Here is a 60,948-nt window from a genome sequence, read left to right as displayed (position 1 = left end):
AGGGGATGAAAGATATAATGTGTCATTATTCAACTCAAAGTCCAAATGATATGGAACATTTATGCCTTTGCAACTCTTGCTGTAATATAAAAATTCTGAGGAAATCTATTGGGTTCATATATATTGCTGTTGACACATGGTCTGTTGAAGGCCGTTCAAGAGAAAATTGCCCTTTGGAATATTTATGGCGTGGATGTTAATGAAATCATGGCAGCTGTGGATGGAGAACATTATCTTCAAAACATGTTTTTGGAAATGTTTTGATAAAAAGTTTTCAGGCCTCAGATGTAGAGCTTGAGGCCAGAATGTTCCCATTGTATCCAGGGAGCAGAACATAGGATGAACGGAAAGGAACTGTTGAATATAATTAAGTGGATCTCCAGACAGCAGAAGCCTTAAAATACACACATAGCTGTAAATGTGTGTATTATGCCTACATAAGAATCAGGTTTCACAACTGCTCCATCCTAGATCCTAGCAGACATGAAGAAGCTGTGTGCTTTCATTATTGTCTTTTTTCCCTGAAGTTTTCTCTCATCCTGTGCAGCTTGACTGAACCCAATTGCTTTTGGAGGATAAGGAAGAGTGAAGATAATGATGGAGATTTGTGAAATGACTGTGGTTTTGGCCTTTTTACACTCCAGAGCCCTATTGAAAATTTTTATAATTGCATTATTAATTTTAGGTAAGTTATTAAATTTATTTCTTGCTTCAATATTATGAATTAGAAATATGCAATTGTGTACACAACCGGTGAGATTCTGTCCTGTTTATCCCCTTGTAACTTTAGGAACAACAGAATATTAATTATAACTTCAACCACTATTTTAATATTTTCAAGTGTGTCACAGTTTACCTTAGCCTTACTACATTGGCTCTAGTTCACAAAGCTGGAAAATAAGAGAGACTGGATTCTATCTCTTGAATCTTTTTTGATATCATATGTTTTTACCTTTACCTTGAATTCATAATTCTCACTTTGGGCAAGTGACTGCATCACTGTCTCTCTTCAGCTTTCTGCCAAGCATTCCTGTATAAGCATGCATCTAAAGGACTCACTAAAATGGTTATCTAATTTTGGCCTCTAAAAGTTGGACATACACTTATACATTGAAATATGTGTGGTGTAGTGGTGGAAGGATGTCTACTATATATGATTACATGTATATTATTACATATATATTATGAGCACATATATGTGCTTTGCATTATAAAATAGTCTTTAAATGAGCCCCTCCTGTCATTCTGGGGCTGTCCCTGAATATGGAAAAAGCCTGCAGAACTGTTATACTGTTACCAGAATATCTTTTCATCCAGTGATGCAAACACTCAGGCACATATTAGAATTATTATCTGCATTATATAGATAGTCAATATTTATTTAATTTTTAAAAATGTGTAACATTAGTGAAGATCTAGGAGAATAAATGTACTTCTTGTGGATAAGAAGTTCTCAATGTGGCTACATACTTCTTAGATCCCAAGTGTGAGATGTTATCATTAGTGGCTGCAGATCACGAGAGAAGGGATGCTGAAATCACTCAAATTTTAGCTAACCAATGTGCTTGGAACTTCATTTTTTCATAAAGTGAAGTTTCCTGCACTTTTCTATCCTGCACTCTCATCCCATTTCTTAATTTTTTTTTGTATTTTTGGGATTTAAACAAAATATTTTCTAATTGTTAGCCACAGTATACTGTGTACACTTTGATAGTAGTGGTGGCTTCACATTATTGTAATTCTGTGTGAGGTCAGTAGAAATTTCATTTCTGATGCATTCTATATCATCCCAGATCTCATTGGAAAAAATAGTGAACATTCTCACTGACACTTCTATAAGCGATAGTAAGATTTAAATTTACAAATATGTGAATTATGTCAATACACTTTTACGGTTTAGAAAGGAAAACTTAGCTCCAAACAGTCAATTTAAATGTGCTAATTTCAGCAAAAGAGCATGTTTGTTGTTTTACTTCTGATGAGAGGTAATTGCTAATAATAACAGATGAATATATGAACTGCCAACTGTGCTTGGGCAGAGGTACACATTCCAAGTGAAAGAAAATCTTACTGCTCAGACAACTTAAAGAATTAAGAAGACTGAAGTGTTAAGAGAAATCTCAAACCACTTTTATAAAATGAAAATAGTAACAACACACTAAAAGGTAACTTTAAGGTGATGTGTAATGGAACCTATAAGATATTATTCAGGTTACATAGTATATTGTATCATTTTTTTGAACTTGAAATGAATAAATAAATTTAAGTTGAATATATCCTTGTATATTTATTGTTAAATGAATACTAACAGATAAAACTATTAAAAGCATGTTCTAAGAACAAGGAAATATTATTTGTAATGCTTCTTACTATGCATAAAATTAGCATTTTCATAATGTTTAACTTGAAAGTTTTTCCTAATTTGAAATTTAAAAAATGTTCTTACTGATACCATAAATTCTCTTCTAAAAACACTGATTTGCTTTTTGAAGTAAACTGATTGTTAGATAATTTACACAGATACATAATTCATTTTTCGTACACTTACTCTATATTAGGTAGAATTATATATGGGCTTTTGAATATATTTATAAATGATTCACTTTTTAATATTTTATGCTCTTTTGATACTCTGCTTGATACTTGAAGGATATTTTGAGTTTTGAAACAAGTTAGTATGCAACATTAGGTTTAGGATCATGAGTAATAGACATTATTAAATATGCATTAATGATATTTTTAGGGTGTAACAGTATATGAATATAAAAGTTGAACAAAATTTTTGATGTAGTATATGATTGAAAAATATCAAATATTATTAACATGTTTGAATATAAAGTACATTTAAATACTAAAAATATAAGGCAAATACGTTATGTATTTCAAGTGTAGTTTAAGTAATGCTTCTTTTTTTTTTTTTTTTTTTTTTTTTTTTATTAACTTGAGTATTTCTTATATACATTTCGAGTGTTATTCCCTTTCCCGGTTTCCGGGCAAACATCCCCCTCCCCCCTCCCCTTCCTTATGGGTGTTCCCCTCCCAACCCTCCCACCATTGCCGCCCTCCCCCCATAGACTAGTTCACTGGGGGTTCAGTCTTAGCAGGACCCAGGGCTTCCCCTTCCACTGGTGCTCTTACTAGTATATTCATTGCTACCTATGGGGTCAGAGTCCAGGGTCAGTCCATGTATAGTCTTTAGGTAGTGGCTTAGTCCCTGGAGGCTCTGGTTGCTTGGCATTGTTGTACTTTTGGGGTCTCGAGCCCCTTCAAGCTCTTCCAGTTCTTTCTCTGATTCCTTCAATAGGGGACCTATTCTCAGTTCAGTGGTTTGCTGCTGGCATTCGCCTCTGTATTTGCTGTATTCTGGCTGTGTCTCTCAGGAGCGATCTACATCCGGCTCCTGTCGGTCTGCACTTCTTTGCTTCATCCATCTAGTCCAATTGGGTGGCTGTATATGTATGGGCCAAATGTGGGACAGGCTCTGAATGGGTGTTCCTTCAGTCTCTGTTTTAATCTTTGCCTCTCCCTTCCCTGCCAAGGGTATTCTTTTTCCTCATTTAAAGAAGGAGTGAAGCATTCACATTTTGATCATCCGTCTTGAGTTTCGTTTGTTCTAGGGATCTAGGGTAATTCAAGCATTTGGGCTAATAGCCACTTATCAATGAGTGCATACCATGTATGTCTTTCTGTGATTGGGTTAGTTCACTCAGGATGATATTTTCCAGTTCCAACCATTTGCCTACGAATTTCATAAACTCGTTGTTTTTGATAGCTGAGTAATATTCCATTGTGTAGATGTACCAGATTTTCTGTATCCATTCCTCTGTTGAAGGGCATCTGGGTTCTTTCCATTTTCTGGCTATTATAAATAAGGCTGCAATGAACATAGTGGAGCACGTGTCTCTTTTATATGTTGAGGCATCTTTTGGGTATATGCCCAAGAGAGGTATAGCTGGATCCTCAGGCAGTTCAATGTCCAATTTTCTGAGGAACCTCCAGACTGATTTCCAGAATGGTTTTACCAGTCTGCAATCCCACCAACAATGGAGGAGTGTTCCTCTTTCTCCACATCCTCGCCAGCATCTGCTGTCACCTGAGTTTTTGATCTTAGCCAATCGCACTGGTGTGAGGTGAAATCTCAGGGTTGTTTTGATTTGCATTTCCCTTATGACTAAAGATGTTGAACATTTCTTTAGGTGTTTCTCAGCCATTCGGCATTCCTCAGCTGTGAATTCTTTGTTTAGCTCTGAACCCCATTTTTTAATAGGGTTATTTGTTTCCCTGCGGTCTAACTTCTTGAGTTCTTTGTATATTTTGGATATAAGGCCTCTATCTGTTGTAGGGTTGGTAAAGATCTTTTCCCAATCTGTTGGTTGCCGTTTTGTCCTAACCACAGTGTCCTTTGCCTTACAGAAGCTTTGCAGTTTTATGAGATCCCATTTGTCAATTCTTGATCTTAGAGCATAAGCCATTGGTGTTTTGTTCAGGAAATTTTTTCCAGTGCCCATGTGTTCCAGATGCTTCCCTAGTTTTTCTTCTATTAGTTTGAGTGTGTCTGGTTTGATGTGGAGGTCCTTGATCCACTTGGACTTAAGCTTTGTACAGGGTGATAAGCATGGATCGATCTGCATTCTTCTACATGTTGCCCTCCAGTTGAACCAGCACCATTTGCTGAAAATGCTATCTTTTTTCCAATGGATGGTTTTGGCTCCTTTGTCAAAAATCAAGTGACCATAGGTGTGTGGGTTCATTTCTGGGTCTTCAATTCTATTCCATTGGTCTATCTGTCTGTCTCTGTACCAATACCATGCAGTTTTTATCACTATTGCTCTGTAATACTGCTTGAGATCAGGGATAGTGATTCCCCCTGAAGTCCTTTTATTGTTGAGGATAGTTTTAGCTATCCTGGGTTTTTTGTTATTCCAGATGAATTTGCAGATTGTTCTGTCTAAATCTTTGAAGAATTGGATTGGTATTTTGATGGGGATTGCATTGAATCTGTAGATCGCTTTTGGTAAAATGGCCATTTTTACTATATTAATCCTGCCAATCCATGAGCATGGGAGATCTTTCCATCTTCTGAGGTCTTCTTCAATTTCTTTCTTCAGTGTCTTGAAGTTCTTATTGTACAGATCTTTTACTTGCTTGGTTAAAGTCACACCGAGGTACTTTATATTATTTGGGTCTATTATGAAGGGTGTCGTTTCCCTAATTTCTTTCTCGGCTTGTTTCTCTTTTGTATAGAGGAAGGCAACTGATTTATTTGAGTTAATTTTATACCCAGCCACTTTGCTGAAGTTGTTTATCAGCTTTAGTAGTTCTCTGGTGGAACTTTTGGGATCACTTAAATATACTATCATATCATCTGCAAATAGTGATATTTTGACCTCTTCTTTTCCGATCTGTATCCCTTTGATCTCCTTTTGTTGTCTGATTGCTCTGGCTAGAACTTCAAGAACTATATTGAATAAGTAGGGAGAGAGTGGGCAGCCTTGTCTAGTCCCTGATTTTAGTGGGATTGCTTCAAGTTTCTCTCCATTTAGTTTAATGTTAGCAACTGGTTTGCTGTATATGGCTTTTACTATGTTTAGGTATGGGCCTTGAATTCCTATTCTTTCCAGGACTTTTATCATGAAGGGGTGCTGAATTTTGTCAAATGCTTTCTCAGCATCTAATGAAATGATCATGTGGTTCTGTTCTTTCAGTTTGTTTATATAATGGATCACGTTGATGGTTTTCCGTATATTAAACCATCCCTGCATGCCTGGGATGAAGCCTACTTGATCATGGTGGATGATTGTTTTGATGTGCTCTTGAATTCGGTTTGCCAGAATTTTATTGAGTATTTTTGCGTCGATATTCATAAGGGATAAGTAATGCTTCTTATTTTGTATTTGTGGAATTACATCTCCACGATTATATTATAACAGTCTTACTCAGTTTGGCTCTAATGTAGTTTGAAGATGGTATTCAGAGATAAAATAGTCCCCTTATTGACTTTCACAATTAAAAAAATTATCATATGTTAGTGTCCTAGTTCTATGAATTCTTAAATTGTATTCAAATCTTAAGATCTCTAATTTATGAGACTTATTTCATGACATTTAGACAGAGATTTAGAATTTCTTGTGTTACAAATTTAACTGCAATTGAAATTTTATTTTTCAAACATCTCAGTTAATCATCATTATGCTTGTTTTTAGAATACCAGCAAGAAAATATGAATTTTTTCTGGTACTGTTTTTTTGCTACCGATGAGATCAACAAGAATCCTTATCTTTTACCCAACATGTCATTGATGTTTATCATCATTGCTGCTCTGTGTGAAGATACAATGGGAGTTCTGGATAAAGAATATTCACATCAAAACAACAGTTACAAACTAATTAATTATAACTGTGAAAGAAAGCAAAGTTGTGATGTAGACCTTATAGGACCGTCATGGATAACTTCCTTAAAAATGTCAATTCATTCAAAGACACCAAAGGTAATGATATGTGACACTGGACAGATTACCAACTTTTAAATTCCATTTATATGGGCCTACAAGAAAACTTGGACACCGTGCAGTTGTGGGTATGCTGCTGCCACACACACACACACACACACACACACACACACACACACACACACACTAAAATAATCGGATTGTATAATTCTACTGGGCAAACAGGAAAAATTGTTTTCTAGAACATTCAGAATTGTCAGGAATATTCTAGAATATGAAAAATATATGATATTTATAGTTTAATTTTACTACCCACAATCTGAGTTCTGAACGGTGAGTAACTTTACTTGTATTTATGTCCAAACCTCCTAACAATCATATTCCTCACGTGGATGATTCATCCTCTCTTCTATACTATTCATATTTTCTCTGGATCATTTAACCCTAACCTGAGGGACCATGACCAGTTTCCCTATACCTAACAGATAGCAACCAAGGACACATATTTGTTCCATGGCATGGTCTCCTTGATGTTTCATTTTGGATGGACTTGGATAGGACTGGTCATCTCAGATGATGACCAAGGTATTCAGTTTCTTTCAGACTTGAGAGAAGAAATGCAAAGGCATGCAATCTGTTTAGCTTTTGTGAATATGATCCCAGAAACCATGCAGATATACAAGACAAGGGTTAAGATATATGACCAACAACTTATGACATCTTCAGCAAAGGTTGTTATCATTTATGGAGAAGTGAACTCCACTCTAGAACTCAGCTTTAGAAGATGGGCATATTTATGTGCACAGAGAATCTGGATCACAACCTCACAATGGGATGTCATCACACATAAAGAAGATTTCAGCCTTGATTTCTTCCACGGGACTGTCACTTTTGCCCACCACCACAATGACATTGCTGTATTTAGGAATTTTATGCAAACAATAAACACATCCATGTATCCAGTAGACATTTCGCAGTCTATGCTGGAATGGAATCATTTTAACTGTTCAATCTCAAAGAACAAGAAGAAAATGGATTGTTTTACATTCAGCAACCCATTGGAATGGTTAACACAGCACACATTTGACATGGTCCTGAGTGAAGAAGGTTACAATTTGTATAATGCTGTGTATGCTGTGGCCCACACCTACCATGAACTCATTTTTCAACAAGTAGAGTCTCAGAAAATGGCAGAACCCAAAGGAGTATTCACTGACTGTCAGCAGGTAACATTTCTTACATTTCATTATGCTTAGATTTAACAATGTGACCTTTCAGGCCCCTGAGAAGTTCACATACATTTGTTACAGGTTATCTCTCAGTGTAAAGTTTTCTATACTGCAAAACTCCAAAATGAATTTTTTACATGGATATATATCCTGCACAGTGATAAGTTTTAATAGGAGACAATACATTTTTATAAATATCAGTGAATTGTGTGACAATGTGTTTCAACATTTAACCAAATGAGTTCAAAATTTAAAAGGAGCCAAGAGTTTTATCATAAAATTCTTAAGTGATGACTAGACCGGAATATTTTTCTCAAGAAGAATTTCTCAAAAATAAGTACATGTGCTCTGATAATAGTTATTCATTTAAATTAATAATTATTTATAAAAAACAAATGATGAAGAGTGCACATTTTATTAAGGTTATGTTTATGTCATATATGTATTCGGTATGTACATGATTGACCCACTACCATCCTTTAGTTCCAAAACTTCCAGACTTTTTAACTTCCCCTTATTTCTTACATATGTGGCTTCAGCTTTTAAATATTATTATTGACAAACATGTGTACACATACACACACATTCCATGTGATTTGTTCTGTGGTAATCATTTATTCTAGCTTTTTTTTTTACCATCGAACATTAATTTGAAGTATATTAACTTGTAATTATACAATATAACATGTGATTATAACTTGTAATAATGCAGTATCATGTACTTTACTACATGGGATTAATTTAACACACCTGTCTTTTCTGAAAGACATTAAAAGATTATGGGACATTCTCAATTTGGCATATTCTGTATTGATATGCATATGTAATCTTCTAATGATTAATCTCATTTAGGTGGCTTCTTTGCTAAAAACTAGGGTATTTATTAACCCTGTTGGAGAACTGGTAAACATGAATCATAAGGAAAATCAGTGTGCCATGTATGACATTTTCATGATTTGGAATTTTCCACAAGGCCTTGGATTAAAAGTGAAAATAGGAAGCTATTTTCCTTGTTTACCACAGAGTCAACAACTTCATATATCTGAAGACTGGCTGTGGGTCACAGGAGAAACATTGGTAAGTATACTACAATTTTTACTTTTTTAAAGATATCTAAATTTTAAAATAGCAAGCACTCAAATAATATCCATTTGGTTAAGACCAATTAATATGCTCATAAATGACCATTCTCAGTTACAAGCACCAAAATTTAATAACACTGAAATTCACAGGAGAAACATTGGTAAGTATACTACAATTTTTACTTTTTTAAAGATATCTAAATTTTAAAATAGCAAGCACTCAAATAATATCCATGTGGTTAAGACCAATTAATATGCTCATAAATTTCCATTCTCAGTTACAAGCACCAAAATTTAATAACACTGAAATTCACAGGAGAAACATTGGTAAGTATACTACAATTTTTACTTTTTTAAAGATATCTAAATTTTAAAATAGCAAGCACTCAAATAATATCCATGTGGTTAAGACCAATTAATATGCTCATAAATGACCATTCTCAGTTACAAGCACCAAAATTTAATAACACTGAAATTCATGTAATCTGGTCATAGGGATCAAAGGACTCTGAATTCCATGTCCAACTGTATCCATGTGACTATTTACCCCATACTACAGAAATATATTTATTAAATTTATAGCAATATACATACACACAGACACATATGTGTGTGTATGTGTGTATATATATGTATATATATATACATATATACGTACCTACACATAAACCATGAAATTATCTGCTTATATGAACATAGTTGTAGCCCAATTGAGTATAGAATAGATTCATTAAGAGAAGTATTTTTCCAGATTCAAACTTTTCTTTTGCTAATTTATAGATTTTTATTATTAATTTTATTTATTTACATTTAATATTATCCTCCTTCTCAGTTTCCCCTCCTCTGCAGAGTATTGCCTTATCTGGCATCAGAGTAAAGAAAGGCCCTTGGTTATGTGGAGCGTGCATGCCACAGATTATGAGAATGTTAGATCAGTGAGACCAGGGTGGCCAAATTGTTGGAGAAGCTCTCTAATAGAAGCAGGGGGAGGGATGGAATGGGGATTAAAGGTTGTCTTTTACACTTAGGCAAATATCATTAATTGTATGAGAGTCTTATATGAAATTCTTTGTTCTTACTCAATGAACGATTCTTTCTTGATATATCCTACCTTCTCTCTCCTTACAACTCAGTGTTCTTATTATTATATTTCAAAATCTTGAGAGAAATACTGATGCCACATAAATGTTCCATTTGAATTAACAAGTTTAGCAAGGACAAAATTTAAATTCTGACACCAGAAATGTTACATATATATTACATGACATAGTAATTATTGTATGACATTCAGTGTATTGCAGGTTAATACAAAATAATAAATTATCAGAGGAATATATCTGGTAATATCCCATATATTAATCTGTGGATCATTTTACATATGATGTATTCATGAACTACACACACATACACATTAAATACATATTTGTATATCAAATATAACGTGCATTGTTTATGTATATATATTTTATACATATATGTGTATGTGTGTGTGTGTGTGTCTGTGTATGTCTGGATGTCTGTGTGTTTGTCTGTCTGTGTGTCTGTATGTGTATTGCCTCAGGTTCCCTCCTCAGTGTGTAGTGTGACATGTACTGCAGGATTCAGAAAAATTCATCAGAAACAAACAGCCAAATGCTGCTTTGATTGTGTCCAGTGCCAAGAAATTGAGATTGCCAATGATACAGGTACATGCTTGCATGCAGAAGAAAAGATGATGAATTTGAATATCTTCTCTTTACAAACTAGAAATATGATATGACCTAGATGGAAACTACAGTCCAAAAATCTCCATGTTTCAGAATTTAATTAGTTAAATAATATCAGTTTCTCTTGGACCCAGTAAATTACCTGCAATATCTTCTACAAACAACTCATGTATGTCACAATATAATGGTTAATGGTTTTATATTATGCAGAAAATGTTTAGGGGGACATACATGTGTAACATTTTTTAAAAAATAATTTTAGGCATAACCTGAGCAGATGTTTATTCTTCTTCGATTCTTTGTACAAAGAATCTTAACTACATGTACAGTCCACAATCTTTCTGTCATCCGGCTTAGTCCCTGACAAAGACAAGATGCTCAGAACAACAAGTGTTCTCTAGTGAAACACATTTTTAGAGCTTACATGGCACAAAGGATTAGACATTTCCTATCAAAGAATTAGAAAAAGAGTGATGATTTCAAGAATGCAACAAGAGATAGGAGAGTGCTTATCATTAATCACAGCCTAACTAAGGAAAGCGGGATGAATGTCAATATCGATAATCTTCATGCCATAACCTTCTATACTCATAACCAAGGAAATTGTAGTTGCGGGAAAGGAAATTGTACCACAACAAGAGGGACATGCATAAAATTATGAGGCATAAGGCCTCAAGAATGAAAATATTCCTTTACTCATACAGTATTTGAATGAGGAATTGTGTGCTCACAAGCCTATGTGTAGATACAAAAAAAGTGAATAATTCACAAAGCAAACAAAATACATAATGTTTTTCATCAACTGGCATCAATAAATACCTCAGTATACTTCCCTTGTCTCTGAATAGTGAAATTATGGTTTAAGAAATAAAATAAACTGAGATTATACATATTAGTAATCATATTTTTATTTTATTTTTGTTTAAGCGATAACTTTTCCATTTTCTATGATGATGATTTGTTCTATCACAAAGCATAGGTAAATAGATAGCAAACTCAAGTTAGTAGTTCCTAGAGCAATAATGAACAAAATATTTTCTCAACCCTAAAATATTTATTGATATATCTTCTGAATAAAACAAATATACAATTATTAACTATATGATTATGATAACTTATAAGGGATTATTGTTCTTTGCCAGCAGATATGGAGCAGTGTGTGAAGTGTCCAGATGATTCGTATGCCAACTTAGAACAAACTGAGTGCCTCCAAAGAGCTGTGACATTTCTCGCTTATGAAGATTCATTGGGGATGGGTCTAGGGTGCATGGCCCTGTCCTTTTTAGCCATCACAATTCTAGTACTAGTCACTTTTGGTAAGTACAGGGATACTCCCATTGTGAAAGCCAATAACCGCATTCTCAGCTACATCCTGCTCATATCTCTAGTCTTCTGTTTTCTGTGCTCATTGCTCTACATTGGACATCCCAACCAGGCCACCTGCATCCTGCAGCAAACTACATTTGCAATATTTTTCACTGTTGCTATTTCTAGTGTGTTGGCCAAAACAATAACTGTGGTCACAGCTTTCAAGCTCACTACTCCAGGGAGAAGGATAACAAAGATGATCATAAAAGGGGCAACTAACCTGCTCATTCCCATTTGTACACTAATCCAACTTGTTCTCTGTGCAATCTGGTTGGTGACATCGCCTCCATTTATTGACAGAGATATACAATCTGAACATGAGAAGATAATCATCACTTGCAACAAAGGCTCAGTCATAGCCTTCCACTTTGTCTTGGGATATTTGGGCTCCTTGGCTCTGGGGAGCTTCACTGTGGCTTTCTTGGCTAGGAACCTTCCTGACAGATTTAATGAGGCCAGTTCCTAACATTCAGCATGTTGGTGTTCTACAGTGTTTGGATCACCTTCCTCCCTGTCTACCACAGCACCAGGGGGAAGGTTATGGTTATTGTGGAGGTTTTCTCCATCTTGGCTTCCAGTGCAGGGTTGCTAGGGTGTATATTTTTCCAAAAGTGTTATGTTCTTTTAGTTCACCCAGATTTAAATGTTCTTCAGAAATAAAAACATAAATTGCTTTAGCAACCTTTTGATACTTTTAAAACATTAGGTGATGATCAACATATCTATTTTGCTTTGTCTTAACAAAAGTTTTCATAAATCATCAATGAAAATTAAGTAATATCTAGCGAAAGTACTTTTACCATCAGACAGCACTGCCTAAAGCAATAAAATTAGTAAGTTTTGGTGGCAAATGAGCTCTCAGAAACCTAAACATATTGAGAACAGGAAATCTGTTAAGGAAAGGCTACAAGTGCTTTGATTTGTAGACATGTGTTTAAGAAACGTTCTTAATTAAGGATTAGTGTAAGGTGACTCTGCTTCATGTAGCCAGTGCCACCTCCAAGCAAGTTGTTCTGGGAGCTATAAGGAAGAAGACTGTCATAGGATGGACATGAAACCAGCGATGAGCATTACTCAATGGAATACTCGTTGAATCACTGCATCCATGTTCTTTTCTTGGCTTCATTCAATTAAGCGTGACCCAGGTACATAGGGAAATAACACTTTTCTCATATATGTTTTGACCATGTTGTTTTGTTACAGCAACATAAACTGAAACATCAGCTAATTGGTAACTTGCCTTGAGTGGGAATTGGAATGGCATATATTACGCATACAATGAAAGGCATTGATTTGAAAAGAGAAACAAGATTGAATCTTATTAGAGGGTGGAGCATCGTTAGAAAGTTTAATATTGTCAGTGGTCACCACAGAGGTATGAGATATTGGAATAGCTTCATAATATACTATGAAGATATTCAAAATATCAAATAAGATACTAAGAAGAGTACACTATATGAAAAGGACTTTGGGGTTCAGATTTTGGCTGTACTTGATCTTTATATGAAAACATACCATATCATTACAAAATGTAAGAGTGTCCCATTCAGTGAGAAAAACTGGTAAGAAAAATAATGTAATACAAAATAACTTTTTCAATATTTGGTCAGTGAAGTCTGCAGACATAAAAAACACTTTAGATGAAGAATCTCACGCAATTTCTCAAAACAGGAATAACTAAAAATTATTGTTTCAATTATATACACAAAGACACAGATACAAAATCATACTACTATTTCTGAACAATAGTTTGTGAAACAGTGTCATGTTTTTCAAAATAATGGTTTTTGATTTTTTACTGTTACTTGGTAGTTTAATTTTTTTTATTTAATTTAATTTAACATTTACCTTTTCATTTCTTCTTTTTAACTTTCACATCATATGTCTCCACAGGTTCATTTAATAAACCATATGCAAAATATTGTACTGGTTAATTTTCATCACCATGATAAAATTAGAATCACTTGAGAGGAGGTAATGTGAACATGAGTTTAGGGTACTTCTTTGATTAATGATCAGGGTAACAGGACACAATGCAATGTGAGCAATGCTATCCTTGGCCTTTCAGTCAAGTGCAGTATTGTAAAGCAAACTTAGCAAGTCAGTAATTTTTATTCCTCCATGGAGTCATTTAGTTCATGCTTAAGTTTTCCCAATGCAATACTATAAGTACGAATCCAAATGAACCCTAAAATTCCCAAAGTAGTCTTTTAGCACAGCAACAGAAATCGAATGGGAAGTTGATGCCTAATTTGATATAAATCAAAGACTGAGTTTTAAGCACAAAACACTATGATTGAAGTGTTTCTTAAGTAATTGCTTTTTAATGAAAACATAATGACAGGCATGGTGGCACATCATAGTAATATTATCAATACGAAGGATGAAGCAAGAATAGACTAAGAGAAACAAAGTCAAAATCAGGCTGTGTGGTGATAGATCGTATCTGGTATTTGTAAGCATCTGTACCTTCACTTTGAATAGAAGTATTAAATGTTCTCTCTTTGAGACTGTGAAGATAGTTTGTTAATTAAGGGAATTTTGTTCCCAGGCTCACAAGCACCTATGAATACATCTTTTGGTTTTCATTATCCTCTTTTGTCCTCATGCACTCATGGACATTTGAATTTCTCCAATCACACAGATACGATTTAAAATTAATGGGAATACAAAACAAATAAAAAGACAAAAAAATACTTTGAAATTTTTATCAGATTTATTTTTTTCCAAATTGAAGATATTTGGCCCTAACCTATTTTAGGCTCAAATTCAAGAACTCAAAGTAGTCCTGAACATTCAAATTTTCAATTCAATCATCACTAAGGTATTATGGCATGCAACTGTACATTTCACAGATGTGCTTCCTAATGTGGACAAGCAATTCCTCATATAAACCACATAACAAGTAAAACAGCAGCAGTCACAATCACATAAATGTTCTCTGGGAAACTGTGGAGAGTTGAAGGCAAATTCCTATAATCTTGTTTAGAAGAAGGTATATGGGAGGACTATAAGTTAATCAAAGGAATCTTCTTCTACACAGTGCCCTTATGAGAACATGAGTGAGGAGAGAACATCTTACATTTAATAACAAAGGTTCTCCCAGCTTTAAAAGTTTAATTTGCTTATGGTGAATATTGACTAGAAAACTTGGTGGATTGTAGAATCTTCTGGAACCAACACCATCACTTATTCTCTCAGTCGAGGATACTGGGATAAGAAAAAAAAAACCACACATCTTTCTAATGAATTCCGTCTTCTAGTATTTTTGTTTCTCACTTTCTTCTTGGTATCATATTTCAGAATTATCAATTCTCTTGTATACTGTAAAATTGGATTCAAGATTTTGGGAAGAGTCTTTAAAACACCAATTGTCAACCAGAGAGCTGAATAACACTATTAAAAATGGAGTATGGAACCAAACAAAGAATTTTCAACAAAGGAATATTGAATGGCAATGCTCAACATCCTTAGTCAATATGGAAATGCAAAATAAAACAACCTTGAGATTCCACATCACAACAGACAGAATGGCTAAGATTAAATCTCAGGTAACTGCAGTTGTTGACAAGGATGTGGGAATAAAGGAACACTCCTCCAGTGTAGGTGGGATTGCAAGTTGCTACAACCACTCTGTTAATCATTCTGGTGGTTCCCCAGAAAATTTGGCATAGTAGTACCTGAGGACCCAGCTATACTAAAACTCAGAATATATACTGGAAAGGTGCTCCAACATGTAACAAAGACACATATTCTCTGTGTTCTTCCAGCCTTATTTACAATAGCCAGAAACTGCAAAGGACCAAGATGCCCTTCAACAGAAAACTTAATACAGAAAATGTGACACCTTTACACAATGGAATATTACTCAGCTATTAAAAACAATGGCTAAAAAATATTTAAGCAAGTGGGTAGAACTAGAAAGTATCATCCTGAGTTACCTAACCCACTCACAAAAGAACACACATGTTGTGCACTCACTGATAAGTTGATATTTGCCGAACATTCTGAATACCCAAGAACAATTCACAGACCATATGAAGTTCAAGATGAAGGAAGATCAAAATGTGGATGCTTCAGTCTTTCTTTGAAGGGAAATCAAAATACTCACAGGAAGATATACAGGAACAAAGAGTGGAGCCGAGACTGAACAAAAAGTCATCAAGAGACTCCACTACCTACAAATCCATCCCATATGCAGCCACCAAACCCAGTCACTATTGCTGATGCCAAAAAGTGCTTACTGACAAGAGCCTGATTTGGATGTCTCCTGAGAGATTCTACCAGAGCCTTACTAATAGAAATAAGGTTTGAAGTCAACCAGCAGACTGAGCACAGTCTGAGACAGTGCAGGACTTATAGAAAGGATTGAATGGGCTGAAGGGGTTTTCAACCTCATAGGAAGAACAGAAATATCAGTCAACTAGACCTCCATCCGCAGTTACCAGGGACTGGACCACCAACCAATAAGTACATGGAGGGACCCATGACTCCAGCCAAATATGTGGCACAGGGTGGCATTGTCCAGCATCAATAGGAGGAAAAGCCCTTGGTCCTGTGAAGGCTCATTTCTCCAATATAGAATAATGTCAGGGCATTGAATTGGGACTGTGTGCATGGGAATGGGAAAATCTTCATGGAAGAATGTGGAGAGGAAGGGGCATATAATAGGGATAAATGAGATAACATTTGAAATGTAATACATGAAATATCCTGTTAAAAATTTAATTAGATTTCTCCTAAATGCATCTTTTAAGTGATTGTCACTTATGTAGTTGATACTGACAGGACTATCCTAGAGAACAGAGTGGATAAAATCTTACAGTTCACAATTTCGTATATGCAATTTTGTTTAGAATTGATTGATTTGTTTACTGCTTGCTTGATTATTGCTTATCCATATTAATGGTTAGCCTCAAAGATGTATGTGAAACACATGTTTTCCTAATGCCAAGGATACATAGGATGTCATATAACATAGAAGACGACTGAAAGTCCATCTCTCAGCATCAGTGGAATGCATGCCATTTTTCACTTAGCTGTGTGGTTATGTGACTATGAATCCCTCCCTATGGATTGCCAACTGGTAATGTCATTTTGTATGTCTTCCTTAAGTGATTCACTTATTGTGTTATCAAGGTGCAGCTCCACTATTACATAGAAGACATTTCCTCTCAGCAGGAGCCCTAGTGTTCTAGATTTCACCATCTTCCAGTCCCTTCACATGAAATTCCTTGTGAAATCCAGGGATAGGGCTCATGTTGTGCATATATCACATAGGGTTGGACACCCCATAATTAGATGTCTTTTCCTGTTTACAAGTAGAGATTTTCTGCAATGCAGAAAATTAAAAATTGTTTAATTTTTAATCAGACAATTGAAAATAACTTGTATTCTTAGTAAACAATACTATGCTTATGTGTGGATAAGGATAGGTATTAAAAATTTGTCTGCTTTACAGAAATAGCATTATTTTGTTCTCCTTTAGGTTCTAAGCCCTCAAAAGTTAAGAATACATTAGAAGTTATATTTGCCACAGCTCTAGTAGAATATTTGTACTCTTTCTAGGCTTTGTGGTTGTATGGTTTTACAACTGGGTAAGACCTGGACTTGATTTCACTATTGGAAAGATTTATAACCTCTTCAGTTAAGCTGAATTATTTTCCTCGGAATGGAAACTTCCTGGTTAGATTCAGGTTAGTACTTCTAGGTTCTGCAGCTGAAGAATAAGGTGCATTCAGGAAAAGGGCATAGATTTTGGGATGTTGGAAAAAAACAAAAAATAAAATGCTGTCTTGTAACCAGTCAATGTCTGAAACTGTTTTACCCCAAGATATCTGCTAGATATCTTAAGTTTCAGTGAGCAACGCCCCTCATCCGCTTTGCTCCATCCTATATCACACTGTCAAAGGCCTCTCTCTGAACTTGGCAGCAAATTCTCTACCTATCTAGATCCCAAGGCTGATCTCCATGTCAGATACAAACATTCCAATTCTGTGGCGACCCAGCATCTCTAGCAGCCACACACTTTCATACAATTAAATCTAGTCAATGAAGAATGCACAACACAATAACCTTTGATCCAATTGATAAGATATAATGGCCCACCTATACATTCAAAACCCTGTGCACATTTATAACTACATGTAAAGTTACAGCATGGAATCATAACATCAGCCTTCATGTTCTATTTTGGTGGCTTCTCTCAGTCTCCTACTCTCTTCTGTTACAGTCTCATCCTCTTCCTTCAAAATTTTCTCCCACCCTTCCTTCCTTCTCAACCAATGACAGGCCTCAATCTCTCTTGCGCCTGCCTCACCTGTGACATCATCCCGCACTGGGAGGCACTGAGATGAATGACCATAACACAGTTTTCACAGTATTTTCACTTCCCCTATACAATCTCTAGAAATACAGTTTCTCCTACATGATACTAAAATTCATATTAGAGTATTGGTGGACCTTGGAAGATTGCTATAAAGCTAAATAACACAAATATTTTGAATAATACTATGTTAGTGTACATACATTAAAATATTTTGTATACCTAATTCTAATTTTTTACACATATTGTTTTTTATTTTTATATTGGTTATTTTACTTATTTACAATTCAATTGTTATTCATCTAACAATGCTCCCTTACAAAAACCCTTTATTCCACCTACTTCTATGAGGTGCTCCCTCATCAATCCACCAACTCTTGCCACACCACACTAGAATTTTGCTATGCTAGGACATCAAGACTTAACAGGACCAAGGGCCTACTTTTCCCTCGATGCCAGATGAGGGCATCCTCTTCTACAAATGCAGCTGCAGCCATGGGTTCCTCCATGTTTATTCCTTGGTAGGTGTTTTAGTCCCTGGTAAGTCTGGGTATTCAGGATGCATGATATTGTTCTTTTTATGGACTTGCAAATACTTTCAGTTCCTTCAATCCTTCCCCTACCACCTCCATTGCTGTTGCTGTGCTATATCTGATGTTTGGGAACAAGCATCTCCATCTGTAATAATAAGGCTTTGGCAGAGACCCTCAGAAGACAGCTACATCAGTCCCTGTCAGCAAGCACTTCTTGACTTCACTAAGATAAACTGGGTCGGTGGCTGCAAATGACATGGATCCCAAGGTGGAGCAGTCTCTGGATGTCCTTTGCTCCAATCTCTGCTCCATTTTTGTCACTATATATCTTTACACATGAGTGATATTGGTAAAATTTTTGAGAAGAGTGGGTGGTCCCATTCCTCAACAGGAGGAAGTGCCTTATCTCTCCAAATGGTCTTTACAAGTTCTCTCTCCCGTTGTTGAATAGTTCAGCTAATGTTGTTCTTATTGCATCCTGGAAACCTTTTGTTTTCCTGGCATCTGGGACTTTCCAGTAACTACATTCAGTTCCCCATTCACTATTGCTATACACCTCTGTTCAAAATCCTTACCTTCTGAAACTTTCCCTCTTGTTTTCCCACCCCTGATCCTGCCCTGCTTTATCCTGATATCCTCTGCTCTTCCTCCTAATATGTCCCACCCTCTAACTTCCGAGCATTTGGTTCAACCCACTAAGTATGTCTGAAACATTCACACATTGGTCTTCCTTCTTGAACTTCATACTTTCTCTGTGTTGTGTTCTGGGTATTCCAAGCATTTTTTCCCTAAAATCCAGTTAACAGTGAGTACATACCATGCGTGTTCTTTTGTGACTGGGTTCCTTCACTCAAGATGATATATTTTACTTCCATCTACTTGCATGTGAATTTCATGAAGTCATTGGATTTAATAGCTAAGTAATACTGCATTGTGAAATTGTACCACAGTTTCTGAACCCTTTCCTCTGTTTAGGGACATTTTAGTTGTTTCCAGCTTCTGCTATTATAAATAGGCTGCTATAAACATAATGGAGCATCTTTTGGCTGTATGCCCAGGATTGTTACAGCTGGGTCCTCATGTATTACTATGTCAATTTTCTGAGGAACCATCACAATGATTTCTAGAGTGGTTGTACTAAATTGCAATTTAACCAACAATGGAGGAGTGCTCCTATTTCTCCATATCCTCACTAGCATCTATTATCACATGTGTTTTTGATCTTAGCAATCCCGACTTGCATGAGGTGGAATCACATGTTCCTTTTGATTTGCATGACCCTGATGACTAGTCATGTTGAACATTTCTTTAAGTGTTCTTAGCCATTCAAAATACCTCAGTTGAGAATTCTTTGTTTAGCTCTATATCCTATTTTTGATAGGGTCATTTGGTTCTCTTGAGTCAAGCCTCTTGAGTTCTCTTTATATACTAGCCATTAGCCCTGTATTGAGATGTAGGATTGATAAAGATCTGTTTGCTGTTTTGTCCTATTGACAGTGTCCTTTGCCTTCTAGAAACTACGCAATTATGAGGTTCCCATTATCTATAGTTGATCTTTGATCCTGGTCCACTGTTGTTCTATTCAAGAAATTTTCTGCTGTGCTTATGATTTTGAAGTTTTTTCCCAATTTCATCTTCTAATAGATTCAGTATATCTGGTTTTATGTGTTAGTCTTTGATCCACTTGGACTTGAGCTTTGTACAAGGAGATAAGAATGGGTCAAGTTTGGTTCTTCTACATGCTAACTACAACTTAAGCCAGAACCATTTCTAGAACATGCACTCTTTTTATCACTGGATTGCTTTAGCTTTCTGTCAAAACTCAAGTCATCATAGGGGTGGGTTTATTGCAGGGTTAATATAGTAAAAATGGTCATCTTACAAAAGCAAAATACGTATTCTATGCAATTCTTATCAAAATTCTAATTCATGAAACCTTGACTCCTGCTGCATATGTAGCAGTGGATGGCATTCTTGGGAACCCATGGGGAAAAAAAGCCCTCTGGCCTGCTGAGGCTGAACCACTGAGTGTAAGGTAATGTCAAGATGGGTAGGTGAAAGGAGTGGGTGGTTAGGTGGAGCAACAATCTCACAGAAGAAAGAGGAGGAGAGAATTAATAATTGGTTTAAGACCAAAAACCTGGAATGGGGATAACATTTGAAATATAGATAAAAAATTCCAAAAAAAGAATTTTCCTAAACAGAACACCAATGGCTAATGCCTAAATCAACAAAAGACAAATTGTACCTCTAAAAATTACAAAGTTTCTCTAAGGCAAAGGACATTGTCATTAGGATAAAGGAGCAACAAACAGATTGGGGAAAGATCTTTAACAATCCTATATCCAATAGGGGGTTAATATCCAATACATAAAAGAACTCAAGAAGGTAGAGTTCACAGAGTCAAATAAACCTATTAAAAATGGGGTACAGAGCTAAAAACGAAATATTAGCTGAGGAATATCGACTATCTGACAAGCACTTGATAAATGTTAAACATCTTGGGGTCCCGATCCTTGCTGATCTGGCTCACAGCTCCCTACTCCGAAACCCTGTGGGAGAGAGAGCTCAGGTCCCAGACAGGTGGGCACTCCTGAGACTTCAGGGCAGGAGAGACGTCCAGTACAGCCCACCCTTCCCCACATCCATGGCCAAAGAGGAAATTATATAGGACATCTGGGAACAGGAAGATAGGGGCACTCAACACTGGGATCCAGACACCTCTGGATCTGAAGAGATCCAGTCAAACAACTCCCTGCACTCAAATCCGGTGGGAGGGAGAGCTAGACCTCCAGAGGCCCAGACAAGCCTGGGAAGCCAAAGAGACTACACTTTGCCTACATTTCTGACTCTAAAGGGATACTCCTAGCACCATGTGGGCCCCCTGTGAACAGGGTCCTGAAAGAAGGCAGGGCAGGCCCTTCTGGTTGCTGACAGAAGCCAGAGCTGAAACCCAGCAATGAGGAGCGACTTCAGGCCTGAGACTAGAGGTAAGACAAACTCTTCTGCTCCAAGTGACCTGCCTGGTGTACTCAGGACACATGCCCACAGGAACACCTGAGGACCAGTAGACAGGAAGGACAATACACATGAAAGCAGAACACTCTGTTCCCATAACTGGCCAAAAGAGAACAGGAAAACAGGTGTACAGCACTCCTGATACACAGGCCTATAGAACGGTCTAACCACTGTCAGAAATAGCAAAACAAGGTAACAGCAGAGACAATATTATGGCAAGAGGCAAGTGCAGGAACCCAAGCAACAGAAACCAAGACTACATGGCACCATTGGAGCCCAATTCTCCCACCAAAGCAAACAGTGATTACCTAAACACACCATAAAAGCAAGATCTAGATTTAAAATCACATTTGATCATGATGATGGAGGACTTCAAGAATGACATAAAGACCAGACACCGCCTGGACCTATAGGTACCCGGTCAACAGTTCTCTGCACCCAAATCGCGTGGGAGGGAGAGCAGAACCTTCAGAGGGGCAGACATGACTGGGAAGCCAGGAGAGACTACACTCTGCCCACATTTCTGACTCCAGAGGAAAAAACCTAACCCCATCTGGGACCCTGGTGCTCTGGGGCTCAGGGAAAATGTGGTGCAGGCCCTCCTGGTTGCAGCCCTCATGGAGAGCTCAAAAGCAGCCCCCCAAGAGCATCTTGAGCCCCAGGACCACAGGTAAGACCAACTTTTCTGCTCCAAGTGACCTGTCTGGTGGACTCAGGACACTGAGAGGCAAAATTCCTCTGGGACCAGACACTTCGAGTTTTTAGGTGGGGCTTGAACCTCACTGATCCCGGCCCACAGCTCCCTGCTCCCAAACCCCTTGGGAGAGAGAGCTTACCACCCAGACAGGTGGGCATTCCTGAGACTGCAGAGCAGGAGAGACCACCTATACTGCCCACCCCTGCCCACATCCCTGGCCCAAGAGGAAACTGTATATGGCCTCTGGGAACCGGAAGATAGTGGCACTGTTGCTGTAGGTCCCCTGTGCTCCAAACACCGCCCGGAACTGAAGGGACAGGATCAATAGTTCTCTGCACCCAAATTCCATGGGAGGGAGAACTAAACCTTCAGAGAGGCAGACACGCCTGGGAAGCCAGGAGAGACTACATTGTGCCCACATTTCTGACTCCAGAAGAAAACACCTAATGCCATCTGGGACCCCAGTGCACTGCGGCTCAGGGAAAAGGTGACACAGGCCCTCCTGGTTGAAGCCTTCATGGAAAGCTCAAAAGAAGCCCCCCATGAGGAACTTGAGCCCTGGGACCAGAGGTAAGATTTACTTTTCTTCTCCAAGCGACATGCCTGGTGGACTCAGGACACAGGCACATAGGAACAGCTGAATGCTTCACTCCTTCTTTAAAAGGGGAACAAGAATACCCTTGGGAGGGAATAGGGAGGCAAAGTTTAGAACAGAGGCAGAAGGAACACCCATTCATAGCCAGCCCTACATGTGGCCCATACATATACAGAGCCACACAATTAGATAAGATGGATGAAGCAAAGAAGTGCAGGCCAACAGGAACCAGATGTAGATCTTTCCTGAGAGACAGTGCCAGAATACAGCAAATACATAGGCGATTGCCAGCAGCAAACCACTGAACTGAGAACAGAACCCCCGTTGAAGGAATCTTAGAAAGGACTGAAAGAGCTTGAAGGGGCTCAAGACCTCATATGAACAACAATGTCAACCAACCAGAGCTTCCAAGACTAAGCCACTACCGAAAGGATATGCATGGACTGACCCTAGGCTCCAACCTCATTGGTAGCAATGAATAGCCTAGCAAGAGTACCAGTGGAAGGGGAAGCCCTTGGTCCTGCCAAGACTAAACCCCCAGTGAACGTGATTGTTAGGGGGAGGATGGTACTGGGGGGAGTATGGGGAGGGGAACACCCATACAGAAGGTGAGGGGAGGTGGTTGGGGGATGTTGTTCCAGAAACCGGGAAGGGGAATAACAATCAAAATGTAAATAATAAATACTCAAGTTAATAAAGATGGAAAAAAAACCAGATACACAGAATCTAATAAAAGAGAAAGTGGGAAAGAACCTTGAACTCATTGACACAGGTAGAAATTTCCTAAACAGAATGCCAATGGTTCATTCTTTACAATCAAGAGTTGATAAATGGGACCTCATGAAACTGGAAAGCTTCTGTAAGTCGAAGGACATAGCCAATAAGACAAATAAGTATGCTGAAGATTGGAAAAAAATCTTCACTAACCCCACATCCCATAGAGAGCTTCTATCCAAAATATAAGAAGAACTTAAGAAGCTAACCAACCAAAAAAATAAAAAACTCAATAAAAAAAGGGGGTTCTAAAATTAAACCAAGAATTCAGAACATAGGGATCTTGAATGGTTGAGAAGCACCTAAAGAAATGTTCAAAGTCCTTAGTGAGCAGAGCAAAGCATATCAAAATGACCCTGAGATTCTACCTTCCACAACAAAGATTGGCTAAGATCAAAACCTCAGGTGACAACACATGTTGACAAGGATGTGGATAACGAGGAACACTACTCCATTGCTGGTGGCATTGCAAACTGTTACAACCTCTATGGAAATCAGTCTCTTTGTTCCTCAGAAAATTGGACATAGCACTCCTAGGCATATACCCAAAACATGCTCTGTTGTGTAACATCACATAACAAGGACACATGCTCCATTATGTTTATAGCAGCATTATTTATAATAGCCAGAAGCTAGAATAAACCCAGAAGTCCTTCAGCAGAGGAATGGATACAGAAAATGTGGTACATTTATACAAAGGAGTACTACTCAGCTATTAAAAACAATGACTTCGTGAAATGCTTAGGCAAATGGACAGAACTAAAAAATATCATCCTTAGTGAGGTAACCCAGTCACAAAATAATATACATGGAATGTGTTCACTGATAAGTGAATATTTGCCCATAAGCTCAGAATACCCAAGATATAATCCACAGACCAGATGAAGCTCAAGAAGAAGGAAGACCAACATATAGATGCTTCAGTCCTTCTTAGAAGGGTAATTAAATACTCATGGGAGGAAAAACAGGAACAAAGACTAGAGCAGAAATGGAAGGAAGGGCCCTCCAGAGACTGCCCCACCTGATGATTCTTTGCACGTGCTACCACCAGACCCAGTCACTATTGCTGACACCAAGAAGTACTTGCTGTCAGGAGGCTGATATGAATGTCTCCTGAGAGGCTCTGCCAGAGCGTTACTGACACAAAGGAGGATGCTTGCAACTAATCATACAGTTGAACCCTGGGACCCCAGCGGAGGTGTTAGAGAAATGATTGAAGGAGAGCTGAAGGGGTTTGCAACATCATAGGAAGAACAACAGTATCAATCAACCAGACCATCGAGATCTCCTTGAGACTCAACCACCAACCAAAGAGCATGCATGGAGGGATCCATGGCTCCAGCCACATATGTATGAGAGGATGGCAGTGCCTGGCATCAATAGGAGGAGAAGACCTTGTTTCTGGGAAGACTCGTTTCCCCAGTGTAGGGTAATGCCAGTGTGTTGAGTTGTTAGTGGGTGGGTGGTAATGGGAGCATCTTCAAAGAAGCAGGGGAAGGAGGGTGAGAGAGGAGGGAAAGAGGATCAATTTGAAATATAAATCATAAAATACTTAATAAAAATATAAAAATGCAAACTGGGTTGGGGATTTAGCTCAGTGGTAGAGCGTTTGCCTAGCAAGCGCAAGGCCCTGGGTTCGGTCCCCAGCTCCAAAAAAAAAAAAAAAAAATGCAAACTGACCGCTTATTTAAATTATGCAAGCTTAAGTTGAAATATGTATTGGAAATTTTGGATTTTCCATTTATTATTTGTATCCCTTTATTTACTGTTCTGCTGAGACATAAATAATTGCATAGGATTACAGTGAAGAAAATGGATGCACAATGAGTTGAATTGCTTAAAAACTAGAACTCGGGGTTGGGGATTTGGCTCAGTGGTAGAGCGCTTACCTAGGAAGCGCAAGGTCCTGGGTTCGGTCCCCAGCCCCGAAAAAAAAAAAAAAACTAGAACTCAATAAAGTTACTGAGAACTGTGAAGTTATGATGTCAGTGTGGTCTATGCACTATGTTACTGGGCAACATATATTAGATTTTGAGCTGGTGCCATCACAGAGTATTGACAATACTCTACTGTCTCTAGTACAGGAAGCTCCTGTACTCCTTGAAAATATTATGACAAAAAATGATGTTTTTCTTACAGGATAGCTAGGGCATTGGTGGCACAAATTGTGTAGGGAAGGGAAGCAAAGTTGTCTGATTTGTGTGAATAAACCCTACATGGGACTGAGCACACCAAGACAGTATTTGGAATACCAAAAATAATTGATTAGTTTCTGTACCTACAAAAGTAAATGCTGCTATCATAAAAAAAAGATAGAGCAATAAAATGACTCGTATTATTCTGTCATACTTATAAATCTGTGTCTTCCTCAGCCGTTAACAAAAATTCTGAAATGCAAAATTCAACCAGATCTTCAAAGAATACCTAATATTAATATTCCTCAAATTATTTCATAAAATACCAACAGAAGGAACACTACCTAATTCATTCTATGAAGTCATAATTACACTATTCCCTAACCACACAAGGACACAACAAAGAAAAAGAACTTCAGACCAACTTTGCTTAAGAATATCAATGTAAAAATACTCAGTAACATTCCTGCAAATCAAAACCATCATTTGCCATGGTCAAGTAGGCTTCATTTAAGTGATGCAAGGTTGGTTCCATATACAAATTCAATGACCATAATTTACTATATGAACAAACACAAAGATAAAAATCAGGATCTTTTAATTACAAAAATAAAAATAAAAACAACAACAACAAAAAATAGGCTGAGAAAGAAATTAGGGAAACAACTCCCCTTACAATAGCCACAAATAACAAAAAGTATCTTGGGTCACTTAAAACAATCAAGTGAAAAACCTGTATGATAATAACTTCAAGTCTCTCAAGAAAGAAATCAAAGAATTGCTGGAGGAATCACAACCCCTGACCTGAATCTATACTAAAAAGCAATAGTTATCCAACCTTCATAGTATTGCTGGAGAGAGACACATTGATCAATGGAATAAAATTAGAAGACCCAAAAATGAACACACATACTTAGGGACAATAGATTTTTGTCAAAGAAGCAAAAAATATACAATGGAAAAAAGAAAGCATCTTCAATTAAGAGTACTGGGCCAACTGGAAGTCTCTGTGTAGCAAAATGAAAGTAGATCCATATTTGTCACCTTGTACAAAGCTCTAGTCCACGTGGATCAAAGATCTCCATATAAACCAGATTCACTGAATCTAATAGAAAAGAAAGTGGGGGAAATACCTTGAGCTCACTGGCTCTGGGGATAATTTCATACACAGCAAAATAGAGAATTCACAACAGAGAAATGGAGAATGGTTGGGAGCCATTTAAAGAAATGTTCAAAGTCCTAAGTGATCATAGAAATGCAAATCAAATGACCCTGAGATTCCATCTGACACCAATCAAAATAGCTAAGATCAAAACCTCAGGCAGCACCAAATGGTGTCAAGGATGTGGAGAAAGAGGAACACTCCTCCATTCCTGATGGAATTGCAAACTGCTACAACCACCCTAGAAATCAAACTGGAGATTCCTCAGAAAATTGGAAGTAGAAATACCTGATGATCCAGTGATTCGACTCTTGGGCATAAAACTGAAAGATCCCACAGGTGGGATACTTACTCAACAATGTTCACAGTAGCTTTGTTTGTGATAGAAGGTGGAAACAACCCACATGTCCTAAAACAGAATGATGAGTTCAGAAAATGTGGTTCATTTACACAATGGAATACTACCCACCTATTAACAGGCAATTGGATAGAACGTGAAAATATGATCGTGAGTGAGGTAACTCAGACCAAAAAGGACATGCACAGTATGTAGTTACTGATAATTGTATATTAGCCAAAATACCAAATAGTACAGAACAACCAGGATATAGTTCATATAACTTAAAAAGATTAACAAACCGATTGTCCAAAGTTGGATGCCTCAATCCAACTTGGTAGAAAGAATAAAAGTATCACAGGAGGAAGGAGGAAGGGAAGGACCTGGGTGTGAAAGAGAATGTGGGGAAACTCAATAAACTAATGGGTGGGGCAAAAGGAATGAAGCCCTGAGGGGCAGAAGAAAGAATGATAACAGGCAACATTGGGAGGTAGGAGGTTGGGGGACCCTCCAGATTGTCCAAGGGGCCTGGGAGGTGAGGCTCAAAGGAAATTAAAGGGGGGACCTAAGGTCAAATGCCTGACAGCAGGGAGAAGGAAACTGTAGATCCCAGGTCAAGCAGAAAGACAGGGCATCAAATGAGGTATGGGGTTGCCATTCCACAGACAATAATTGACCCATAATTTTTCCTGACTGAAAGAACTGCAGTGAAAAAAATGAGGAGGAGCTTGAGGAAAACATGGTCCAGCCACAGGTCCAAAGTGGGATCCAGCTCAAGGGGAAACCCCAAGATCTGAAACTATTACAAAGGCTATGATGTTTTCACAAAAAGGGGTCTATCATGGTTGCCCTCTGAAAGACACAACAAGCATTCAGATTCAGATATTTATACCCAACTGATGGATAGAAGCTACTGACTCATGTGGTTGAATTAGTGAAAATTTGAAAGAAGCTGAGGAGGCAGGATACCCCATATGGGAACCAGTGATCTCAATTATCCTGGACCCCGAGATCTTTCAGATGTTGGACGACCAACCGTGCAGCATAACCATCTGATGTGAGGTCCCCAACACATATACAGCAGAGGACTGCTGGGTCTGACTCAGTCATAAATGATGCACCTGACCCTTAAGAGACTGGAGCCCCCAGGAAGTGAAGAAGTCTGGTGAAGTGAGGATGTGGAGTGGGGACATCCTAGTGGAGAAAGGTGATTGTGTATCAGATGTGGAACAGAGGGTAGACTGAGAGGAGGATAAAATTAGGAATTTTTAAAAAAATATTAAACAAACTAAAAAATGTTACAAAAAGAAAGGAAATAAGAGAAACATTAATTGCAATTGCACTGAATGTTGGAATATTTGGAGAGAGGGATGATGTGCTTCCAGGGTTTCATTTATTATTTTTATATATAAAATACGTTTATGGAAAGCAATTATTAGTTAATGTTTTTATGGGTCTGGACATTTGGAGCATCTGTGCAGAGAATGTTCTGCCCATGCTGAATATCTGATTTCTCTTCCTCCTTCCATGTCAGGGTTTTTACATCTATCTCTCTGTCTAAATCCAGGATCACTGTATGCCTCTCATTTGAAGCTGCACTTGTGAATGTATCGCACACACATACACATAAGAAAAATAATAAAAACGATTTTTGTTAAAATTTTGTTGTACTTATTTCTCTAAATCGTGTTATTATTTTATTAGAAATAGTTTTATATTACATTGTATAATAATTCTGAGTATGTATTATTTAAGAATTCATGTATTTCAGACACCCCCTAGGGTTAGGTATTCTCATGCTATTAAATAGTCCTGAGGAAGACTCAGTTTATCATATTTAGTGTCAAGGGATTTAATTGCTTAGCCATCATTCAGGCCACAAATGTCATTTAAAGATATTGATTTCCTTTTAAATTACTACAGGCTAAATATACCAGTCTCCAATTTTTATGTAGGCAACACTAAACAAATAATTTTTGAATAGTATTCGTTCTGCAGTTGACAAAACAATTTGAATAATTGTGGCTAACTGTGCAATAACATTTTAACCCATTATAATGCAGCACAATAAGCTTGGTATTTATGAAATATAAAATATAAGATTCCTCATATTCTGTATATCGTGTATCAAAAGTTATCTACAAAACTGTAGGTATTAAAACGTGAATTTTTGAAATGGGGGTGTCTAGTTCATGAATAAAGTCACTAGTCTCTTCCTTAGCAGTTATTTCAATGTTTCAATTATTCATTTATTTTCTTCATTAACTAACAGGGTTCTTAAATCTTGATTACCAGCATCCAAGATTTACAGTACAGTTGATCTTTTGACATTTTCTGTTCTCTACTGGCTCCTGAACTTACATGGTGAAAAGAAAATATATAGGGATACATATAGATATAAAAAGAATAAGTTAATATGATATTATTCAAGATGGTAATATAATATAAAAGAAAATTTAGAGATCAGTTATTATAATAAATTTGTGTAGAATTCCATTAATCCACAGTTTAAATATCAAATTTCATTGTGAAAAGGCCACTTTCCATAAATTTTCAATGAGTAAAATGTCACTGTAAAAGCAGAATGTATTCTTTAAAGGGACATTGCTAATGATCATATTTCTGTGAAGAGTAACTCAGGGAAGTAATTTTTTGATAATTCTGATGCATTATACACCCATTCAGCCTCCCATTGTTGCAGGAGAATGATGAATGTGAAGGATTTATTGCAACTGCAAACACTCAATTCTCTTTTAAAAATTCATTTTCTAGAAAGCAGCACAGAGAAACCATCTGGCCCCCGTTTGATCCTTCTAGAATTTTCTGAGTCCAGGATCCAAATCATTACTTCACACCAAGAACAGACTGAGAAACATTAGGTACAAACCAATATCAGGAGTTTTACCAATCCTTTCCATAATTGCAATATAATATCATGTTGATATATCTACAAGCTTACTTTATTTCGTTTTGTTTTGGTTTTGTATTCTTTAATTTTTTTTACAGTTCCATCATTATCCCTTTCCTAGTCTTCCCCCTGATTCATTCTCATCCAATAACTCCTTCCAATCATCGAGGGGCAATCCGCAACCCAAACCCCAGACCTCCCCAATCCCTTGGGGAAGTCTCTCCATGTTTAGGTGTGTATTCTCTTGGTGAGACTGGATCAGGCAATCCTATGTTGCATTTGTGTTGGGGGCCTCATAACAGCTGGAGTATGCTGACTTGTTAGTGACTCGGTGTCTTGGTTGTCCAGGCTAGTTGAGACTGCTTGCCTTCCTATGGCTCACCCTCCTTCTCAGTATCTTCCACCTATTCCCTAACTCAACCACAGGAGTCCCCAGATTCTGTCCATTGTTGGATATAATATTTTTGTATTTGAGAGTAGATAAAGAACATTTTCAGCTTAGACTGTTGGCCAATATCTTAAAGAGCAGCTGAAAAAAAGATAGTATTTTGTCAAGTATGTGTTCTTACTAAAAATAAGAAAATGTGTTCTGATTTCATCTTTGTTGGTTTTTAGTTAGTTTGTTTCTATGTATAATCCCTGTCTGTCCTAGAACTCACTTTCTTTATAAGGTTATAGATTCAACTGACGTATCAAATTTATTTGAAGTTACCAGGGGGAAATCGTCATGAAAGCAAAATAATGAATAAAATTGTACTAATTATTTGAAAATTTCAATTTTTTCAGAAGATATTAAGCAAATGAATGATTGTAAGATTTTATAGGCAATGTATGCAAGATCAGAAGATATGGTACTTCTATACATAAGTAGAGGAACCAGTGAGAGTGACTCTAAAACTAGATACATGCTCTGTAACTAAATATTTGGGGTGTATGTATCAACTTTACATTTGAAAGAATTCCTGAAATACCTTTTCAGAGATATGATTTCTTCCTGATTTTGTGGATCGAATTTCTGTCTGGTCTCATTAAAATGATGTAGACTTTAGGTGCAAAGATGCATCCCAGCATCCCTGCACTAGATGCCAAGATGGAGAAGATCTCCACAGCAACCATGACCTTGCCCTTGGTGCTATGGTAGACAGGGAGGAAGGTGACACAGACAGCGCAGAACACTAGCATGCTGAAGGTCAACAACTTGGCTTCGTTGAATGTGTCAGGCAGGTTCTTTGCCAAGAAAGCTATAGTGAAGCCTCCAAAGGCCAGGCAGGCCAAGTATCCCAGGACACAGTAGAATGCAATAATAGAGCCCTTGTTGCACACAATGATGATGTGGCCATGCTCAGAGTGTTCATCAATATCGACAAAGGGAGGAGAAACTGCTAGCCAGATTGCACACAGAATACATTGCAATAGGGAACATATGGGAATAATGTAGTTGGGTGTCCCCAATACCAAAAGTTAATCGTCTTTCTGGGTCTGTGATTTTGAAAGCCAGAACCACAGTGATTGTTTTGGCCAGAACTGTGGAAATAGCCACAGTAAAGACAATTCCAAATGTTATTTGCTGTAAGCTACAGGTTAATCTGTTAGGATAGCCAATGAAGAAATAGGAGCACAGAAAACAACATGAGTGACACGATTAATAGGTAGCTAAGGATTCTGTTATTGGCCTTCACAATAGGAGTGTCATAGTGCTTCGTGAAGACCCAAAATACCACCACTGTGAATACAGAGAAACAGAATGCTATTAAGGCAAGAGCCATCCCCAAGAGGTCTTCATAGCTTAGAATGATGATACTTTTCTGAATGCATTTGTTCTTTTCTATGTTGGCATACTGGTATTCTGGACAGTTCACACACTGATCCATATCTGATGTCCAAAGAAAAGTTTAGTTAGTGCTACTTTGGAAATTTTGTTGACAAGTTATTTCAAGTAAGGCTGTTGAAAGAAGCATTGTAAGGCTGCCTTTGATGCAGATAATGTAATTTGAAGGAAGTTGATGCTCAGCATTGCTCTCAATACTAAACATTCATAAAGATATATGAAAAATAAAGTCATGAAATTATTTCTTTATCTACTTAATGTTGTTATTGTTTCATTTTTAATGTTATCAGAAAGCAAATATTTAAAAAGCCATCTTTTGGTTCTATGTTAATATCAAGTAGTTTATTGAATTCATAAAAGATACCTTTATAAACCCCAATGTTGTTGGGTATATTTTTTAAAATACAAAACCAAACACTCATAGTTTTCTGAGATCATTGACTCTTCTTATGGATTTGCTCCCAATAATACATTGAGATTCTGACTTTACTGGGACAATACCTATAGTAGGTACTCGAGAATTCATTATCTCAAAGTCACTGACATAGAAAGAACACTAAATTGGCCAGGTAAGCTGTCTGTAAGTGTACACATTTATAAGTATATATTCGTGTATTTGTAACAATAGCATTGTTGGATTTAAGTGATTCCTGTTATAAGACATAAATAAGAAGAAGGTGGAGAAGGAGAGGTAATATAACATCAATGTTTGAAAAGTAGAAAACGTTAAAGAAATAAGCCATGAGATGTATCATCATCTGGCAATAAGTAAACGAAAGTTCTGATTATTATTCATGGGATGCACTAATATTAGCACTGAAAAAACTGTGGAGATACTTTGTACTAAGAAGTACTTCATCTTGATCGCTTCTCTTTTCCCCATTTTTATTGGATATTGTTTAATTAATTTACATTTCAAATGTTATCCCATCTCAATTTCCCTTCCATAAAACCCCTATCCCATTCAAATCCCACTTCTATGAGCTTGGTCCCTTGCCAATTCACCCACCCTTTTCAGCTTACCATCACTGATATTTCCCTATGTTGGGAGGTGGACCCTTGGCAGGACCAAGGACTTCTCCTCCCACTGGTGCCCAGCAAGGCCATCCTCTGATACATATGCAGCTCGAGTCATGGGTCTTTCCATGCGTACTCTTTTGATGGTGGTTTAATTCCTGGGAGTTCTTTTTGGTTGGTATTGTTGTTCTTATGGGTTTTCAAACCCTTTAACTCCTTCAATCCTTTCTGTAACTCCTCCATTGAGGGCCAATTCTCAGTTCAATGGTTGGCTATGAGTGTCCACCTCTGTATTGGTCATGCTGTGGCAGAGACTCTCAGGAGACAACTATATCAGACTCCTGTCAACATGCACTTCTTGGCATCAGCAATATTGTTTGTGTTTGGGGGCTGTATGTATAGGGGCTAGAATTACCAGGTGGGGCAAGCTCTGGATGGCTTTTCTTCATTTTCTGCTCCAAACTTTGTCTCCATATTTTCTCCTATGAATATTTTTGATCCCCCTTCGAAGAAGGACTGAAGAATATGCACTTTAATCATCCTTCTTCTTGAGCTTCCTTTGATATGTGGATTGCATCTTGGACAATTCGAGTTTTTGGGGTAATATCCATTTGTCAGTGAGTGAATACCCTGTGTCTTATTTCGTGATTGTGTTACCTCATTCAGGATGATATTTTCTACTTTCATCCATTTGCCTATGAATTTCATGAAGTCATTTTTGATAGCTGAGTAGCACTCCATTTTGTAGAATTACCATCATTTCTGTATGAATTCCTCTGTTGAAGGACATTTGCGTTCCTTCCAGCTTCTGGCTATTATAAATAAGGTTGCTATGAACATAGTAGAGCATGTATCTTTGTTAAATTTTGGAGCATCTTTTGGGTATATGCCAAGGAGTGGTATAGCTGGGTCTTCAGATAGTACTACGGCCAGTTTTCTGAAGAACCTCCAGACTGATTTCCAGAGTGTTGGTACCAGTTTGCAATCCTACAAACACTGGAGGAGTTTTCCTCTTTTTCCACATACTAACCAGCATCTGCTGTCACCTGAGATTTTTCTTAGCCATTCTGATTGGTATGAGGTGGAATCTCAGGGTTGCTCTGATTTGCATTTCCCTGATAACTGAGTATTTTGAACAGTTCTTTAGGTGCTTCTCAACCATTCAATGTTCCTCAGCTGAGAATTCTTTGTTTAGCTCTGTACCCCATTTTTCATTAGAGTTATATGATTCTATGGAGTCTAACTTCATGAGTTCTTAGAATATTTTAGATATTAGCCTTTTATTGAATTTAGGATTGGTAAAGATCTTTTCCCAATATGTTGATTGCAGTTTGGTCCTAATGACAGTGTCCTTTGCCTTATGGAAGAAGTTTTGCAATTTCATGAAGTTCCATTTGCTGATTCTTGAACTTAGAGCATAAGCCATTGGTATTCTGTTAAGGAAATTTTCCCTGTGCCCATGTGTTTCAGGTTCTTCCCCACTTTTTCTTCTATTAGTTTGAGTGTATCTGGTTTTATGTGGAGGTCCAAAATCCACTTGGACTTGAGCTTTGTACAGGGCAGTAGGAGTGGATCCATTTCCATTCTTCTACATGCGGACCACCAGTTACAACCATTTGCTGAAAATGCTGTCCATTTTGTACTTGATTGTTTTAGTACCTTTGTCAAAGATCAAGTGACAATAGTTGTGTAGGTCCATTTCTGGGTCTTCAAGTATATTCCGTTGATCTACCTGCCTGTCTCTTTACCAATACCATAAAGTTTTTATCACCATTCCTCTGTAATACAGCTTGAGGTCAGGGATGGTGATGCCTCCAGAAGTGGTTTTATTGTTGAGGGCAGTTTTCAAGTTCTTGGTTTTATTGTTACTCTAAATTAATTTGCAAATTGCTTTTTCTAACTCTATGAAGAATTGAGTTGGAATTTTGATGGGGGTCGTATTGAATCGGTAGATCGATTTTTGCAAAATGGCCATTTTTACTATATTAATCCTGCCAGTCCATGAGAATGGGAGATCTTTCTATTTTCTGAAATCTTCCTCAATTTCATTCTTCAGAGACTTGATGTTCTTGTCATATAGATCTTTCAGTTCTTGGTTAGAATCACACATGTGTATTTTGTAATATTTGTGACTATTGTGAAGGGTGTTGTTTCCCTAATTTCTATCTCAGCCTGTTTATCCTTTGAGTAGAACAAGGCTACTTATTTGTTTGAATTATTTTTATATCCAGCCGCTTTATTGAACTTGTTTATAAGGCTTCCAATTCTCTGGTAGAATTTTTGGGGTCACTTAATTATACTGCCAGATGATCTGCATATAGTGATGTTTTGACTTTTTCTTTTCCAATTTGTATCCCTTTGAGCTCTTTTTTTCTCAGATTTCTATGGCTAGGATTTGAGCACTATATTGAATAGGTGAGGAGAGAGTGGTCATCCTTGTCTAGTCCCTGATTTTTGTGGGATTGCTTCAAATTTCTCTCCATGAAGTTTGATGTTGGTTACTGGTTTGGTATATATTGCTTTTACTATGTTTAGGTGTGAGCCATGAATTCTTTATCTTTCCAAGACTTTTATGATGAAGAGGTATTTAATTTTGTCAAATGCTTTCTCGGCATCTAAGGAGATGATCATTTGTTTTATTTTATTTTATTTGAGCTTGTTTATACAGTGGATTACATTGGAGGATTTCCATATATTGAAACACCCTTGCATCCCTGGGATGAGGCCTACTTGATCATGATCATTTTGATAGGTTCTTGGTTTTGGTTTGCAAGAATTTTATTGAGTATTTTTGCATCGATATTTATAAGGGAAATTGGTCTGAAGTTCTCTTTCTTTGTTGGGTCTTTGTGTGCTTTAGGGATAAGTGTAATTGTAGCTTCATAGAAGGAATTGGATAATGTTCTTTCTGTTTCCATTTTTGAATAATTTAGACAGTATTGGTTTTAAGCCTTCTATGAATATCTGATAGAATTCTGCACTAAACCCATCTGTACCTGTACATATTTTTGTTGGGAGTCTTTTAATGACTGCTTCTATTTCTTTAGGAGTTGTGGGACTGTTTGGATGGTTCTCTGATTCGGATTTAAATTTGAGACTTGATATCTGTCTAGAAAATTGTCTGTTTCATCCAGTTTTTCCAGTTTTGCTGGATATAACCTTTTGTAGTAAGAACTGTTGATTTTTTAATTTCCTCAGGTTCTGTTGTTATGTCTGACTGTTCATTTCTAATGCTCTTAATTTTGATACTCTCTTCGTTTAGTCTGGGTTTATCTATCTTTTTGATTTTCTTAAAGAACCAGCTCAAAGTTTTGTTGATTTTTTTTGTATAGTGCTTTTTGTTTCTACTTGTTTGATTTCAGCCCTGAAGTTTGATTATTTCCTACCATCCACTCCTTATATATGTATTTGCTTCTTTTAGTTCTACAGCTTTTAGGTGTGTTGTCAAGCTGATAATGTATGCTTTCCCCAGTTTCCTTTCAGAGGCGCCAAGAGTTATGAGTTTTCCTCTTAGCACTGCTCTCATTGTGTCCTATAAGTTTGGGTATGGTTTCTTTTCATTTTCATTAAATTCTAAAATGTCTTCAATTTCATTACTTCTTCCTTGACCAATTTATCATTAAGTAGAGAGCTGTTCAGCTTCCATGTGTATGTGAGCTCTTTTTTGTTTTTGGAATGTTGAGCACTTTCATCCTTGCCTCATCTCCATTCCTATGTGTCTCAGTGTCTGTGCATATACTCAAGCATGAAAAACAGAGTAAGCACTGTAACAGAGAAAATCTTGAGCAAGAGTTATTACCCATATGGTTTGTCTTAAGCAATGGTATCTCATTCCTAAATTGCAATTCCCATCATTTCTAGAATATTAGCTGTGATTTTAATTCCACTTAATTTTTATGTCATTTCAAAGAATGTTGATATGTATTCCTGGGTTTAGAGTATTCTTATCCAGAAGAATGATTTTTTGGAAAGCTACTATTTCATAAGTTGCCTAAAAGACTAAGAAATTGATTTAGATATAAAGATATGTTGCTCTACCAGAGAACATGAGTTCAGATCACAGCACCCATGTCAGATGTCTTAAATTTCACGTAAATGTAACTACAGGGGTATTATTTGCTCTTATATGTACCTGTACATGTATTACCCATCCCACACACATAAACAATTAATGTAATGGGATTCATAGATAGAGTTATTAATTCTTTTTGTTTTTACATTTGAAACAATTTCTGTGTAATTTTGATAATTATTTTCAAGCATAGTGTATTGTTGGAATGCATGACTTCAAAGAGATCTTCTGAATAGGTTGCTTGGTTCTTCTATATGCATCATGGAAATAAACTCAGATTGTAATCCTTAGCAACAAATGATTTAACTGTTGAACCAAATCACAGACATGGTATGTCTTTTAAGAACTTTAATTCATTATATAAAATGAGTCATAATAATTGAAAAGCTAACCATAAACTTTTTGCATTTTGCCAGTCCTAGATAGTTATCTTAATAATGGGTCTGGTTTGAAATATACTCAATATGAGTACTGTCATATATTCTACATCATAGGTTAACACTTACCCACTACATCCTGGATTCACACAACATCTGTGTTTGAACATTTCTCTCAGAATTTTACATACTTAACAGTTTGTCATAAATTTGAAAATACTTTTGTTTTGTATATTAATCTTATACAGAACATGGATTTTATATATAGCAGTCTCATGACCTAGTCAAGTAGATTTGATATTATGTGGTTTTCTTCATGGGCTCCTATATGCACATGGTTTGGATAATCATACGTATGACAGATATATTGATAAAATATGACTAATTTAATTCTTTTAAAATTGTGAATAAATTCTAATGTAGGTAGTTTTACAATAGATTAATTATTATAACAATCTTGTGTAGAATTCGCTCATATTGCAGTTTTATTTCCTAAGTAATTGCTTGTGAAAATATAATGTGCCCCGAATTTGCAATGAGTCAATATGTGAGTCAAGGCATAAGGGATATGTGTTTGTTTGTTTGTTTGTGGCAGGATTTTGTTAATTATTCTTATATCTACAGCTATTAAATTAAAAAGTAATAACTCTGTATTTTCAATTGACTTTCGTAGACATCATAATCCCAGTGGGGCGCAAGAGGAATATATATTTTCAGGAATTATCAGAGCAGCAAACACTCACTTGTTTCATTAGGAATTTCATTTTCAGGGCAGGGGCTGCAAACAAAACAGCAGGCTGCCATTTCCTCCTTCCAGATTCTTCTGAATCCAGGATGACAATCTGCAGTGCACAATGAGCATGGCATCTGAGAAAAGAAAACACATATTGATAAACGTTTTTGCTATTTCTTTTATGTTTTGTATTAGTACGATAATATTTCAATGAGCTTATTTTATGTATATTAAGTGATTGCCATTTTACTCTGTCCAGTTTTTAATGACCAGCAATGAATATTGAAAATACATTGAAGAAATGTTGGGTAAATTCTGAATGGCTAGTAATTAAAAAAAAAGAGCTGATAGTTACCTGTGTGTAAAACCTACAGAGATCACAACCTGATGGTTTTCAAGTAACTATATTCAATTTGGCACTAAGTACTGTGAACAGACAGAGGGAACTTTAATGGGGTTATTTTCTGAGCCAACACTAGCCTGTCCTTTGAAGCCTTTTCAATTGGTAAATGATATAGGAGTGTCCATCTTACTGTGGGCAGTAGAGCCAGTAAGCAGTGTTCTTTTAAGATATATTCTTTAGTTCCAGTCTCTAGATATTCACACTTATCTTTCTATGACTATAAGCTATATGTCAAATTATCTCTTCCTCCTCACTTTCCTTATGGTTAATGTTTAATTAATGCAACCAACAAGCAAGTTAGTATTTGAAGACATTTGAAACAGGTACAATATACCCTTAAGTCACAGATAAACAAATATCACCTCAAATAAAATAGCACAGCAAAGCACGAGAAACTGTATATAAAAACAGTGGAATATGTTGACATTGGTGAAATATGGTTGGAAATGATAACATGATATGTAGTGACCTTGAATATGGAATATTTCATGAGGTCAAAATGCTCTACAGTGGCTGCATATACTGGAAAAGGCTGGTTAAAAATTAGATTGTTTAAAGTTAATTGAAAATTTGAAGAATTGTTCCTATGTTTTGATAGTTTCGAAATAGTTTCTTATAATGAAATATCAATGAATTAATATGCTCAAAGAAGATCAGAACATATTTTCAGATTTTCTCCATCATTTTCTTTAAATTGATGTTAACACTCTGTCATATTTTAATGACTATTACAATTAGAGTTAGAGAAGGAAAATGGGTATACTTTTGTGCTTCATGTTAATTTGCTTTAAAGTAGTGTAGTGTTTCCATATCACACATGGCAGGTTTGCACTCACAATATAGGGCAGACTATCAGAAACAAACAGTGATTCTTATACCTCTGTCTCTAAAGTCCTTGGATAAGAATATGAACCAACAAAACCTGTCATTATTTCTGACTTCATGGATATTAATTTTTATCTTCGTGCATTATAGTACTGTCAATAGGTTTGTCAAAGTAAATGTTGTCATATCAATATGTATTCCTTCTGTTCTATAACGTGTTTGTTTATTTAACTCTGAATAAATTTTGCACTTGCTTAACAGCCATTTCTGGACATTTACAGAAAGTAAATAATTCTATATTTTGTTGTATATTACACTCAATGAATCTGCATATGTTGAATCATACATGCATCACTGGATTAAATTCTCCCTATTCTCAGACAATGATCTTTCTGTTGTGTGCTATGTTCTTTTGGTAGGTATTTTAGTCAACTATTATTCCATACATATCCATCAAAGGCTTTGCTCTCTAATTTCTTTTTTCCCTTATTACACATTTTAATGTTTCTTCTACTTTTACAAATGAAAGGAAAGTTCTCCACTTGTACGTGAATGAGTCTCCACAGCCTCTGCAGGCAACCAAGAAATGTCTTAAAAAAAATAAACAAGTCTTCTTGTCATTGGTTACATTTAGGAAATGTATCAAAAATATTCAACCATAACTGAATTTTTTTCACATTTGGCTGGTTGCTGTTATTGCTGTATTTGATATGTTTAATAGCCATTTCTTTGCCAGTTGTTCTAATGCTGTCTACATGCTCCTTTGAAATTTTGTCCATCTTACTTAAAAGTGTGAAGGGGTTTTTCAAGTTTTTTAAAACATGGTGTTTCTTTGAATAGAATTTCTGTGACTGTGTTCATTAGTGACCTTGGTAAATGTCTTCCTGTGGTATGGGAAAACATTTTTGGATATAATGACAAGTGTCGGCAATTATGAATTTTAGGGTTTCATTACTGTAATATTAGTGTCACTCCTATCAATTTGTGTTCCAGATGTTTAATGTAATAGATGAGATAATTGTGTAATAATAACAATGGTATGAAGAGAATATTATTCAAATTTAAGGAAAGAGAAACTGTGGTGAAGAAATTTTTATATTAGTTAAATTTCAGAAAATTTTTCTGAGATGAAAAAGGTATATTTTATGCATGTAGAAAATCTTCAAAATATTAGTAAATATGTCAAAACTAAAAACAAAATACAAAATATAAGAATACAAGAAACAAAATACAAGAACCTAGAAATTGGTTCCTGATGTGACAAAATATTTCATTTCAATATGTTGCGATGTATTCACATGAAAGTGTTTATTACTCTGTATTATAAATCAATAAACTAGTACACACCTACCTTTCTACTTCCTCTAGCCAACTCAGTCATGTCTACATATAAGTGTAACTGTTGACCCTGTGGAAAATGTGGGTTGAATTGTCCTATCTTCACCTTAATTCCAAGCCATTGTGAGAAATTCCACATGTGAACAATGTCATAGTCTTCATGCACCATTTCTCTCTGTTTCATAATTATTCTGTTCCCAAGAGAAGTAGGTCTTTCTCAGAAATGAGTTTATCTAAAAGACAAGCATTTCATTGTAATGTATATACCATTCCTTAATGTCATAAAATGTATTCTAATTTCATTTCAAAGGCAATGTCATTTAAAAAATGAAAAGGAAAATCACTATAAAAGCAATGGGATAAATGAAATTATAATATTCCAAGAAATTCAGTTCTCTCAGATGAGACTACCAGACAAAAATCCAGAAAAAAAAGGTAGGTAACACACACACACACACACACACACACACACACACACATTTACACACACAGAGACTCAGGGCTTTTCTGAAGCCCTCGCAAAATACACCCATAAACTTATTTCCACAGAAATATACATATATGTAGACACACATATGTAAAAATTCAGGCACAAAAAAGACATACATATGCACTTAACTAAAAACCTAGATATGAAATCACACAACATACATGCACTGACACACATACACACTCATACACACACACAAACACACACACATGTACATGCACATACCTACACACACTGACACACACACACAGACAGCTTGAGAGCAACATACAAGGAAAGGCATAAATATATATGTTCCAGCCCAGAATGGTATTGACACACAAAGAATTTTTTACTCACACATAATAACAAAAAGGCAGGCAATGCCCAAGATAACCACAAAGAAACGGGCAGACACATAACAGTAAAGCAGATACAAATATGTGTAAGCTCATGCAAAAAATTGCAAAATACATTCAATGGTTCACAAAGACCCATACTCTGCCAAAAACACAAAGAAACACACACATACAAAAACACACTTATAGAACGGAATTAATACATAGAAAAATAGTTGCACATGTCCATAATCATACAGAGAGGTAAACATGTATGTACAAAGCAAAAACAAATATAAACATAGATACACAGAATAAAAGATATAACTACACATGGTAACAAGGATGCACTCACACTTTTGAACAAATTTTATAGCTGGGACTGAATATTACCACTTCTGTTAAATTACTTTCAGAATACAAAGTAAGTTACCAAGAACCAACACTGGGGCCAAATCCCTGGGGGACCCTAATGAAAACCATTTCTTAAAAATATTTCCATATAATGGATGACTATAAATAAAAACTCATCTTCCCATCATGGAGAAAATTCATGAGGATGAACTGTTTACACCAAATATTAGAAGGGGTATGCTGATGGAAATTCGAGTAGTCTGTATGAAACTAAAAATTTCAATTGATGAACTGTGCCTTCTTTTTCCATTCACATTTTAAATAGTCATGAGATTTCATTTTCTTTAGAAAAAATGGTCCAGAAACCAATCTGTATTGAACAATATTTCTCATTTCATTAGATGTGGGCATCTGAGAGAATCTAAATGTCTAGGCAATTGAAGACACCAAGCATCGTCCATTAGTAGAAACTCTACAGATTCTTCCAGTCTCCATCTGCACCCAGAGCTAAGGCTCTTCTACAGCCTCCAGAACACTTCCTGCCCAGAGAAAGCTGGTATCCCAGGAGTGCTTTCACTTATAAACCCACATGAGTCCCCACTTTTGCTGCAATAACTGTTCAAAGAGGGACCTACCAGGAGCACACAGGGCACATGAACATCCCAGTCATCTGGGACAGGACATAGCTGGTCTGCATCTTTACCCAGACCTAAAGCTGTCCCGCTGCCCTCTGAACCCATATTCTGCCCAGAGAGAGCTGGTCTCCGTGAAGTGCTTTCACTCCTAAGAACCTAAGCTCACAGACCCACAGGAGGGACAATCCCCAGTCAGAGACAGCAAGACCAACTAACCTCAGAGATTACTAGAACGTAAGAGGTCAAGAAATGAAGCAACAGAAACCAAGGCTACTTGGCATCATCTGGACCCAGTTCTCCCACAAGAGCAAGTTCCAGATAACCCAACATAAGGGAAAAGCAATATTCTTATTTAAAATCATATTTTATGATGATGATAGAGGACTTTAAGAAAGACATAAAGAACTTCCTTAAAGAAATACAGGAGAACACAGGCAAACAAATAGAATCCCTTAAAGAAAATACACATCCAACAGGTGAAGGAATTAAACAAAACCTTATAGGATCTAAAAATGGACATAGAGATAATAAAGAAACCATAACGAAAGACAATCCTGAAGAAAGAAAACCTAGGAAAGAGATCAGGAAAGAGATGAAAGCGTCACCAACATAATACAAGAAAATGGTCTAGTAATGTATAAAAGCAGACCTGGCAGAATTACACCAGACTTACCAAGTATGATATGAACGAAAAACGATCCTAAATCCTGTGGGGAAGAGAGGGGGCCACCCAGGAATGCAGACATCCTGGGGCTGGAGGACAGACTGCCACGTCTTCACTCCACAGCCCACCTCCCTATTCCAAGGGGAAACTGCACAGTGCCTCTGGACACAGGGATATAGGAAGAGACAGCTGCTGGTACCCAAATGGAACTAGCCAAACTGCTCCCTGCACCCAAATCCCGTGGGTGAGAGAGCTGGACCTGTAGAAATGTGGATACTCCTGAAAAGTCAGAGGAGATTCTTCTCTGCCCACAGTTCAGACCCAAGAGAGAATTGCATAGTGCCAACTGTGGCCAAATGGTGTAAGCACCTACATGAGCAATCAGGGGCAGGACCCTCTGATTCCTACCTGCCTGTACAGCTGGAAGAGCCTCCAGGAGCACAGACACACCTGAAATCAGAGCACCTCTTCTCAGGAAAGGCTGAAACAAAACATGAAATCAGTTCTACAGGAGTGCTGACACAGAGGAATACAGCAGGGTCAAGTCACTCCCAGAAACAGAAAGACAAGCAAACACCAGAGACAACCCAATGGTTAGAGGCAGGAACCTAAGCAACAGAAACCAAGACTACTTGGCATCATAAGAGCCCAGTTCTCCCACCAAAGAAAATACTGAATATCCAAACACAACTGTGTTTGAAAAGCAAGATTTAGATTTGAATTCACATTTTTAATAATGATGAGGGACTTTAAGAAAGACATAAAAAACTCCCTTAGAGAAATTCAGGAAAACACAAGTAAACAAGTAGAAGTCCTTAGAGAGGAAACACAAAAATGCCTGAAATAATTACAGGAAAACACAACCAAACAGGTGAAGGAATTGAAAATAGAAATAGAAACAATAAAGAAATCACAAAGGGAGACAACAATGGATATAGAAAAGCAAAGGAAGAGACAAGGACCTGTAGATACAAGCATCACCAACAGAATACAAGAGATACTTCTGAGAATCTCAGAGGCAGAAGATACCATAGAAAACATCAACACAACTGTCAAAGACAATGTAAAACGTGAAAAGGTACTAGCCCAAAACCTACAGAACATCCAGGACACAATGAGAAGATCAAACCGAAGGATAATAGGTATAGAAGAAAGTGAAGATTCCCAACTTAAAGGGCCAGTAAATATCTGCAACAAAGTTATAGAAGAAAACTTCCCTAACCAAAAGAAAAAGATGCTAATAAACACACAAGAAGCCTATAGAACTACAAATAGATTGTACCAGAAAAGAAACTCCTCCCATCACATAATAGTTAAAACAGCAAGTGCACAAAAAAAGAATATTGAAAGCAGTAAGGGAAAAAGGTCAATTGACATATAAATGCAGAACTATAAGAATTACAACAGACTTCTCACCAGAGACTAAGGAAGCCAGAAGATCCTGGACAGTTGTCATACAAACTCTAAGAGAACACAAATGCCAGCCCAGGTTACTATATCCAGCAATACTCTCAATTAACATAGATGGAGAAACCAAGATATTCCATGACAAAACCAAATTTATTCAATGTGTTTCTACAAATCCGGCCCTACAAAGGAAAATAGATGAAAAACTCCAGTAAAAGACAGGGTACTCCATACTAGAAAAAGCTGGAAAGTAATCTTTTTTCAAAAAACCCAAAAAAAGATAGCAGCCACAGAAACATAGTTCCACCACAAACAACAAAAATATCACAAAGCAACAGCCAATATTCCTTCATATCGCTTAACATCATTGAACTTAATTCCCCAATAAAAAGACCTAGACTAAGAGAATGAATATACGAAAAAGACCCAGCATTTTGATACATACAGAACCATACCTCAGTGACAAAGACAGACACTACCTCAGAATTCTAGGCTGGAAATTTTTTTCCAAGCAAATGTTCTCATGAAACAAGCTGGAGTAACCATTCTAATATTGAATATAATAGACTTTCCAGCAAAAATTATCAGAAAAGTTAATGAGGAACATTTCATACTCATCAAAGGAAAAATCTACCAAGATGAACTCTCTATTCTGAACATCTATGCTCTAAATGCAAATGAACCCACATTCATTAAAGAAAATTTACTAATTCTGAAAGCATGCATTGCACCACACACAATAATAGTGGGAGACTTTAACTTCCCACTCTCATCAATGGAAAGATCATGGAAACAGAGACACAATGAAAGTAATAGAAATTATGAATCAAATGGATTTAACACATACCTATAGAACATTTTATCTTAAAACAGAAGAATATACATTCTTCTCAGAACCAGATGGTTTGCTCTAAAATTGACTATATAATTGGTCAAAAACAGGTACAAGAAGATTGAAATAATAGGCATCTTTTTGGATCACCATGGGCTAAGGCTGGTGTTCAAAAATAACAACAACAATGAAAAAGAGCTCACATGAATATGGAAGTTGTACAATGCCATACTCAATAATAACTTGGTCAAAGAAGAAATAAAGAAGGAAATTAAGGATTCTGAAGAATTCAATGAAAATGAAGCACAACATACCCAAACTTATATGACACTATAACTGCAGTACTAGAAGGAATACCCATAGCTCTGAATATTTCCAAGAAGAAACTCGAGAAAGCATACCCTAGCAGATTGAAAGCACACATTAAAGAATAAAAAGGAGCATAAACACCCAAGAGGACAAGATAGCAGGAAATAATCAAACACACGGCTGAAATCAACCAGGTAAAAACAAGGAGAACTATACAAAGAGTCAACAAGACAAGGAGTCTGTTCTTTGAGAAAATCAGCAAGACAGATAAAACCTTAGCCAGACAGAGGGCACAGAGGGAGTATCCAAATTAAAATCAGAAATGAAAAGAAAGACATAGCAGAAACTGAAGAAATAAAAAAAATCATCAGATCCTACTACAAAAGCCTAAACTCAACAAAACTAGAAAACCTGAATGAGATAGACAATGTAAGGCAATGCCAGGATGTTGATGTGAGGGTGGGTGTGTGGTAATAAGAGCATCCTCATAGAAGCAGGGGAAGGGTGTTTAAAGTTTGGGGAAATGAAAATATGTAAAATATCCAATAAAAATAAAGAAGAAACTCTACCTTCAAGCAGTGAGTATTTTCTCCTTTCCCATTGTTTATGGCCTGATTTTCAACTTCTTGCAGATTCTTCTCATGCAGTGCATATGAAATAGCATATACAGCATTGTATATGTTGTGACTATAATCACTAAATGACATGTCACATTTCTGTTCCATTAGCTATTCCAGTGAGACATTGAATAAATCATTTCTCAGTATTTTACAGTTAGATTCTGAGGCTTCATAGTTAAAATACTTCCACTCTGGTATTCTGAGATATAAATCTGTGCTTCTGAGATTGTACCATGTCTGTACAGAATTTTTCAAGCCAGAAATCTCACCATAGTGGTGTTGAAATGTAAGGGTCCCATAGAATGTGCCATGAGTTAAGTCTCTCTTACTGGTAGGGCAATCAAATTGTTTTGTGGTGACCCATATTCTCTGTTTAACTGAAGATGACCACATTCTGAAGCTCAATTCAATAATACTGTTTGTTTCTCCATAAATGATAATAACCTTTGTGGATGACATGACAATTTTGTTGTAGTACATTTCAGTTGTAGGATAGAATGAAATTTCTCTGATTGATACCATGTTCACAAAGGCAAAGCAAATTTCCTTGGTTTGGCTCTCTTTTTTCAACTCTGAGAGAAATTGCCTAGATCATCATCTGAGACAAATAGTCCAACCCAGTTCTACTTGAAGGAAAGTATGAAGGAGACCATTGCCAATGCTAGTGATGAGTCCTTTGGGCCCATCTGATAGAGATATGGTTATTGTTCTTTATCACTGAAGATGGAGTAGAAAGGTCCATAGGAAAGCTGAAGGAACTGCAACACACAGAGCACGAGGAAAAGTACATTAAAAAAACTTGTAATCAACTTTGCCTGCAAACAGTTGATTACCTATGACTTTTCCTCTCACCTCTGATTCAAATGAGCAAATGTGGAAGCCTTGTACATGCACATCTAATGGGAACAGCAGGAATAGCTGTTTGACAAAGATGTAATAAAATATATTTGCATGTTATAATGACTTCCATTCTTTCTTTCAGTTTTAGTCTCAATATTTTTGTTTTCAATGTTTTTAGGGATTTTAATATATGTACAACTTGTAGATATATGAGTAATTTTATTTTTAGAAAAGACATTCATGCCATAATCCAGAAATACTTCTATGATTTGACAGGAAATTTCTATACATGATACTGCTTTAGCATTCAGAAATATATACATTTTATATTACTTGAAGCTATTCCTTGTATCCTAGAGGTTATGACTCATATAAAGATTCCAGGGATCAACTTTTTAGGGCAAGGCTACAAAATACTCTGGGAATATATACCTCTGTGCTTCCCCAGGAAACAGTTAATCAGAAAAAGTGAATTTAAAAATATAGGCAAGATTTGGCAGTGAAAAAATTTTAGCACCAGATTAGATTAAAAAAATTCATAATACTAAATACCTAGGCAGTTATAGTGCAAAACATATAGGACTCATAAGTTGTGCCTCGTGAAGAAAATGTACAGAAACAGAGTTACATTGCATGGAAATATGTCCTTCACACAAAGTGTCTTATAGAAAAATAATCACATTGAAAAATATGAAAGAACAAGTAGTCAGAACCCTGTAATCCCTCTTACAAAAGTGCACTTGTGCAGATCCCCTCTTGTGTTTTAGGCAAAGAATCAAAAGCAAAACAAGATAAGATATATGTATAAGTTCCACAAAAGTATGACATAACCATTATATTATTAAAGAGAATGACTTATAGTAACTATAGCAGTATGTTGCTAAAATTTTTGCCACAGGATATAATGGCAATTGGCACACTGACCTTTATGGTTGGTCATACACTCACTGGTAGTAAAATGGCTAACTCCACAGACTGGATTGGAGGTTTTTGTTTTGTTTTCGGAGCTGAGGACCAAACCCAGGGCCTTGTGCTTGCTAGACATGAGCTCTACCACTGAGCTTAATCCCCAAATCTGGAGGTTTTCTTGCTGTCTAATGCCACTGAAATATCACAAGCTGCCAGGCTAAGAATGGTCTGACATACCTTTGCAAAAAATACAACAGATAATTAAAATTGGATCATTGAGAAAGATGTTTGTAAAATATTATTCTGTTCCATCACAGTTCATCACTGATGACCAAACACCTCCATGATTGCAAATGATAGGTCTTTTATTTCATAGTTTAGCAATGATGATCTAAATTTATGATGAAGATGAAGATAAAACATATCTGAGGACAAAATAATATTTTCTATGATGTGAAACAACGTGAATTAGTCTCTGCTTACTGAGATTTTTATAAAGGAACACTCTCAGTTGCAGTTAATCAAGGCTTCACGGTTTTCTCTACCACCATGCCAGACTCAATTCTTCATAACCTCCTTCCTCTATTTCTCCATTCTAGAAACTGTCAACTTCTGGTGGTGGCTCCCAGCAGAAGGCCTAGAATATCTATGATTAGTAAGTGCCCTGGAACTACATAGATTGACATAAACATAGGTCAAATCTCATTCATTAACTTTCTTTATATCTATTAAAGTCCCCCACAGAAATATGAGGTTAAGAATTTCTGGATTATGATAACTCACATATGGAGATAAGTAGACATACACAGATATCCAGAGATATAAAGATGCACTCCAATGTGGTCCTGCAAGCAGAATCAAACAAATAATCTCTTCATTACAGGAATAATTGGGGAGACGGAGATGATTATTTGGATAAAATCAATCGGGTGGAAGTGTTACAGTTTCTCCATCACAATGGCCCAAATTGTATTTTATAATCAGAGACATATTTGGTAAAAGATCAGGATTCCTATTGATTTCATCCACTGTAAAGGCCAATGCCAAGGCAAATTTGTGGTTTGTAGTTGTTTTTCTGTAAAAGAGTACAGTGTGTATTATGAACAGATGTTTACATAATCATTAGTACTCAATAGAAGCACTATTCTATACTGGAAAGTTTTGATTCTTATATCATTTGATGGAAACAAATGACTTTTTGTGAAATTGGATTGATATGAGAACCTGGAAAATACCAAACACCTTAAAAGTTCATGACTATGTCTCCCATAAATAAGGTAGGGTATTGATCTCATCCACAGGGAGCATTTCTATGTCTGTTTTTGAGTGCTTGATCAGAAGGTAAAGAGAAAACTACATATATTGACAAAACAGTAATTTTGATCATGTCTTCATTTTGAAATTATTGAGCAATATAAAAATCCATGAGAGTCATTGAGTTCATGATATTTTTTTTGGAAGTTAACTTAATCAGTTAAGGAAGTGTAAATATGATTTATCAGTGAATAATCGTCTTTCTGAAGCAACATTTGGTTCCTGTACTTACAATCACTTATATTTAGTGGCCAATATTCTTAATATTTCCCCTCATATCTATTCTTCTATTGTAAATTTTTTCTTTCAATGTTTTGATGGAGGAAAGTTTTATCTAAAGGTTTATTTTTAAATAAATTTAAATATCCAACATTCTTTTGGTAAATAATACATGCCTACACGTATATTTGCATTATTTGAGCAAGAATCATTTAGGTCATAAGAGGGCAATACATCCAAATGTTGTATAGGATACTTTGATGTAGACTACCCTTGCTTCAAGTGAGCAGGTATATACTTGTACTACATACTCAGTGCACAGATTAAAGGCTTGTCCCACCACCAAAATATCATTCACCTACTTTCTATTTACAAAGTAATGTGGTATATTCATTTTCGGTACTTCTCATCATTATAAATTAGGTTCTAGGAAACATCTTTGATCCTTTACAGTCACACAAAAATAATACTAGCATCCTACTGGGAACTAGGAAAATAAGTAAATTGCAGTGGTATTTGTGTGTGCCAGTATTATATGTTTATAAAAGACACTTTTGGTGTAAATTGTCTAGAATATGCTTATTTTTATAATGGCCTAAATATTCCTTGCTCATATACATACAAAAATATCTATCTAGGCATTCATAGGAAGTATGAATTTCTCAGTGTAAAGAACTACTCATTGCAAACTTGATGAAGTTTAGAAGGCAATAAGTGACTGCATGTAATGATTTTGAGAGAGTAAGTTTGTGTGTATATAAGTTCTTGATTACAATGTGTGCCAGAAATATTACTGGAACCAGCATATGATCTTGGAACAGCACACTGACAGGACTGTCAGCAAAGTTTATGACCATTTATTTGCATGTACTTGGGATAAAACACAATGAAATATTATGGGATCAAATGCAATAAGTTATCTTTTTCTAGAATGCAATATAAACTGTTATTAGGAGGGCTTTCTCTGAAGGATCAATGTAGATACTCCTTTATTTCTCAGCTTCCAGGCTTTATGTAAGAAGCCACCTGGAAGAAAAACAGTCTTCACTGGATTAATTAAATGCAGAAAATAGGATTGAATTTGTAAAAGAATCAATGTTGTTTCTTAGTGTTCAGACTTAGCAACAGCACAGAAGACTCAAGGATTTGGATAATCTTCATCCTCAGAGCATTTAACAAATACTCAATTTGTCATTTACGTGGAAAGTAGAAATGCACTTTCAGGACATTCAGAGTCTGGTTGAAATAATCTTTGTCCGTAGGCTTCTGAACTGTTTCAAGGATGAAGGAACAAGTCATCCCAAGGGCTTCATCCTTGACTTCATTAAAATTTATTCTCCAAAAGCATCTGGGATCAATGAAATTTGCCAGGAGAAATAGAACGTTGAGAAGGAAGAATACTACCATCAAAAGGAGCATGTTTTTCCTGCCTTAAACCCTGACAGAGTGGATAGGGAGGTGCCATGCATATATTAGCACATCAAATTTGTACCAGCTTTTATTTCACTGAGCAAAAGAGGGGTTTGTTGCCTAATCATGATTCATTATATATATTTTTTAATTTTATTTTTGGCTTTTTTATTTTTCAGATTGCTCCTGAGCTCTGGAGGAAACTTTCGAGTGTTATTGCCTTTCCCGGTTTCCGGGCCAACATCCCCCTAACCCCTCCCCCTCCCGTACTTTATGGGTGTTCCCCTCCCCATCCTCCCCCCATTACCACCCTCCCCCCAACAATCACGTTCACTGGGGGTTCAGTCTTAGCAGGACTCAGGGCTTCCCCTTACACTGGTGATCTTACTAGGATATTCAATGCTACCTATGAGGTCAGAGTCCAGGGTCAGTCCATATATAGTCTTTAGGTAGTGGCTTAGTCCCTGGAAGCTCTGGTTGCTTGGCATTGTTGTTCATATGGGGTCTCGAGCCCCTTCAAGCTCTTCCAGTTCTTTCTCTGATTCCTTCAACGGGGGTCCTTTTCTCAGTTCAGGGTTTTGCTGCTGGCATTCACCTCTGTATTTGCTATATTCTGGCTGTGTCTCTCAGGAGAGATCTACATGCAGCTCTTGTCTGCCTGCACTTCTTTGCTTCATCCATCTTGTCTAATTGGGTGGCTGTATATGTATGGGCCACATGTGGGGCAGGCTCTGAATGGGTGTTCCTTCTGTGTCTGTTTTAATCTTTGTCTCTCTATTCCCTGCCAAGGGTATTCTTGTTCCCCTTTTAAAGAAGGAGTGAAGCATTCACATTTTGATCATCCGTCTTGAGTTTCATGTGTTCTAGGCATCTAGGGTAATTCAAGCATTTGGGCTAATAGCCACTTATCAATGAGTGCATACCATGTGTGTTTTTCTGTGATTGGGTTACCTCACTCAGGATGATATTTTCCAGTTCCAACCATTTGCCTATGAATTTCATAAAAGCATTGCTTTTTATTGCTGAGTAATATTCCATTGTGTATGTACCACATTTTCTGTATCCATTCCTCTGTTGAAGGGCATCTGGGTTCTTTCCAGATTCTGGCTATTATAAATAAGGCTGCTATGAACATAGTGGAGCACGTGTCTTTTTAGTATGTTGGGGCATCTTTTGGTTATATGCCCAAGAGAGGTGTAGCTGGATCCTCAGGCAGTTCAATGTCCAGTTTTCTGAGGAACCTCCAGACTGATTTCCAGAATGGTTGTACCAGTCTGCAATCCCACCAACAATGGAGGAGTGTTCCTCTTTCTCCACATCCTCGCCAGCATTTGTTGTCACCTGAGTTTTTGATCTTAGCCATTCTCACTGGTGTGAGGTGAAATCTCAGGGTTGTTTTGATTTGCATTTCCCTTTTGACTAAAGATGTTGAACATTTCTTTAGGTGTTTTCAGCCATTCGGCATTCCTCAGCTGTGAATTCTTTGTTTAGCTCTGAACCCCATTTTTTAATAGGTTTATTTGTCTCCCTGCGGTCTAACTTCTTGAGTTCTTTGTATATTTTGGATATAAGGCCTTTATCTGTTGTAGGATTGGTAAAGATCTTTTCCCAATCTCTTGGTTGCCGTTTTGTCCTAACCACAATGCCCTTTGCCTTATAGAAGCTTTGCAGTTTTATGAGATCCCATTTGTCGATTCTTGATCTGCCAGCATAAGCCATTAGTGTTTTGTTCAGGAAAATATTTCCAGTGCCCATGTGTTCGAGATGCTGCCCTAGTTTTTCTTCTATTAGTTTGAGTGTATCTGGTTTGATGTGGAGGTCCTTGATCCACTTGGACTTAAGCTTTGTACAGGGTGATAAGCATGGATCGATCTGCATTGTTCTACATGTTGACCTCCAGTTGAACCAACACCATTTGCTGAAAATGCTATCTTTTTTCCATTGGATGGTTTTGGCTCCTTTTCAAAAATCAAGTGCCCAGAGGTGTGTGGGTTCATTTCTGGGTCTTCAATTCTGTTCCATTGGTCTATCTGTCTGTCTCTGTACCAATACCAGGCAGTTTTTATTACTATTGCTCTGTAATACTGCTTGAGTTTAGGGATAGTGATTCCCCCTGAAGTCCTTTTATTGTTGAGGATAGTTTAAGCTATCCTGGGTTTTTGTTATTCCAGATGAATTGGCAAATTGTTCTGTCTAACTCTTTGAAGAAATGGATTTGTATTTTGATGGGGATTGCATTGAATCGGTAGATCACTTTTGGTAAAAATGGCCATTTTTACTATATTAATCCTACCAATCCATGAGCATGGGAGATCTTTCCATCTTCTGAGGTCTTCTTCAATTCCTTTCTTCAGAGTCTTGAAGTTCTTATTGTACAGAACTTTTACTTGCTTGGTTAAAGTCACACCGAGGTACTTTATACTATTTGGGTCTATTAAGAAGGGTGTTGTTTCCCTAATTTCTTTCTCAGCTTGTTTCTCTTTTGTGTAGAGGAAGGCTACTGATTTATACTATTTATCCTATACTATCTAAGTATGTTCACATTTTTAAGTGCTCTTGGACATTAGAGATTTCTTTATTGAAAATTGTTTAGTGCTGCTTTAGTTTTTAACTGGATTGTTTTGTTTGTTGATTTCTAATATCTCGAGTTCTTTATGACAGACCTCTATCAAATATGGTATTTTTGAGGGTATTTTCCCGTTTTGGAAGGTAGAATTTTACCTATCGATGGTGTCCTTTGTTGTACAAAATATTTTCAACTTTATGAGTTCTCATTCACTAATTGTTAATCTTATATCATGAGCTGTTGGTGTGCTGTTTAGGAAGTCGTCTTCTGGGATTATAGGTTCAAGGCTATTCTGTATTCCCTCTTCTATCAGATATAGTGTATCTGCTTTTATTAGCGGATTTTGATCCACATGGTCTTGAGGCTTTTATGGTTTACAGATTATATATATATAATTCGCCTTCTTCTTTGTCTTGGAACACCATTTGTTGAAGTTATTTTCTATTTTACATTGTATAGCTTATGCTTCTTTGCCAAATATTAAGTGTGCATAGATGCATGGGTTATTTCATGTTCTTGGATTCAATTTCATCAAACAGTTTGGTTTGTTGCACATACCATGAAAATTTTTTGTTTGTTTGAATGTTGCTTTATACTCGTGGTTGCATTGGAATTATCAGGAATAGTGATACTTCCTCAGTTTCTTTTATCATTGTTTTAAGTATCCTGGCTGTTTTATTTTTCCACATGAAGTTGATTATTTTTCATTCATGATCTGCAATGAATTGTGTTAGGATTTTCAGAAGGATTGCATTGACACTGTACATGATTTTTGCTAACCAAGATTTTGGACGTCATTTTTACTATGTTAATCCTACAAAACTATGAGTATTGTAGATCTTTCCATCTTCTAGTATCTCCTTCCATTTTTTCTCCAAGACTTTAAGTTGTTATTCTGAAGTTCTTTCACTAGCTTTCTTAGAGTCATGGCAGAATAATTTTTTATTATTTGTGTCCATTGTGAAAGGTATTGTTTACTGATTTCTTTCTCAGCCCATTCATCATTTGAGTAAAGGGCAGTTACAAATTTATGAGTCAATTTTGTATCCAGATTCTTTGCTAAAGATAGGAATCAGCTGTAGAAGTTTTGTGGGAGAAATTTAGGCACCATTTATACTATCACATCATGTATAAACAGCAAAACTTTGACTTTTCCTTTCAAGTTTATATCTTCTTGATCTCCTTTGGTTGTCATATTGCTCTCTGTAACAACTCTAGTACTATTTTGAATTGGCATGTAGAGAGTGGGCAAAAATTTTTGTCCCTGATTTTAGTAGAATTAATTAAAATTTCTCTTCACTTAATTTGAGGTTGGCTCTTAGCTTGCTGTGTATTGATTGTGTTATGATTATATATTACCTTGTATCTCAGATCTCTTTAAGAATTAACATGAATTTATGTTACATTTTGTCAAAGGCTTGTTAATCATCCAATGAGATAATTATGTGATTTTTACATTTAGTTTGTTTATATGATTATATGATTGTTTATATGTTTATATTGATTATATGATGATCTTTATATATAATTATATATATATATAATTTACATTGATGAACTTTCATATATTGAACCACATCTGCATGCAATAGATGAAACCTACTTGATTGTAGTAGATGAAGTTTTTGATGTGTTCTTAGATTTTGGTTGTATTTTATTGGGGATTTTTACATCAGTGTTCACAATAGAAATATGATCTGAAACTATCTTTCTTAACAGGGCGATTCTGGCATCATGGAATGAATTTTGCAATGTTCCTTGTGTATTATTTGTTTACATTTGTTTATCTTGAGTTGTCTTTTTCTTTTTAGGTAGGTTTTTTGTTTTGTTTTGTGTTTCTTAGAGAGATCATAAAGCTGTGTGCATAGAAAGATGGTAAAGATTTGGGAATCATTTAGGGGGATAAAACCTTCATCAATATACATCAAAACTTGTAAAACTAAGGAGATTAATATGATCTCTCATGAAAAAGTATAGATTAAAGAGAATACAATTATTAGCAAAGTCTAATGGCAAGAGTTAATGGCAGTGATTTGGGAATTAGATTGCATTCCTAGATCAGTCATAACTAACTACCAAAAAAAATCAATCATTAATCTATTGTTGATTTACTACATCAGTGGTGTTCAGAATATATAGCTCTATCTCCAAATCTTGTTTTATGTGATTAGACTATAAGCTAGTATCATAAGGTTCTTACAGAACACAATGAGAGAAGCAGCAATGAATTAAGGATAATGTGTTTTATATATGACTTCTTTCATTCGCATAATGAGATTGTAGCCTTCAGGTAACGGATGTGAACTTCACTGTGCACTGTTGACCATCTGTATCTGGTACATTATTATATGTGCATTTCTAGGGAATTAACTTCACATGTTTCATTTGTGTTTCTCAGTACCACCCCCTCTCTAGAAGACTTTGTCATCTTCCAATTGAAAATATATTCTCGCCAAGGTACTGTTTCACCACTTGGATTTAAGTATCTTAGTCATATTTAATTTAGTTAATAGGAAAAAATTACCAGACTTGATTGATTTTTTAAAATGTACATGAAATTCTATGTTAGGGAAATAGAGTGGATCAAGATACTATTGCAAAAGGAGGGTGAATATGATTTAAAGGCACTATGTGAAATTTTTTTTTATTAACTTGAGTATTTCTTATTTACATTTCGAGTGTTATTCCCTTTCCCGGTTTCCGGACAAACATCCCCCTAATCCCTCCCCCTCCCCTTCTTTATGGGTGCTCCCATCCCTATCCTCCCCCCATTGCCGCCCTCCCCCCAACAGTCTAGTTCACTGGGGGTTCAGTCTTAGTAGGACTCAGGGCTTCCCCTTACACTGGTGATCTTACTAGAATATTCATTGCTACCTATGAGGTCAGAGTCCAGGGTCAGTCCATGTATATATAGTCTTTAGGTAGTGGCTTAGTCCCTGGAAGCTCTGGTTGCTTGGCATTGTTGTACATATGGGGTCTCAAGCCCCAGTCAAGCTCTTTCAGTCCTTTCTCTAATTCCTTCAATTGGGGTCCTGTTCTCAGTTCAGTGGTTTGCTGATGGCATTCGCCTATGTATTTGCTGTACTCTGGCTGTGTCTCTCAGGAGAGATCTACATCCAGTTCCTGTCAGTCTGTGCATCTTTGCTTTATCCACCTTGTCTAACTGGATGGCTGTATATGTATGGGCCACATGTGGGGCAGGCTCTGAATGCGTGTTCCTTCTGCCTCTCTTCTAAACCTTGCCTCCCTATTCCCTCCCAAGGGTATTCTTGTTCCCCTTTCAAAGAAGGAGTGAAGCATCCGCATTTTGGTCATCCTTCTTGAGTTTTATGTGTTCTGTGCATCTAGTGTAATTCAAGCAGTTGGGCTGATATCCACTTATCAATGAGTGCATACCATGTGTGTTTTTCTGTGATTGGATTACCTCACTCAGGATGATATTTTGCAGTTCCATCCATTTACCTATGAATTTCATAAAGTCGTTGTTTTTGATAGCTGAGTAATATTCCATTGTGTAGATGTACCACATTTTCTGTACCATTCCTCTGTTGAAGTGCATCTGTGTTCTTTCCAGCTTCTGGCTATTATAAATAAGGCTGCTATGAACATAGTGGAGCACGTGTCTTTGATATATGTTCGGGCATCTTTTGGGTATATGGCCAAGAGAGGTATAGCTGGGTCCTCAGGTAGTTCAATGTCCAATTTTATAAGGAACCTCCAAACTGATTTCCAGAATGGTTGTACCAGTCTGCAATTCCACCAACAATGGAGGGTTTCTCCACACCCTGGCCAGCATTTGCTGTGACCTGAGTTTTTGACCTTAGCATTCCTCAGCTGTGAATCCTTTGTTTAACTCTGAACCTAAACCACACAAAGGCCCAATAAAGAAAGAGAACTTCAGACAAAATTCCCTTATGAATATTGATGCAAAAATATTGAAATAAATTCTGGGAAACAGAATCCAAGAGCACATCAAAACAATCATCCACCATGATCAAGTAGACTTCATCCCAGGCATGCAGGGATGGTGTAATATATTGAAAACCATCAGAGTAATCCATTATATAAAGAAACTGAAAGATGAAAACCACATGATCATTTCATTAGATGCTGAGAAAGCATGTGACAAAATTCAACACCCCTTCATGATAAAAGTCCTGGAAAGAACAGGAATTCAAGGCCCATACCTAAACATAATAAAAGCCATGTACAGCAAACCAGTAGCTAACAATAAAATAAATCCAGAGAAATTTGAACAATCCCACTAAAATATAGCACTAGAAAAGGCTGCCCACTCCCTCCCTATTTATTCAATATAGTTCTTGAAATTTTAGCCAGAGCAATCAGAAAACAAAAGGAGATCAAAGGGATACAGATTGGAAAAGAAGAAGGCAAAATATTACTATTTGCATATGATATGATAGTATATTTAAGTGATCCCAAAAGTTCCAACAGAGAAGTACGAAACCTCATATACACCTTCAAAAAGTGACTGGGTATAAAATTAACTCAAATATATCAGTAGCCTTCCTCTACACAAAAGTGTAAAAAGGCAAGGAAGAAATTAGGGAAACAACCCCCTTCATAATAGTCCCCAATAAGATAAAATACCTCGGTGAAACTTTAACCAAGCAAGTGAAATATCTGTATGATAAGAACTCAAGCCTCTGAAGAAAGAAATTGAAGATCTCAGAAGGTGGAAAGATCTCCCATGCTCATGAATTGGTAGAATTAATATAGTAAAATTGGAGATTTTACCAAAAGCGATATACAGTTTCAATGCAATCCCCATCAAAATAGCAATCCAATTCTTCAGAGAGTTAGACAGAACAATTTCCAAATTCATCTGGAATAACAAAAACCCAGATAGCTAAAACTATCCTCAACAATAAAAGGACTTTCACAGGAATCACTATCCTTGAATTCAAGCAGTATTACAGAGCAGTAGTCATAAAACCTGCATGGTATTGGTAAAGAGACAGACAGATAGACAAGTGGAATAGAATTGAAGACCCAGAAATGAACCCACACACTTATGGTCACTTGATTTTTGACAAAGGAGCCAAAACCATCCAATGGAAAAAATAGCATTTTCAGCAAATGGTGCTGGTTCAACTGGAGGTCAGCATGTACAAGAATGCAGATCAATCCATGCTTATCACCCTGAACAAAGCTTAAGTCCAAGTGGATCAAAGACCTCCACATCAAACCAGATACACTCAAGCTAATAGAAGAAAAATGGGGAAGCATCTCGACCACATGGGCCCTGGGCTCCAACCTCATAGGTAGCAATGAATAGCCTAATAAGAGCACCAGTGGAAGGGGAAGCCCTTGGTCCTGCCAAGACTGAACCCCCAGTGAACGTGATTGTTGCAGGGAGGGCGGTAATGGGGGAGAGAATGGGGAGGGGAAGCCCCTTTGGAAGGGGAGGGGGAGGGGCTGGGGGATGTTGGCCTGGAAACCAAGATGGGGAATAACAATTGAAATGTAAATATGAAATACTCAAGTTAATAAAGAAAAATAAAATGTAAAAAAAATTAGTCTGCTTTACAGAAATAGCATTATTTGGTTCTCCTTTAGGATGTAAGCCCTCAAGAGTTAAGAGTATATTAGTAGTTATATTTGCCACAGCTCTAGTATAATATATTTTCTAGGCTTTGTGGTACTCCACCAGTTTTACAACTAGGAAGGACCTGGACTTGATTTCACTATTGGAAAAGTTTATAACCTGTTCAGTTTATCTGAATTATTTTCCTTGGAATAGAAACTTCTTGGCTAGTTTCAGCTTAGTACTTCTATGTTCCGCAGCAGAAATATAATTTGAATTCAGTAAAAGGGCATAGATTCTGGGATGTTGTCGTAAAAACATAAAAAATAAAATGCTGTCTTTTACTCAGTCAAGGTCTGGCACTGTTGTACCCAAAGATAAGTGCTAGACATCTAAAATTTCAGTCAGGAAAGCCTCTCACCTACTTTGTTCCATTCCATATGACACTGTTGAAGGCCTCTCTCTGAGCCTGGCAGCAATCTCTCTACCTATCTAGTTACCAAGGCTGGTATCCATGCCAGATACATACACCCCAATTCTGCAGCGGCCCAGCATTTCTAGACATGATTAAATGCATGACACAATAACATTTTGTTGAGTGATGCCCTTGAAGCCATCCATTGTTGATGTTATTATTATGGTTAGACTTAAGTATGACTGGGTTCTTTGAAAATCTCCAGTCAGCTGCAGAAGACTAATACAAATCTGGTGGACAAAATGAATAATAATATGATAACATCAGATGCATTAAGGTACCCAATGTGATGACCTGTAACCTTTCTGAAAAACCAACATCCTGCTGTCTAATAGATATGACAAACCTGTGGCCTTTCTGACAACCCGTCAACATCAGCCTATTCCCTGACCACACAAATATTGTGTAACTGTTTCTTACTTCCCCCTCCCTCTGTTACCCATGTTATGGTATAAATTCAGCCCTGGAGAAAAATAAAATTGTTGCCTTGATCAGACTCTTCTCTTGGTGTCCTTCTTCGTGTCTCTTGTCCCCCATTCTCTTCCAGGTACACCCCAACACACTTTGCTTACAAATGGCACCCAACATGCTGCTGTTTGGAGGTCTCCTGAAGGAGAACGTCCAATAGGCAGGCCTGTCTTCCTTGTTTGTTGGAGCCTTTGCTCCCCTCTTAGAACCTCTGCTCCCCTGCTTCTGGCAACTATGGACTGCCCAACCTTGGTTCAGAGGCTTGGTGTGTGTTTCTCCCCAGATGATGCAGATCTCAGTGGTGAGTGATGGGACAAGCATTCTACAGTCTCCTTTTGTGACAGAACTCAGGGATATAAGGCCCGAAGGTGGTCTCTGTGCCACAAGCTCTTTCCAGGCAGGGTTTAAACTCATTGTAAATACTACTACCAAAATGATTGCCAGATCAATGAAGAGAAACTGAAAGTCTCCCAGGTTACTCAAGATAGAATACAGGAGAATAACACTGAAATATTGTATGATGCTGTATAACGCCATAAATTTAAACACACAGAAGGATGTCATTAAAGCAGCTCAGCCTTCCCTGATAAGGTTTGGCACACAAGAGATACTGGGTGTTTTAGAAGTAAAAGGAGACGCCACAGAAGCTTCAACTCAGATA

At 36.8% G+C, this 60,948-nt stretch overlaps 3 pseudogenes; 1 reads left to right on the top strand and 2 right to left on the bottom strand.

Moving 5' to 3' along the window:
• The first annotated feature begins 483 nt into the window (after positions 1–483).
• On the top strand, positions 484–12,954 carry Vmn2r116l-ps21 (vomeronasal 2, receptor 116 like, pseudogene 21; annotated as a pseudogene).
• An 18,243-nt stretch (positions 12,955–31,197) lies between these two features.
• Vmn2r116l-ps35 (vomeronasal 2, receptor 116 like, pseudogene 35) lies at positions 31,198–51,239 on the bottom strand (annotated as a pseudogene).
• Positions 51,240–60,248: 9,009 nt separating this feature from the next.
• The window catches only part of Atp13a3-ps1 (ATPase 13A3, pseudogene 1), a 6,160-nt pseudogene continuing 5,460 nt past the window's right edge, over positions 60,249–60,948 (bottom strand).

Source organism: Rattus norvegicus, chromosome 1, assembly GCF_036323735.1.
Source record: "Rattus norvegicus strain BN/NHsdMcwi chromosome 1, GRCr8, whole genome shotgun sequence".
Classification (NCBI taxonomy): domain Eukaryota; kingdom Metazoa; phylum Chordata; class Mammalia; order Rodentia; family Muridae; genus Rattus; species Rattus norvegicus.
Note: the sequence above shows the minus strand (reverse complement) of the source record. Positions and strands in the feature narration are given on the sequence as shown.